A 61,419-nucleotide genomic window follows, 5' to 3' on the forward strand; every position below is an offset into this window, starting at 1 on the left:
TGTTAATTGTTGAATAATACAATTATAATAGCGCTTTTGTGGACCACATTCAACTTCTTATGCGGTTGACAGAATTTATTGCTCGTGCGTCATGATAAGACAAGAACCCGTTTCACAGACAGTTGTACTTAAGGAAATTGAAGGTTGCTGATAAAGCAACAATTTATGGATAAGTTGATGGTAATCATATCTGTAATTTATTGATTTTTTGAAAAAGAAGTTTATGTTTTTGCTAGATAATCCGAAATTTTAATTTCCCAAGGGAGAAGTTTGTTTTAATAAAAAAATACAATTTGCTAATTTTATGTTTCCTCGACGTTTCAATCTATTCTGAATCGAATGAGACCAAATTTAGAAAATGTGTGTATGTGTGTGTGTGTGAACAGATTTTTTACCTTGAATCAACGTTTTCTCTAAAACGGCTGAACCGTTTTCAATATTTGATGCCATTTGGTGTATTTCGATGAGAACTATTTCTTTCGTAGCCGTTTCTTCGTAAATGGCAGAAAAGTGAAAAAAATTTCGTCCGCGTTTTAGCTCGCAATTCTAAATCGAAGTTCCAAAGATATTATTTGGGAATCGACCTGATTAGTTTTTGGTAAAGATTCGCTGGCAAAAGTTCTTTTACTTAATTGTTTCACGGTGTAACTTTTTATTTTGATAGATATCATGGTCCTAAAAAACATACTAAAATTTTACAGCTCTACGGCAAGTAGTTTAATTTTAAAAATTCATCAATATTTGAAAAAATATTACATTCAAAATTTGTATCAACGTGGCCAATCGAAAATATTAAGGCAGATTACTGATGCTTCGTGGATCGTTAGCAATAAGTCCTTACACGACGATCTTTATTTTAACCAAAGGTTGCAACAGACAAATGTAGTTAAATACTTGCTTGCACCTCGATGCCAAACTAACATGAAAATACCATATTCGAAAACCAATTTGGACGTACGGGATACAGCTCCGGGGAACGGCACGCAAATCCAACATCGCCATAATACAAAGATTTCAAAACAAAATTTTGAAGGAAATTATGAACGCACTCAAGTATGTCCCAAATTGTTTGGTTCATATAGATTTTAACATTAACACTGTTAAGAAAGAAATTGAAAAGTTCAGCCTGAGATATAAGGATAGAATTCAAAACCACCCTAACATCATGGCCAAAAACCTAATAAAAAACCATGGCATTGAACGGCTTAGAAGAAAACGGCCTGTTTCGATATTCTTTAGTAATCCGATAATATGTACAATTACTCGTAGGCTTAATTAAATATTTTCACAACAGGACTACATCTATAAGCTAAGCATATCCGACCTGAAAATTACTGAATGTTGTATAAAAACGACAGATCATAATTCTGAAAAAAAAACGACGATCTTCATATTGAATTTATAAACAAAATTATACAAATCAACAGTATCAAACATTTTCATAAACTAGAACATCAAACTCTATAGTCACTCAGCTTCTTGAGACACCAAATTCAAGAAGACTGAAGAAGAAGCTGCCCAAGGATAATATTTAGGACCCTTAGAACTACCAGAACTTTATATGAAGAAAATTCTTGAATCACTTAATAAAGTAATTCTCTAATTATCAGTATAATATTTATCAGATTAATTTATATGTGTGTTTGAAAGGGTGCGCGTGAATGACAAAAGCCAAATAGATCATCGAATTGTCATATATTGATTGCTATTGAAAATAAAATAAAAAAAAAATGTATCAAAAGTTGCTTTTGTGATGTGATAAGTCAAACATCGTCAATTCATTAGAACTTGGAATAATAAACTACAATTTTAGGACATACAAACACGTATCTGTGCAATATATTTAATATAATTACAGAAAATTTTAAGGTGTTTGAAAAAATTTAATTGGAAATTGCAATGTTTAGATTTAATTGAAAGCAAAAGCTGTATTTTCGAAATAAACAGTTGAAAATTTTATTCAAATAGTATCTAATTTTCAATTTCGGTTGATTGAGTCAATTATAACACATTTCGGAAAGTCCATGCTACTTGCCTTAAGGGTAAAAAAAACTAAATTATTTAAAAATCATTACCATGTCGATTTGCAGTATTCTCGTCCACATATAAGAATATTGATAGACTAAATTGAATGGCATAAAGGAATTGTATCGCATATTATTATTAATATCCGATATTCTATTTTTCATGAAGTAATAAATAATAGTATATAATCTCCGGCCCGTGTACATAAATCTAATTCTAAAATTGTTTCGATACGTGATATTATTTTCTTCTCTCCGACCTGTTATGTAAAAACATAATAGTATATATATGTGGGTATGTAGGTGTTACGCAAAATCAAATTATAGAAAATCAATTACACACCGATCATTAATAATTAATATTATGTTGTCTATGCAACAAATCATAAAACTGAAATTTACGACGGCATAACGGTCGATGATATAAGATTTTTAAATTTGTCTATCGGTTACATATGGCGATCGATTGATAGCTGACATACTAAAATTTCATTAGCTCTGAATTATTTTTGATGTCATAAAGACATTGTCATTACTATCGCTATTGTTGAGGTTAATTAATGATAAATTTGTTAGTCAATGCTGTTAAATCATGGGAAAGTGACGAGGGTTTTGGGCCAATTATGTTAACAGTTTCTCGTAGTAAGAGTACGTTGAAGTCAAGAAGTTGTGTCTATGGTGTTTATACGAGTATTTATTAACTTCCCGAAGAAGAAGTTTATGTTTTCATAAAAAAATCCGAATCGCTAATTTTATGTTTTCTCGGCGTTTCAAGCCATTCTGAATCGAATGAGACCAAACTTGGAAAAAGTATGTGTGTGTGTGTGTAAACAGATTTTTTGCCGTAAATGGACGTTTTCTCAAAAACGGCTTTCAAAAATTTTAAAGCCATTCAATGTATCTCGATGAGGACTATTGTTTGTCAGTTTTGTGCGACGATCAGCCAAGCCGTTTCTTTATAAATAGCAGAAAAGTGAAAAAATTTTGGTCCACGTTTTAGCCCGCAGTTTCGAATCGATTTGGAAAATTCAAAAACTATTCGAAGGATATTGGTTGGGAATCGTGCTGATGAGTTTTTGGTAGAGATCGCCCGGGCCATTTTCTTGTAATAAGGTGTTGAAATTTTTTTTTCGACGATTTTTATTATTATTTTTTTGACGATAGATAATATAGTCTTCTAAATCATTCTAAAACATTACGGCCCTACGACAACTCGTTTAGCTTTAAAAATTCATCAAAGTTTGCAAAAAGTAATATCGTTTTTTGGCATTTGTCAAAATTTGACCTTTCATCAACGTTTGCTCAAAAACGCCTGAATAGATTTCAGAAATTCAAAAACCATTTGATGTATCGCAATGAGGACTATCGCTTGTCAGTTTTGTGCGACGATTGGCCGAGCCGTTCCTTTGAAATTTGGAAAAAAGTGATAAACTTTTCGTCCACATTTAAGCTCATATTACCGAATCGATTTTAAAAAATCGAAACCTGTTCGAAAAATATTAGTTGGGAATGATACTGATTAATTTTAGGTGAAAATCTACAGAGTCGTTTTCTTGTAATTCGTTGTTGAAAAAAAAATTGAGCCGATTTTTATGAAACTTTTTTTGATAATATATATCATAGTCTTATACAACATATTAAAATATTACGGCCTTACGACAAGTAATTTAATTTTAAAAATTCATCAAAGTTTGAGAAAATGAGTAGTTTTTTTTTGGCGTTTGTTGAAATTAAAATTAGACGATTTACTTGGTATAACGATAGAGTACTTGATCTTAATAAACATACTAAACCATTAAAGTCCTACTAAAACTAGTTCAATTACAAAAATTATTGATTTTTGAAAATTTGCTTTTAGAAAATACTTCAATTACTTACAAATTAATTTATTTTTTATTGATTGAATCGATTATTTACACATATCGGGAAGTTCATGTAACTTGCCTCAAGGCAAAATACTAATACCAACTAGTTTATTTTGTAGTATACGAGATGCAAAAATATATTACTATTACAAGACAACCATGGTTTTTAAAACTCTCATTTACAAATGACAATACAATTTGTGACCTTTTCCACCTGTGGATATCTGTTTAAGAAGCACTTATTATTATTATCAGCTTCTGAACTCGATGTGCAATAGAAATAAAGTGAAATAAATCTTCAGCAGATATTTGGATCATTTTGCCGAGTCATGGCCTATTGCCTATCGCCTGTAGCCTATTATTGGATTATGTCTACTACCAGATTGACTTTCACATAAATTGCTTAATCGACATAGTAAGGAAATGCCGATGCTTAACCTTACAACATAGGTTAAGACGAAAAATTCTCACACGAAAAAATATTAATTTCACTTTAATTAATAAAACAATAATATATATATATATATATATATATATATTAGGGTAGTCCTTAATATGGATATTTTCGAATTTCTTTGCTCCCAGCGGTTCAAATGCTTCTGAAATGACAAAAAAGTCTCTGAAAGTTTTAGCTCCTAATATTAACTTTGAGATAGTACGCACTCCAACCAAAGTTTCTTATTTAAATTACATGGATAAAATTCCATTTGCTTTTTTAGAATCTTATAACTTAGCGACAAGTGAATCAAAATTTGGAGATTAACATTGTATTTACTTATTTTGATCATAAATAAAAAAATTACAACAAAAATTTGATATATTTTATAAAATAGTATTTACTTAGGAAGAAGAACCAAGAAACTTTGGTTGGAGTGCGGACTATCTTAAAGTTAATATTAGAAGCTAAAACTTTCAGAATTTTTTTATTAATTTGGAAGCATTTGAGCCCCTGGGAGCAAGAAAATTCAGAAACATCCATTTTAAACACCACCCTAATTTATACACATATTGAATATTCTAATGAGAAGAAAATTTAATTAGAAGATTTATCTCTAAAAATACCATAACATTATTGAGAAATTATACTATCGTGTTGAAGTGAATTTTTAAAAATGTTTCAGATTGAGTCACTAAATGTAAATTACCTGTATTAATTGAATATGAAAAGATTCCATAAAAAAGTTATTTGCTTAACAAATCCACATTGTTTGCATTGAAAGTTAATTTACTCGTCCTGTGAACAGTTCTTAATTTATATTGCCTGAAAAAAAGGTAAAGTAGAATTAATACTTTCCACTCGCGAATTCCGAAATTTATATGTATTTTGTCGCCGGAGCGGCGGCATCCGGGTCGAAAGGGTTAAAAATCATTTTCTTTTCAAAACAACAAACTACATATGTGGTCAATATTGTTATAGTTAATTTTGATGTTGAAATAGATATAAATAAACTCTTAGAAGGTATAACAAAACGTAAATTAAATTAAATACAGCAATTTAACAAAAGTTAACTAATAAATAGTTATTCTAACTCTGTTGATGAATATTTCTGACGAAAATCTAGATCGAGGTTATTTAGAGTGTTATATCTGTAAAAAATGCCACCCACAAAATGTATTTTTTGCATTGGTTGAATAATGTAATGTAGCTACTACTTTAAAATCCGTTTAAAATTAAAATAAGATAGTTGACCTGTTTACCCATTGGCCGTCCCAATTTACCCCTATAGGAAAAAAAAGATCAGGTTACAAATTTTTGAAAAAACAGCATAAGAAAATACATTTCTACAATGATGAATTAGCTGGGAGTTTTACTGTACATAGTCAGATAGTTGTTTGTTTGACATGTGTTATTTGTTGTGATATAGTTAGTTTGGATATTATTGTTGAAAGTCAAATATGAGCTTTGTGCCTCGCCTTACCCTATTGATAATTTAGAAACTAAAATGGCGATCACTAATTTAAAGTGAAAACGCCTAAAATATATAAAATTTTATGTTCAATGTGATACATGCTTAGTTGTTTTTTAATGTTTTAATTTTTATGACAAAAAATATTGAGTACCATTGAAATATTATAATCAGAACACAAAATGATAGACTAAAACATTTTTGAGTTGCCTTACGACAAAAATGAAAATAAAATGAGATATTAGAAGTATTATACGATGATGTGATACTTTTTGCTTTGCCACGTCTCAGATTAAGGTAATTGTGTATAATCCAGGATAATTTAAGCCAGTGGTTTCCAACCTTTTTTGCACCGCGCCCCTCTAATAAAAAAATTTGTTGCGTCCCCCTTAATTTTTTCAACAGTTTTATTTTTATAAATACTCAACTATCAGACTATAAATTAATATGCAATATTATGTAAAAATATGCGAGAAATATCTTTCTTTGTTTATTTTTTTATATTAATTCAAATTTTTGGTTTATTTTCGAAAATAGTATTTTGGAAAGTGCCGTACGCGCACCACATGTAACAGTCAGGCGCCCCCCTGAGAGGGCGCGCCCTACAGATTGGAAACCGCTGATTTAGGCTGTAACATTTATTTTATTTGTTCTTGAGTATCATCAATAATAAATTTGCGACAGTAGCCAGAACATTTTCATATAAGGTTTTTTGGTTTTTCTATATAGATACTATTCTCTACAATTTCACGGTGTAGTATATCTTCAAATAATGAAAGTAAATAACAAATATGTACCTATTAAATACACAAAGCATTTGACCTGCAAAAATTTGAGAAGTACATTTTATGGACAGTTACGGTTCCACGCATAAAAATAATATAAACAAACATTACAAAACATTCGGTCGCAGTGAATAATTTGCGCCAAATTCTAAAACAAACGTCTGATTATAATAATTCTCATATTTGAGACGTTACACAATTGTTAAAGTAATTCTTATATTGCGTGATTGAATATTAACATTTGGATATGAAGAAGTTTTTAAAAGATCGTGACGAGCTTAAAAACAATAGAAAAGAAATTATCTGTTGAATAACTCGGGTCATCATTAAATGAGCCAGTGTCAATCGAAAAAAATGGAATATTTGTCATATAAAAATTTAATTGGTATAATTGAGATAATTGTTATAATCAAGCAGTTTCTATTGACATCAAATTGACTTATTGCAAATTGACTTCTATTGACAAAAAAATTGTATTATATATATACTGGGTGTCTCAGACCTTAACGTAGATCTGCAACAGGGTGATAATATTGACGTCAACAGTACTGAACAAAATTAGAAAAAAAAAAAGATCTCACGTTGTTTGGCAATTAAGAGCTTTTAATCGCAACCTAGTGCTTTGATATAATCATGACCATTTTTGGTCATTGTGGTTAATTTTTATTAATTTTGTCCATTTAAACTTTGGAATCGTAATAGTGAATAGCATTTCTAGGACAACTGTAAAAAATAATATTGGTTTCAAGAATTAAAACATTTTTTGTTGAATTACGAATTAAAATTTTTTAAAATCGGTCTATTTTGAGAGGCCCTCATTTAAGAAAAAATTCACTAAAGTATGTTGGCAAATTTAATCTAAAAATGACGTATCCAATCAGGATTGTAAAATGATGAAATTCTTGATTTGAAAAATTTTGGGTAAAAAAATAAAAACCTAAAAATAACACGATGACGACTAAAGCATTTCGCACACATTCAATTCAAATGCTTTTCTCTCGCAAACTGGCACATTTTTAAGATTTTATTTTTTTATTGACAATAAATATATAAGAAAAAAATCTTCTACAAAGTATAGCCGAGATAAATATTTTAATTTATTAAAAATAAATAATGAATTAAAAATGATTTAACTAGCTGTAAGTGGAATTCTGTCTTAAGGCAATTAGGGCATCGTGCCTTAAGGCAAATTGCTGGAACTTCCCGTACCAAAAATTATTATTTTTTTTTTAAAACGATTAACATTTTTGAAAAAAAATTACTTTGAAAAAATAAGATTTTTGAGAAACTATAAATTGGACAAAAAATTAGTTTTATTTTGAAAAAAAAAATTTTTTTTTTAAAAATTTTTTTTTTTAAAAAATTTGTTTTTTTTTGAAAAAAATTTTTTTTTCTTTATTTTGACATATTGTGGAAGATCTGAACTTTTTTTTCAAAGCAATCGTACTGCTTTAACTACATAGGGACAAAATATAAAGCGCGTAAGCGCCGCGTCGCTGTCTTACGCATAAGCATTGGTACGGAACCGATAGGAATGTTAACAAAATGTATACTTATTGTTAAAATCTCTATAAAATGTCTGATAATTTGATGTGCATATGTCTAATGATCATTTTTGACCGCCAAATGGCTCATTTTTTTACTTTTTCCTCTATATCTCCGAAACCGCTGGACCTACCTTCATGAAAGTTGTATCGATTCTTCATCTTGTCAATACAAATAAAATGTTTTTTGAATTATTAAAATCGGACGCTCCGTTCTCTTAAAAACTGAGTTACCGTTTTCGGAACTTTTTGCCCCGTATCTTCGGAACGGCTTGACCTGCCTTTGCCAAAAACTAATCAGCACGTCTCCTTATCAATACGGATCGAATGTTTTTTGAATTATTCAAATCGGTTGATCCGTGTTCCCGAAATCGTCGACGAAAATTTGTATCCGCACATACATACACACACATACATACATACATACATACACACACACATACACACACACACACACACACACACACATACATCCATTTTTTCTAAGGTATGCCAAAATGTTCAGAAACCTCTGAAACGTAAAGATATATAAAAATTTTCATTTTCGATTTTTTTGCGATTACTATAACTTGCCCTACGGGAAGTTAATAAAGCCAATTGGCGTTAATTATGGAACAAAATTGTTAAACATTTCATATATTTTTTTGAAAACTGTTAAATATTTTTAGATGATTTTTCAATTTACATATAAATGAGATACACATTAAGAATAATTTTATGATTAAATAATTGCAAATACAACATTTCACATTCGAAACAACAAACGAAACAGATACCGATGCTGTACCACAGAATTTAAGGATTTAATATGTAATAATAGTTTTGCAAACTAAACAACAGTGCTCACAACCATAAAACTAATAACGAAAGAAAACACTTCTGTTATGGATTTTCAAACATTGTCGTTTATCTCCTGATAGCAACGTCGTAAGAATCAAGGTGGTGTCTGGTTATATATCTTTTTTCCTCTACTTTCAAATATTGTGGTTGAAAAATTCTTAACTTTATTGGTTTTCGAAATGTTGGTGGTGGACCTTTTTACCCGCTGACCTTTAAGTCCCGGTCCACCCTACTCTAATTCTATCAAAAAATAATACAATACTGACTTTATATAAAGTAGTGATTATGACAAAAGTTTCTCTTGGAATCTATCGTTGAAATCTCCACAATTGGAACCAATTGATAAATGGTTTACTCATATATCTGGATATTTTAATTGTACACATATATACACACAAACACACACATATAAATATATATATATATATATATATATATATATATATAATATCACTCCTTTATAAATTGAATATTTTTATAATAAAAAGCGATTAAATTTTAAATAAGTGCTCTGATAAAATTTTCAGTTGCACACTAGTCTTGCGGAACACGATTTTGCGGAAGTCTAAAGAAAAAACTAAGAAATAAAAGAAAGTCTCACAAATTGGCGTTGTTATTTTGCGAAATTATCATATTATCATATTATATGTAACGAAACCTGAAATTTATTAAAATTTCAGTTGTTTTTATGATTTTTCTTCTTGTCGTCGGTGCACAAGTTTTATATGCCGCAAAAATCGGAAACATAACAAGTCTGTAAGAACAGACTGTACAAACAATATTTATTGTGTAATAAATAAGTGATGATTATATTATATTTTCCTGCTTAATAAAACTAATATATTATTATTAACGTAGATTGAAGACAATTTCTAATCTTTAATAAGCAAAAATATTATTATAAGTATGACACAGATTTGTTGGGGCCAAATATTTATCTTTACCGTCATATAGGGGAACTATGGACTAGTTGTAACAGTTTTATTAAATTAATATATCATGAGAACTACTGATTATATTTCAAATAAGAATGGATAGTTGCTGTAACTATTCTTCTACCGAATCAAGTAAAAATAATTCCACAACTGTAGTGTATTATTAACTTCCCGTAGGGCAAGTTATAGTAATCGCAAAAAAATCGAAAATGAAAATTTTTATATATCTTTACGTTTCAAAGCGTTCTGAACATTTTGGCATACCTTAGAAAAAATAGATGTATGTGTGTGTGTTTGTGCGCAAGTACAAATTTTCCTATCTCCCCTACATTTTCTTCGGTTTAATACTTATTTTATCATTTTCTGTATTTGTTATATTTCCATACGCTTTTTCCCCATTAAAATATTTCTCCACAAAAACCGTTTAGGTATGATATTATTACAAGCCTCAGTGATTATTTAGCTTAAGGTTTGTTGGTCTATGAACATTAAAATTTTGTCATTAAGGTGAAAGCTCTCTGTATTAATAATATTCTACAGATCGTTAACTTAACATAACGCTATACAATATTTAATGTTATGACTAATAAGACATTAAAACTGTTTTTAATTATACTTTTTTGAATGAGAATAAATTTAGATCTGATTACCGATTTATATTTCTGTATTTAGAATCAATATGCTAATGGTCTTCGGAAATCGCCGTTTAATGTTTTGCACGTGTGAATATAATATGAATTTATTGAAAACACATTTTTTGTTTCTTAAATATTTTATTGAATATATAAATAATTTAAAGAACAAAGATTTTTTCTTAATGATTGCGAATTTGGTTACATTGAATTACATAAAAAGAAGAAGAGCCCAGCGTGGGTTAAGAACATAAACTAGCACGACATAGTACATATATAATAGCTCGATATCAAGCGATATGATATTAAATTATGGGGCTTATAAATCTTAATTAAAACTCCAAGTGAAAAAAGCTTTTCATACACCAACATTTTTTCAATATACATACACCAACACTATTAGACATATATGTCTTATATATAGAGTTCACAAAAAAACAGAGAGCGGTTGACCACTGAGTTGCACTCTCAAGAAAAATACTAAGTTAGGTATATATAGGAGTATATATTTAATGCAAATTGATCATTAACAAATATTTTAAGAACTAGTGGTGTATAGCATCGTGCCTAAGGCAAATTGCTGGAACTTCCCGTACCGTAACGAAATGTTCGAGGAGTATTAAATGTTTCCAAACATTGTAACATTGTCTAATATTTATAAGAATTATATAAACTGAATTACAAAGTTTAAATTATTTATTTATAGTATATGAGTAAGCTTTAAAGATTTAGCCAAAATTAAAATTAAAATTTAAATTATTTTCGATATACAAAAAAAAATTGAAAATAAAAAATTGAAATATTTTTTTTTCAAAAGTAATTGTTTTGTCAACACAAGCAGAAAGTTTTTTGAATCAGCAAATCGAGTGCTTAGTTCTCTCAAAAACTGCCATTTTTTGTACATTTAGCTCTGTATCTTCACAAAGGCTGGATCTGCCTTTGCCAAAAACTAATCACCACTTCTCCCAATCATTATAAATTGAATGCTTTTTGAATCATTCAAATCGGATACTCCGTTCTCTCAAAAACTCAATTTCTATTTTCTGCACTCTTTGCTCCGTATCTCCGTAACGACTGGGCCTGTCTTAGCCAAAAACTAATCAGCTTGAATATTTCAAATCGATTGATCCGAGCGCCAGAAAATGTGGACAAAGATTTGTATCCATACATACACACACACAAGTAAATTTTTTCTAAGGTATGGCAAAATGTCCAAAAACCTTCAGAACGTGAAAAACTGTAAAACATTTCAGTTTCGATTTTTGGACGATTACAATAACTTGCCCTACAGGATGTTAAAAATATTATCGAAAAAGGCTATGTTTTGATAAACTTTTACCAAATTTATTTTGGCAATTTTTTTCTAAAATCTGTACTTTACTCTATTTCCTTTACTTCTAAGTTTATTATTATGCCACCTTCTAGTAATAAATCTATGCATATTTTTTCAAGTGTCAATTATTTAAATAAATTTCGTGAAAGTTCTGTCCGGCGGTGTCGCTTGCGGTTTTTTTGCCCCGCAATTCAAAGACAAGCGACATTCTTGACAAATGCCACGATTTACTTTTTTATTTGCTGCTAATAAATACATTTTTATAAGAGCTATTTTTTATATTCATTTATTTATGCGTATAAATTTAACGTTAATTATGGTAATAGATACATATTAAGAAAAATATTTTTTTTATAAAAGAATACATTGTTGTGTAGGTAACACTTGTGTTAGTTTTAGTATGTAATCAAACTAACTGGAATTAAGTACTTGAGTTTGAGGAAAATATCTAGTTCACCGAGATGCTAACTCTTTCAAAGTTCCGTACAAACTTTTTCACTTAAATCTTGCATTTGTTAACAGAAGACATTATACACTATTCGATATAGAGAAGAACATAATATCTTAATCTGAAGTGATGAGAATTTTAAAATCTGATGAAATGGTGAGGTTTGGATTACTTCAAGTTCTTGTCTTTACGGAAAAATACATCCAAAAAGACATCCAAACTCAGAATAAATATCTATTAGTAGAAGAAAGTTATATTAGAAGCTTGGCTTTCTGCGGATCAAAGACATGGTCTTTAAGAAAAGCCAAAAATTTACCAATAGGGCTTAAAATGTAGTTCTGGTGAAGAAATAGATACGGTTGTGACTGATGTTATGTTGGAGAAGAAATGATCAAATAAGCAGAATTTGACCCATATTGGCAGAGTATGTATTTTGCACAATGTTTTTAAAGGTAAAATAGAAGGAATTGATAGGAATAGGAATAGCTTTCTATGGATCAGAAAAATGAACACAAGAAGTATACTTTAAAGTACCATATTAAAACACGATAAGTCAACTAGAACTACAATTTGAAATGTAGTGCTAGAGAAAAAATGGGAACGATTGTGACTGATTTTAGAGAAGAAATAAACAAAAAAGTTAGATTTGACCCATATTGGAAAACTTCTTGCCCAATGTTTTTCAAGGTAAAATAAATGAACTGAAGTGATTGCAAGGAATAGGAATAGCTGTTTATGAATCAGAGACATGGACTCTAAGAAAAGCCAACAAAAACTACATACAAAGTTTGAAATGTAGTGCTAGAAAAAATAAATACGATTGTGACTGATTTTAGGGAAGAAATAAACAAACAAGTTAGATTTGACCCATATTGGAAGGTTTTCTGCCCGATGTTTTTGAAGTTAAAATAGAAGAACTGAAGTATTGATAGAAATAGGAATAGCTCCCTATGAATTTGAGACATGGACTCTAAGAAATGCCAGCAAAAACTTTATAAACAGTTTAAGATGTGGTGCTGGAAAAAAGAGAATACAATTGTGACTAATGTTGGAGGAGAAATTGACAAAAAACTGTTAGAGTTGACCCATATTGGAAAAGTATGCCTTCTGCGTAATGTTTTTAAAGGTAACATAGAAGAACTGAAGGGATTGATTGATAGGAATAAAACTAGCTCTCTATGGATTTGAGACATGGACTTTAAGAAAAGCTAACAAGAACTAGATAAATACTATGGAACGTGGTACTGGAGAAATTAGTGTGACTGATGTTGAAGAAGAAATGGTCAAAAAAGTTGGATTTGAGCCATATTAAAAATATGGGTGCCTTCTGCACAATTTTTTTGAAGCTAAAGTAGAAAAACTGAAAGGATTAAAATGAATAATTGTACAACAAAATCTGTTTCTACGTTTGTAAAAAATTATCAAGAAAAATGTACCCACTACACGTTTGGTAGAATCGATATATGTTTGCAATTAGAAACACGTTAATAATTAGCACCCACATACTATGCATAATGTAAAAGATATATATATATATATATATATATATATATATATAAATATATATATATATATATATATATATATATATTGATAATTTATATACACAGGAATCGCATATATGATGGCATGACGCGTTTTATACTTTTGTTTTTGCATAGAAAGCACAGACTGTCTACGTTTTTTTGCTAAGTTTATCAGACAGGGTTTTGTAACAATTTGAATAATAATTTAAGACTTAGAAAAGATGAATATGATATCAATATAAATTTACTACATACCAATACTAATTATTATCAGCATGTGAAATAGAAGGTATCTCAAAATTCAGAAGAAGGATCTGAAACATATAACACGGCCCAGAATATTATAAATTTATATAAATAAAAAAATATGTTTCTTGAATTTTTTAAGAACATGAGATTTTTTTTTTGAAAAATTAAGATATATATTAATATTAATATATAAGATACAAAAACTTTATTAAGTGTAAGTAGCATTTTGCTTTAACAAAAACTGTTAAAACTTGCGAACTCGTAAATAATCGACAAAGCCAACAACAATTAAAATTTAGCATCTTTTATAATTACCATGACAGAAGTTTTATATTTTGACGCAATGTACTATACCAAATTTAGATTTTTTTTATAATTAAACCACATTTCTTACACTCGTAAGGTTTTGGTCTCAAACGATTCAGAATGACTTAACTTGAAATGTTATAAAAACACAAAATGAAAATAAAATACAACTTCTAATTCGAAATGTTAAAAAAATAAATAACTTTATATAAAATAGTATTAGAGATGACAAACATTATCAGGTAATATATAAAATTTGCGAATAACATTCGCAGGTTATATATAAAAATAGAAGTCAAGCATCTTTTCCTTTACGCATCCTTTCGCAGACGGGAAAACCCAGTCAGTATACATACATACATATGTATATATGTATATATATATATACATATTTACAGACAAAGTATGTATTACATGGATATCATCTGTCTTATAGGTTGTATAGGCAATATAATCAAAAGAGTTGACTTATGTCCATCGTGAACTTTGATGAGCGCACGTTGCTTGTAAATAGCTACTTTCCTAGCTCACTATGAAACATGCAATGAATTTAACACCTGGGTAACTGTTATTTCTACAGGTACCTTTGATTGTTAACAATACGATATTCGACGATATATCACTTGGTATTTGGTACGTTGCGCAATTTCAAACATTCCTTCTCAATTTCAATTTTTGTTTTTTAAATATAAATGACCAAAAAGTTTTTTAACAGATTTTCATCCAAATATTATAAACAAAACTGAATTAGTGTGGCTCGCGTAACTCTCAGGTCACATTCCAAATCTTTCGATATTACACCAAATAATTAACTTCTCATAGAGTAAGTTATTATAACCGTCCGAAAATCGAAAATAATTTTTTTTACATATCTTCACTTTTCAGAGGTTTCTGAACATTTTGCCATACCCCAGAAAAAATAATGTATGTGTGTGTGTGTGTGTGGATATAATTTTTCGGGTCGACAATTTCGAACGTATAGATGAACCGATTTGAAAAATTCAAAAACCAGGCGATTCCTATTGATGGTAGATGGACTGATTAGTTTTTGGCAAAAACAGGTCCAGCCGTTTCGGAGATACGAAACTAAATGTGCTAAAAATTGCAGTTTAAAAAAAAAATAAGCATCCAATTTGAATGATTTAAAACGTGCTGATTAGTTTTTGACATAGACAGGTCTAGCCGTTTCGAAGATACGGGGCAAAAAGAGCCAAAAATTGTAATTCTGTTTTTGAGAGAACGAAGCGTCCGATTTGAATAATTCAAAGAACATTTTATTTGTATTGACTAAACGAAGAACTGTAAATTTTTTTGGGAAGCAGGTCCAGCGGTTATAGATGCACATGTATAGACGATGTGCAAAAAATGCATTTATAGAAAATTTAGTCATTTTGAAAGTTAAAAATAAAATTCAGAATTTTCAAAAAAAATCAAAGTTTCAAAAAATTCAACATTTCGAAATTTTTTATCATTTTCAAAAAAAAACTTAATTTTAGAAAATTTCAAGAACATCAAAATTAATAAAAAAAAAATACAAAAATTTGAGAATCTATCAAAATTTTCAATAAAATCGAATATTTGTAAATAATTTCTACATTCTCAAAAAATTTAGAAAAAACGTTTTTTTTAAAATATTTCAAAAAATTTCAAACTTCTGAAAAAAATTCAAAATTTTGAAAAAAAATCTAAATTATCAAAATAACCAAATTTTAAAAAAAGAACAAATTTCTTGTAAACAAACACTTAAGTTGTTTATTATAAATAAACAAATGTATATTATAAAATACGATTTTCACCCAATTTAATAAGCACTCATAAGTTTACAGTATGTTTTTATAATATTTGAAATTATTCAAAACAATTATTGATTATTTTAATTTTTCGAATGTTTTAATTTTTTTCTAAAAGTTAGACCCGAAAAGCTATTTTCACGTGAAATCATATTTTAGATCTGCAATTTCAAGTGAAAACTGATATCACTACTGCTTGATATCCGTGGGTGACCAAGCTTTGACCACGAAGCTTCGTAAAGCTCGCACTTACACTTTATAAAACATTCTTTACAAAAGTTCTCAACGGTTATTACCATAACTAGCAATAATTTAGTAACTTTTTATGAGTGTCACGAAGATACAATAGACTCTAAACTAAAACGTGGCAACTAAGCTGACATTAAAACCTACAAGAAATGGCCTGAAAATGATTTTATCAGTTGCATTTTTGCATAATAAATTACCATACAGTTGGACTAGTCATTGTCCTTAATAATTGTTATTCAGGACTACATTCTTCCATATATCTACCACGTCTAATTATGGCAAATTAATAAACATTTTTATGGACGGAATGACTTTGAGATTGAATTTCAGGTGAACTACTTCGAATCGAAACGAAACTAAGATTAGAATGCAAATATAAGATCACACTTTTACGAATAAATTAATAGGAAATCACACATTAAGATTACGACCGAATCTAATAAAGACGTCTACGTGTTATAAATCTTAATTATTATGTTCAACTATCCAAGTGATATAAATATCAGAAACAAATAATTTTCAAGGTTTTTTTAAGCAAATTTTTGGGCAATGAACTTTTAATCTCAATTCGCGAAAGTGACTTTGAATATTAAATGTTTGATAGTGATCTTAAGAATTATAGACGTACAGTTATAATATACAGGGTGTCCCAGAACTTAACGTCAAGCCGAAACGGGGTGATAGTATTGACCTTAAATGTACTGAAATAATTTTGGAAAAAAATATATCTTGTTGTTTGGAAATTATGAGCTTTTATTATGAGAAATTATTAGTGCATTCTAGAGGATGGTATCATAATGACCATTTTTGGTTATTGTGGTTAATTTTTGTTAATTTTGTTCATTTAAACTTTGGAACCGTAACTATAAATATAATTTCTACTACAACAGTAAAAATAGTAAAAAAATTGCTTCAATTTTTTGAGAATTGCTATAAATTTAAAATTTTTAAAATTCGTCGATTTTGAGAGAACCTTCTTCGAAAAAAAATGTACTGAAGTGTGTTGGCAAGTTTCGTCAAATGCGCATTTGATCAAGATTATAAAATAGTAATATAATTTGATAAGTTTATTATTGAAAAATTTCAAGTAAAAAAATTTAGGAAAACTAAAAAATGCATATTTTTTGCTAGAGCATTTTACTTCACAATCAGATATATTGGTATCACAATATTTTCAAATAGAAACCGTCACTACTGTAAATTTAAAAACTAGTTGAAAGTGGCATTTTGCCTTAAAACAAGTTGCAAAAACTTCCCGATAAGTGTAATAATTGACCAATCGAAATTAAAATTTAGATATTTAAATAAAATTTTGAACTGTTTATTTTGAAAATCACGTTTTCGATTTCAATTAAATCTTAACAACGCGATTTCCAATTGAATTTTTTTAAACACATTTAAATTATCTGTGATTATCTTATTTATATTGCATAGACACGTGCTTGTACTTTATTATTCCCTTGTATGTCCTAAAATTGTACTTTATTATTAACATTATTAATGAATTGATAATGTTTGACTCATCACATCACAAAAGCAACTTTTTACACAAATTTTGTCTATAATATTTTTTCAAAATTTGATGAATTTTTAAAATTAAACTGTTTGCCGTAGCACCGTAATATTTCAGTATGTTCTATAAGACCATGATATCTATCGCAAAAAAAGTTTCATAAAAATCATATACACACACATACTTTTTCCACATTTGGTTCCACTGGATTCAGAATGGTTCGAAACGTCGAGGAAACATAAAATTAACGAATCAGATTTTTTTATGAAAACAAACTTCTTCGGGAAGGTAATAAACCAGTTTTCTAATATCTTCAGACAGTAGTCAATAGACAAAACACATTAACTTCAGTAATTAAATTAAATAGAAATTCACAATTGATACTTTTTTTAATCATTTACGTTGTGGTCGATAATTGACACATTTATTAATTCATTATAATGATTGGTTTTACGTCTAGAATCATTTGAATACACCTTTTGCAATTAATAATGAATGTGTCAGAATTATTACGCGGAAATTACACGTATGCAAGTCTCGGAAGTTCGGATTTCCCTTCGAACAATTTATTATTATTTATTGATAATTTTGTCAAAGAATATTATAGAGGATTTTAACGACATCGAATGATAGATTATGAAGGTACAAACAGTTTCTCTCGTACTTATAAAGAATTTTGTTCAGAAGAATATCAGCTATGATAGTAGAAAATTATAATATATATGGGACTATGGGTGGTCCTTAATATGGATATTTTCAAATTTCTTCGCTTCCACGACCTCAAATGCTTCCAAATTGATAAAAAAATTCTCTGAAAGTTTTAGCTCCCAATGTTAACTCTAACATAGTCCGCACTCTGACCAAAGGTTCTTGGTTCTTATTCCACAAATTTTTGTTGTGAATTTTGTATTTATAGTCAAAATAAGCAAATACAATATTATTCTCAAAATTTTGATTCACTTGTCGCTAAGTTATAAAATTCTATAAAAGAAAATGGAATTTTACCCATGTTATTTCCATATGAAACTTTGGTAGGAGTGCGCACTATCTTAAAGTTAATATTAAAAGCTAAATTTTTTAGAAAAAAAAATTGTATCAATTTGGAAGCATTCTAGTCTCTGGGAGCAAAGAACATATAAATTGTTCAAATTTAGCTATTATTATTTATTATTGATTCAAGCTATACCATTATAAGAGAAACCTGCCAAGTTGGCACAACAAAAGTATCAATCCTAAAATCCAAATTAATTTATTACCACAAATTAAAACCGATACGAACCGTTTATTAATAAATGAACAACCCTATTACTATTTATAATCTAAATATTATTGATCTGAATAATGTAATAAATAAATCTGCAGGTACAATACTTGTTCGATACAATCTATCTTTTATTGATCTCGTTGTAATAACAATATTTAGATCGGCGAGAAGAAAGTTACAATTCAAATCACTCTTGACATTAATTTATCAAAACGATATATAACACGACTTGCACTAGCAGGAGTGGCCAAAGTCAATGAAAGAAGAGCCACTTTTTTATAACTGCACTCCAAAGTTATGAATGAAAATTTATATTAAAACAATGAATTTTTGATGAAGGTGTATATAAATTCAATATTATTAGTAATGATATTAAATTTATATACACCTTCATCAAAATATAAATTTAATATTATTAGTAATGATATTAAATTTATATTTATATTATTAGCCTAATAAGCCTAAAAATGTATTAGGCTAAAGAGACTATAAATATTAAAATACAAAATTAATTTGAATTTAAAATTAACGTGATGTAAATAGAAAAATATTTTATGTGGAATTTTTAATGAGAATAGCTGACATAGAAATTTAAGAAATATCTTCTGAAAATCTTTTGAAAAACTTTGAAAACTTTTAAAACTTTGAAAAACAAATTAATTTTCTAAATATATAATAAATTTCTTTGATTGCATTTAACAACCCTCAATCTAGTAAAATGTTGCAATAACAAATATGAGATAATGGTCCTCAATCGGTAGGCTCAATGAGTTGTATTAAAAAAAAGTGTAAAAAAATTGACACCTTACCACACTCATGAATTGAGCTCTCCAAATAAATTGAATATACATGTATATATATATATATATATATATATATATAATAATGTCACAATCAAATAAATTTTGGACAAGTTAAAAAAAATACAAAATAACGACTGTCCGAAAAAAATAAGTTTGTTACAACTTTTTTTGATATTCTAGATTTTTTAAAAATAGCAGAAATCGTAATTTGAAGATAAATGTAGTTATATCGGAAAGAAGCCTATAAAGTCGAAAAAATTCAAGTAAATCGGTCCAGTAGAAGCTGAGAAATCGTGGGTATCGTCGTATCGAAAATGATACTGTAGAGAAGAACTCGTTTGAAAGAAAAAGAGGAGTGTTGTCTTGGTCAATCAGCTATATTTCCGAAAATAATTCAAATTTTGAAAAATTATCTTGTACCCATAGACCTAGAACACCCCCTTAATGAAGGGTGTTTCAAATTATTCCCAAGAGTCGTAACACAATATTTCTTACATTGTTCATCATTACCAAATAAATAAGAACAGTTAATACAAAACCGTTGATTATCATCAAGAAATAGTTATTGACATTCTAATCACAACAACAATATTCAAAAATCTTGATCTCTCTATGAACAAATCTTGTCCCAGATATAATTTATTATCTATTATCTAGTATCCCAAGAAATGGATACCAAGGTTGTTCAACCATCGTACAATTAAATTGATCCAATTTCAAATATCGATCATGATAAGCTAATATAATTTGATAATGGCCGATTATAATAGAGTAATAAAACAACGATATTATCGATTATCGATACCGATATCGATAATTCACGGTTTTTGCAAGCATATTAATTAGATAATAAAGTTTTGTCAAGGTTTACATTATTAAATTATTGCGAAACTTTTGCGAAATTTTGCAGCCAAAGACTTTGATCGCCTTTCGAAAAAAAAACAGCAAACTGAGATAAACGATAAGATGAAGAATTTGGATTGAATTGTTTTTCATCTGGAATATCGTTATTAGATCATTTTTTTATTATTTAGGTGATACTTTTATCTCATACTTTTAGATCTGTTTGTGAAACATCTCTTTAGAAGTTTTTTCAGATTTCAAACTAATTATAAAATTTTGTTCAATTTTTTTCATAATTATTTAAAAATATTTAGCACCTATTTCAGGCAGTCAAGAGGTTCATTTTCATATTTTTTAATAATTTTCGTCAAATTGAAAATAAAAGTTCAAATTTATGAATGTGAGAGGCTAATTTAATCCGCGTTTTTCATATAAGCATACTAGTTGTATATAACATTTCCAGATATTTGATTGGTAGTTGTAATTTTATTATCAAGTAAGAGTTTTTTTCCAAAACCCGGGGCAAAAGATCTAAATCCTGAACAAATATTGCTTTTACAAAAACCCGGGACACAAGGTGCAAGTCCGGGACTGTCCCGGAAAAACCGGGACGTATGGTCACCTTATACCTAATTTTTTAAATTTGGCAGAGAGAAGTTAACCAATTTCAATTTTAAAATTTAAAACATCTATTAACAAAATAAATAATAAATGTTTTTTTTTCTCTTGTTTCAATATTTGTTATTGCAATTAATTTTCACAATTTTCGCTTCAAATCGATTTTTTATCGTATTTCACTTTCGCTTCAAATATACATGTAATTCAAAAGCATATTTCCAATTAAAAATAGCCTTTTCTATTATAATATAATACTGCATCAAATTAATATATAACATCAGTATTTTAGAAAAACATAGCAAATATAGATTGGTCAAGAGTTGGGTTGACCCCCAACGGTTGGCTTGACCCCCAATTGTTGGATTGTCCTCTAAAAAGCGATGTCCTAAATGTTCATGTCCTAAAAAACTGTAAAGTACTAATTGCTGTTTAAAAATAGGATTCTAAAACTTGCAAATAGGAAAATATAAAAATATAATATTGGGGTCTATATGTGTATGTGCCTTATTCAGAACAATTTTGGCAAAAATAAAAGTAGAACAACAATTACTAATAGTTTTAATTAAATATAAATCATCATTGATGAATGCTATTTGCAAGTTTTATAGAATAAAAATAGTAGAGTTGTCCATGGAAATACTTTGTAACTACATGATAATTTCCAAACTAGTGGTGCATGGCATTGTGCCTTAAGGCAAATTGCTGAAACTTCCTGTACCGAAAACTAGAAATTTAAAAAAAAACTTTAAAATTTTTTTAAAACTTTGAAAAAATTGGTTTTATTAGAATTTTGAATCTTTTGAAAAAATTGATTTTGTTGATATTTTGAAATTTTTTGAAAAGTGTGAACTTTTTTTAAAGTAATCGCGCTGCTTAGCTGCTTTAGAGTTGAAATATCAAAGCGTGTAAGCGCCGCGTAGCAGTCTTATGGATGATCATTGGTACGGAATCCACAGAAATGTAAACAAAATTTGTGCTCATTATTAAAATCTCTATAAAATATCTGATAATGTTTATTCATATTTTTGTACTTTCTTTTATGAATCTCCAAGACCGTTAGACCTGCCTACCCAAAAATATTAGTCAGTCCCTTGTTTATTCAATACAAATAAAGTGGTTTTTGTATTACTCAATTTAGACGCTCCGTTCTTTCAAAAACTATTATACGACTTTTGGCACTTTTTGATCCGAATCTTCCAAACGGCTAGGCCTGCCTTTGCGAAAAACTAATCAGCACGTCTCCTTATTAACACGAATTGAATGTTTTTGAATCAATGAAATCGGTTGTATGCCAAAACACACACACACATACATCCATTTTTTCTAGGGTATGCCAAAATGTTCAGAAACCCCCGAAACGTAAAGATATGCAGAAATTTTCATTTTCGATTTTTTTGCGATTACTCTGACTTACCCTACGGGAAGTTGATAAGACTGTATTTTCCTGTCTCACTGTTGGAGAGCCATTTATAATTCAGTTACAAAGTGTTTCGATAAGGCACCCAAAGTGTTTTCACTTCTTGATTTCATATTCATCGCCTTCATTGTTCTTGAATGAAAAGAGTTTTCTCACGAATTTGCTCATTAACGCATATTATGTGATGCAACACCTTAACGCGCCGAGAGTCGAAAGACTAATCTTTCGGTGAACTCGAATCGTTCTTGTAATAATTTGCAATTACCGATGCTAAAAAGACTTTTAGTTTAATAACGATCAAGTTAATTACAAAAGGCTCTTTCAATGCTTATACAGATTATTCTCACAGGTCTAATTGACCTTACGGGGGATATGAAATATTAGATGTGGTAAGTTGAAATAGTTGATATTTTGCCAAATTATTTTACTAACAGACAACTATCATCGTGGACTGAAGACAAAATTGCTGCTTCATTTAAGTCATAAATTTTCCTGATAAAGATTGAAAATAACATAGTTATTATTTATAAGAGAGCAGTTAAGTTTATATTATTATCATTAAAATATTGCTTATATTATTTATAACGAATGAAAAAACAACTATTGAGTTTTTTCTAACATGTCACTATAATGTACAATCTCCCTATTACGGCTGACAATTGTAAATCAACAAATTTACTAAATATCCTTAACTGGACTATTGTAAATATAGTGGTAAATAAAGAAAACAAATAATAACAGCAATTAGATATTAGGTATAAGTGGCAATTTGCATAAACTTCTTGAGAGATGATGTCATTGAGAATGACTCAATATTCATTTTTAACTTCCCGTAGGGTAAGTTATTGTAATCGCCCAAAAATCTAAATTGAAATTTTTTGCATTACTTCACGTTTTGAAGGTTTCTGAACATTTCGGCATACCTCAGATGTGTGTGTGTCTCTGTATGTATGGATACAATTTTTCGTCCACGTTTTCGGGCGCACGGATCAACCAATTTGAAAGGCTCAAAAAATATTCGATATTGATAAGAAGATGTGCTGATTAGTTTTTGGCAACGGCTGGTCTTGCCTTTTCGGAGTTATGGAGCAAAGTGTGCACAAAATAGAAATCGAGTTTTAGAGAAAATGGAGCATCTGTATTGGATGATTCAAAAAATATTCAATTTGCAATGATGGGGGGAAGTGGTGATTAGTTTTGGGCAAAGGCAGGTCCAGCCGTTTTGGAGATACCGAGCTGAATGTGCAAATAATGGCAGTTTTTGAGAGAATGAAGCATCCGATTTGAATGAATCATAAAACTTTTTGCTTGTGTTGACGAAACGATTGCTCTTGGGATTTTTTTGTTTGTTTCAATTTATTTTATATTGCCAAAAATATTTCTTTTACTAACTTTTATTCCTCTAACATTTTATTATGGTAAAGGAAGTTCCAGCATTCTTTCTTAATATAAGATGCCATACACCACAAGTTTTATTTTTATATAAAAATGTCAGAGTAAAATTTGCTAAAAGCAAAAAGATATTAGATTGGCAACGTACAAATTACAATAAGTAAGTGCGGATTTTTGTGAGAAAATCAGAGACATTTTTTTATGAAACCAAATAACTTTATTCTAAAAAGCATTGTCCATTTCGATCAATGACTTTTTGTCATCTTTCAAGCAGCATCATTATCCCATATTCATGAAACTTCTGGTTTCCATTAACAAAGTTTCCAAAATACTGGATCATGTATAATTCATGATACTATCATAATCATTGAAGAGGTAATTTGATCCAATGAGTTGTATCAAATAGTAATTACCTGTTAGTGTAAATACTATATATTATTATATGTAAATAATGTTAATCAAAACAATTTATAGAATGTTTTTATGTTCTGATGATTATTAATAAAAGGAAAAAAATTGAAGAGGTTTGAAAAGATCAAAACAAGAAGTAAGGAGCCGTTAAAGTATTACGTAAGCACTATAGGGGGGCGGGGGGGTTATTGATTTGCTAATTTTGCTTATTTTGGGTAAGAACTTTTGCTTACTTGTGCTGACAAAGGGGAGGGGAGGTGAATAATTGTAATAAATCTGCTTACGTAATACTTGAACGATCCCTAATCAGAAGTTGCAAGGTCAGGACTGTTTGGTAGATAGGCAAAACATCCTAACGAAGCTCCAAAAATTTTAGTCAAGTGGCCAAATATATGTGAGTCAATAATCGAAATAATCACCGTTTTGATTTGTCAATTTAGGCCACTTTTCTCCGATTGCGCTGTTTAGTTTTGTTAGTTGTTCAATGTAGACATCAGAATTGATTGTTCGATTGGATGGTAAGAGTAGAAGTGAACAATTCCTTTGTAATCAACTTCAACTGAACGACCAGAGTGTTTTTCAGCTTTGAATAAAAATTACCAGAACGAAATCTGACAAACTAATTTTGATACTGTCATTTTTTAAAACTTCGTCACCAAGAACAGCACATGACTGTTTGTGAACTAAAGATGCCTTTTTACCTATGCAGAAATGAAGAGACAAAAAATGACAAAAAATCGATTTGATTTTCCATCTTTTAACGAACGCCGAACGAAAACTACGCAATGGATCAAAAAAATCTTTTTTTACTGATGGACATCTAAACTGTCTACTATTCATTACCAAAATGTATTTCACATTTGGACTACGTCAGCACACCTAAAAATGCAATTGAAACCGTCAAAGCTAAAAACCGCATTTACTTAGTTGCCAACCTAATATTTTATCAAAATTTTTCAAGTAAAAATGAATAAATTGTGATCAACTAAAGATTTATACATAAAAGTGGATCATTTATAAAAGACAATTCATTTTCCAACAATGTCTACTTATTGTTAGTAGGTGTGCCTTATCTTAATCTTTTCATCCAGCCAATTTTTTTCAATGACGTGAGAGTACGAAATTAGAAAATGCGATATTTGCACGCCATCCATTTTCTGCTCTCAATTTTCGATTGTTTTCTGGTGGTTTGCGTGTCGTATGAAAATAATTCTTCATTCTTTTCGTCAACTTAGAAACTTCAGTAAATTGTAAATGTCAGTGCAATTAATGCAATTGCAAGCGACTGCAATGTCTCGTCGTAAACATGTCTCTGACATTGTCTCTTCAGAACAATGCCTTTTAATTTCATTCTTGCATTTGGTCATTAATAAATACAAAGGATGTATTATTATTTAGGTGCATATGCCTCGGGTGTGTATATAGGAAGAAATGGAGTGCGAAGTCTTAAGGTGATCTACAACTCAATTAGGGAAGTTGATGATGGAACGAATTTTCCGTCGTCCATTCTATCGTATCAAAATTTTTGGTTTGTCTGTTATTTGACAGTAATTAGATGTTGTTTTACATGCTCTATAAGCTGTATTGAAATAGTTTAACAATTTTATTCAAAAGCCATTTTGTGGCGAAAGGTCCAGATATACCAGTCTACCGTGCAACCTAAATTGTACTTATTATTATATTATGGTATACTTCTAATTTATATATCTAGTCGACAATAGATTGCTTATTGGTATTTATCAGCCTGGTTCTATTGGCAAACAACCTAAATAGGCAATAACTAGACAATACAACTTAGCACTTTAGGTTTAGCACATAAGTCAAAAAGTCGATTGAAGTCGATTTTGATTTGGTTGAGTCATATGAGTCGAATGGAGTTAGTTTACACAATTTGTCGATTTAATTCATTTTTTTCTTTTTATTCGTCTAAAAATAAAAATTAACTAGCTGTAAGTGGAATTCTGTCTTAAGGCAATTAAGGCATCGTGCCTTAAGGCAAATTGCTGGAACTTCCCGTACCAAAAATTATTATTTTTTTAAAAACGATTAACATTTTTGAAAAAAAAATTACTTTGAAAAAATAAGATTTTTGAGAAACTATAAATTGGACAAAAAATTACTTTTTTTTGAAAAAAAATTTTTTTTAATTTTTTTTTTTTGAAAATTTTTTTTTTCTTTATTTTGACATATTGTGGAAGATCTGAACTTTTTTTCAAAGCAATCGTACTGCTTTAACTGCATAGGGACAAAATATAAAGCGCGTAAGCGCCGCGTCGCTGTCTAACGCATAAGCATTGGTACGGAACCCATAGGAATGTTAACAAAATGTATACTTAATGTTAAAATCTCTATAAAATATCTCATAATTTAATGTGCATATGTCTAATGATCATTTTTGACCGCCAAATGGCTCATTTTTTTACTTTTTCCTCCATATCTCCGAAACCGCCAGACCTACCTTTATGAAAATCTTATCGATTCTTCATCTTGTCAATACAAGTGAAATGTTTTTTGAATTATTCAAATCAGACGCTCCGTTCTCTTAAAAACTGAGTTACCGTTTTCGGCACTTTTTGCCCCGTATCTTTGGAACGGCTAGACCTGCCTTTGCCAAAAACTAATCAGCACGTCTCCTTATCAATACGAATCGAATGTTTTTTGAATTATTCAAATCGGTTGATCAGTGTTCCCGAAATCGTCGACGAAAATTTGTATCCGCACATACATACACACACGTACATACATACACACACACATACACATACACACACACACACACACACATACATCCATTTTTTCTAAGGTATGCCAAAATATTCAGAAACCTCTGAAACGTAAAGATATATAAAAATTTTCATTTTCGATTTTTTTGCGATTACTATAACTTGCCCTACGGGAAGTTAAAAATTATTTCATATCTTCATGTTTTGATGGTTTTTAACACTTCGGCAAACCTCAGACAAAATGAATGTGTGTGTGTTCGTAGGTATGTGAGGATACAATTTTTCGTCGACGTTTTCGGGAGGACTGCTCAACCAATTTAAATAATTGAAAAACCAATCGATTTCTACTGATGGAAATTAATGCTGATTAGTTTTTGGGAAAGATCGGTCCAGCCGTTTCGGAGATACGAAGCAAAAAATGCAAAAAATGGGAACTCGGTTTTTGCGAGAATCAAACATTCGATTAGAATGATTCAAGGAACATTCAATTTTTAATGATGAGGAAAAGTGGTGATTAGTTTCTGGCAAAAACAGGTATATCCGTTTCAGAGATAAGGATCTAAATGTGAAAAAAATGGCAGTTTTCGAAAGAACGAAGCATCCGATTTGAATGATTCAAAAAACATTTTGCTTGATACGAGCTGATTCGAATGAAATAAAAACTGAATCAGCCTGATCAGGTTGTTAAAGGCTTGATTCGAATGATTCGAATCACTTGATTTGACTTGAAATATCAGTAATTTATAATTAAATATATGATATAGCTTCTGATTTTGTATAAATTACTCTAAATACACACAGGCACACACATACATATATATATATATATATATATATATGTATGTGTGTGCCTGTGTGTATTTAGAGTAATTTATACAAAATCAGAAGCTATATCCGTTGATGTGTAACTCGGTTTACGCAACGATCCGTACCACTAACAATTATAATACGCTTAGAAGAGCATTCTAAGCGTTTCTTAGAAAATGAAATTCTCTACTTTATGCATTTCATCCATCTGCTATATGTGAAACTATTTTATTAATGTAACCCATTAGTTACTTCAGATGAACTTATATCAAGTTTCGACTTTAGGGCAGCAATGCTCCTAACAATAAAGAACCAATTTGGAGCACAAATTCCTGCCAATGGCATGATAAAGGAACAACAAAAACCATTTAGAACAAAGTCTGAAATGTTTTTAAATATTTTTCGCAAATTAGTCCCCATGGACTCTAATTCTCATCACAATCTGCTTCGTATAAAACATCTTGTGCGATTTTTATCAAAAGTTTCAGATTGGAGGGCGTCCATTCTTCACGTGAGATTTTTAAGGAAAGGGAGGAGTGTGTTTTATAAAAAATCACAAAATATCACGTGCGGTAGAGGGGGTTTATTAAGATATGACACATATTTATTTTTTACCTGATTTTTTTTTAATTCAAACATTTGCAAAAAAAATCAAAAACTTTACAATTTTTTCTCGTAACTAAAAATACACGTGATGTTTGATGGGGGAGGGGACGTAATTTTGAATATCACCATGAATCACCAAGGGGAAGAGGGTGTCAGTAATTGTAAATCGAATACATTTATCACTAAAATAGATTGGAAGTCAAAATGCAATTTCGATTTCATTTAGTAAATTTAAGTATAATGTTCTCAAGTTGGTAGTAAATGAGATGGCCACATCACCATTCTATAAATAATGTTGGAACGTGCCTAATTATGGACTAAAAACTTAAACCACAATTATATAAAAAAACAGGATATTCAAAATTATCAAAATAGACAGCTGACACCTGACAATGTATTTGGCTGAAGTGCAGTATCTATAAACATATGGTTTAATAAGCGAAGAACAATTATAAAAATCTTTATTCTGGCCGTTCAACTATTATTTTGTAATTAATTCTATTTATTAGCAAAAATCTCAACATTGCGAAAACGGATCTGTTATATTTTTAGAAAATGTCATAATTTGTACGATATATTGTGAGGCATTGCCAAGTTCTAGTTTATGTAAATGCTTTGTTTATTGTGAGATGAAAATGGACGCATGATCAGTTTATTCGCTTTCTAATATTTATCGGTTCGCAGACAAACAGATTACAAATGACAATATTGACTAAAGTTCTGACAACTTCAAAGAATATTATAAACTCGCACAGTAAGGACAATTTTCATATCTACATTTGTACTTGGCTCGTAAAACAACTTCAAATGGACAGAATTTTACGTTCGAAAATATTTTCATGCAACGATTTTAATTTCAAGACTAAAATATTATAAATTCGCATATATTTGTCCTTCATATTGATGATATATGATCAGCAATTAAACTGAATTACCGGAAACAATTTAAATTTTGATAATAATTGATCTGAATTGACTCTGAAATACTTCTGGTTATATGGAGCGTTTCAATTCCTGGTGTTTAAGAAGTTTGTTTAAATTGCTATAAGGAAATAATAGTTAAATAGTTGAAAAATATAATTTTTAATTAATTCTAAACCGTGTTTTAGATAATTGAGCCATAAAATATAATTGAGCACACCATAAATTAAATTTAAATAGTCAAACCACAAATTTAGATCTATATGAACCAGTCGCTGTGGATCTTATACTTGTGATTTTTATCTATGAAAATTTATCAGTTTTCAACATTTTCTTCTAAATAAATATGAAACAAATTAGTAGTTTTATTACCTCTTGCGTAAATTGTGCGCTGACCTCTCGCCATTAAGATAATTTATTACCGAATTTTTTGTTCACCTTCCTATGTGCGGTTTTGCGAAACGATATTTGTTTTTTTTTGTTTAACGCGGTTTATAATATAATTTACTGTTTGTCATAGACAATAAATCTTTGCAAATACTTGCAAAATTTTCATTTGATTATGTAGACACAGCGTAATATCAATACTAGATGCAAGCGAATGGCGATGGTGCAATATCGTTTTGACAAGGCAAAGAAGTTATCTATTAGTATATTATTATTTATTTATTCAATTTGTGATCATAAATTTTCCAGTATATTATTATTTGTTTATCAGTGTGACTATTTATTTACTTTTATGACAATGTGTTTACAGAAAATTGAAAATTTATGGGGTCTATAATAACCAGTTTTAGTGTCGTACCTGGTAGTGTGCTATTTGGTAGATTGTTAGTGTACTAACTGTAATTTACAAAAATATCTAGCAATCTAAAATAATATATTAGGTAAATATACATTTTTTTACAAAACAATATAAAGTAACTACAAGTTTAGGATTTTGAGTTGGAGTTGAATGGCAGTTTGTCTAGTCTTATATATAAAATTCTTCTGTACGGGTGATGATTTCATACCTCTCCTAAACGGTTATTCGGGTTTTGATAATTCTTTTTAGAGTTTGTCAAAAGAAATTTTTAAGATTTAATGAACGATAAAACTATAGTAATACGTAGAAATAAGTCGCAAAAATTACAAAAAAACACTTATTGTTTGACATTGAAAACATTTGAACTATCATCTGCTAGAAATGTCAATTCACTTGAAATTTGAATTTAGCTGAAATTATGAGCCTAGATAATATTAGAATATAATATACAAGAAAAATGTAATCTCTACATTATTATTACGAGAAGCAGCTGAGATGTGCCAGAAATTAAAATAATATACTAAACACAATCAACAGTATATGTTGGCAGATGAAATTATATAATTCAGTTTAATAAATAACGCAATAAGTCCAAAATTGCATATACATTATTTTTTTAAACTTATGCATGCCACATTTAGGTTTATTTTACCAAATTATTTAATAATACAAAAATATTTTTATTTATTAAAAAAATGATTTAGATTTTGTTTCATGTGCCAAAAATTCATTTGTTTGGCATTGGATAAGGAATATTTAGCAAGTTGATCATAGATTGAAGAGTGCTCATATGAACTAGATTTTATAAATTAATTCATCTAAGATTGGAACATAAAACCATAATGTTTATTAAATTATTAGTAAGAAAAATATACTTTCGAAATTATAATTGCCAAAAACCAACTAATATATCGTACGAGATTATGAAAATTATAGACTAAATTATTGAAGCAATTATGTTGTGTGGTAAAATCAAGTGTGATATTGTTCTTTTAGCGCATATACTATATTATTTTGTTCTGAATTTCTTATACTGATTATGCTAAGACCATAAATGATTCACAAAGGCAGGATAAAAAAGTGTTTTTAAACATAGTTAAAAGTAGAAGTTAAAAGTCAAACACCTTTTACAAGTTTCAATTTACTTTTTTCTAAACTAGCCTGTAGTTTATACAAACTATTACTATATCACTTTGTTGTAAATGTAAATTTGTCCGAAAATGAACTAGAATAAATAATTAATCAAAATGCCATCAGACATCTGATTATCGCAATAAAATTGATCAAAAACTTTTGTACTGGCATACGTTTATTGATTTTAATAAAAACAATTACAAATAACAATAACAATGTCCTTAAAAACATGACAGAAAACCCATCAAAATAAACTTTTGAACATAGATAAATAAGCTGTTGAAGACGCGATACACGTCTGAACTTATTAGTTCGATAAAACTGTGACAATGACGTTCAACATCTGACAGGATTGTGACCAATCTATTGTTTAAATAAGGCCAGCCACTGTGTCATTTTGTCCGTATTTTTCCTACTAAGTTAGTTTTTGTGACGCAATATGATGAATATTGAAAATTATCTCATAGTTCATATACATTCCACAAAAAATATTCTGGACATGTATTATTTAGGCAATTTCAATGCAAAATTGTCACTTAAACAATTATTATTAATGATTTTTTTTATTGCAGATTGTTGAACAACGTGAAAGATGTCGGCGTGCAACTGCCCAATGGGGCCACCGGTGGGTCCAACGTTAGCCTCGACTTGCGGGGGTTCCGCATTTATGCTCTTCATGGGATTGTTAGAAGTCTTCCTCAGATCACAATGTGATTTGGAAGACCCGTGCGGAAAACCAAAGGTATGATGACAAACTAGTAATACATGGCATCGGGTCTTAGGGGCTATTCTAGTGTAGAGCGATGTATTTTAGGTCATTTTTAAAGTGTCGTAAAAGAAAGCAATGCATGTTTTTGCTATCCATATTTTTACCACTTGTTTATTAATATTATTAAAATACAAAACAAAAATTGAAAAATAAAAAAATTGAAAATTGTAAAAACTGGCAGAATATGATGAAATGGGTGGTCTCAAAAAATTGGCACCTCAGTCTGGACATGATTTCAGCCCTCCTAGCCATCGGAAATGCAAAGAATAAAAAGATTATTAATCTACAATGATGTCGCAATCGCCCGAACTAGCGATAAGTAAAAAGATTTTTTTTACAAATTGGCGACTGTTTGAAAAAAGTGTTTTTTTTACTGTTTTTTTGAGTTTCTCGAATTTTTTAAAAATAGTAAAAATTGGAATTTGGAGATAATCCTAGTTCGGGCTATAGATAGGTCTATAAGCAAGACTCTCTGAACATTTCAAGTGAATCGGTCGATTAAAACTCGAGAAATCGTGTCAACAGTACTGAAAAAGTCTGTTCTGAGAAAAACGCATTTAAAGTTTTGCGTGAAGCCAAACCAGTATGGAGACCGAGTCAGTAAAATGCCTATATCTCCGAAACTAATTCAAGTTTTCAAAAACCTTCTTGTACCCATATTCTTAGATAGTTAAACTTTGAAAATATGAAATTAAAAAAAAACGATTTTTTTTTTTAATTTCTACACTAGAATACCCCCTTAAGGCAAATTGCCGCCCCAGAAATTAAAGTTTTGAAAAAAGTTTTGAATTTTTTTTGAAAACTAAAACAATTCTTTAATTGACAATGGTTACAATTTCACCAAAGCTCTAGGTTGCACTTAAAAGCTTCGTTTTCAAACAAAGTGGGACTATGATTTTGTTTTTCGTTTACCAAACGTTTGACTTTAATTGCTAGATATACGAATTATGTTTCAATGCAAGGATGGACTGATTATTATAAAATTTTATGGCGTAACCAAAATTTATGTACATCTAACTATATTTATTATTTAAATCATGTGAATGATTTGAATAATAAATGGGCTATGTGTTAAGGCGTCGAAACACACCTTAATGATGCCTTTGCTGTTATCACTTTGAAGAAAATTAATTACTACACTTTTAAAAACTGATGTGCACTGTAATCATTAGAAGGTGAAAAGAGGACAATGCACATAGAAATTTAAAAAGTTTATTAAAATGATTGAGTAACTAATACTCGCTAGGTTTCTTAACATCTGCTTAGTATCGCGATTAAATGAATACTTACTTATATATTTTAAATTATTACATAAAATTGAAATACAATTAAGTAGAAGGAGCATTTTACAAATATATGTTAATCCTATTACAAAATGGGGATTTTTCTATAATCCGTATTTGCATTAACGTACCCGCATTTCATTGGAAGGGTACGTGGGTTTATTACAAGAATAAATATGTATAATAAACATTCACCATAATCAGTTTTTCTGTACTGTACTATTGAAATTAAATTGATAATATAACAATAATCGGAAGGGATACATACTTACTTAAGCTATGGAAAAATTATCTTATCTGCACGTGCATCCTGATGCTCACTCAAAGTAATTAATTCAATGATCAAAAAATAATTAAAAAATTAAATCTTAATACTAATAACAATAAAAATAATTCAAAAAAATTCTGAACACTATGTGTAAGTGGCATTTTGAGCTAAGTAAGTAGCATAAACTACCCGACACGTGAAAATAACCAATTTAGATTTTAAAATTGTCACGATGCTATTTTAAAATGCTTTTTGGGATTAGTATAAGGAAAACGCCTTTAAAGTTTTGCGGAAGATGAGAAGGATTATCGTGGTCAAACAGCTATATCACCGGAAATAATTTAGATTTTGAAAAATCCTTTGGTGCACATATTCTTAAATATTTAAACTTTGATGTTGCTTTATAGAAGGCAAACCCTGGAACGAATTATTCGAATTACTCCTGGTCTCACCTTTATTCCTAAAGTAACAAGTCGAAGTCTTTTACCTATCGAAACTAAAAGGATTCACGCCGGCTGCTTTCCTCAGATGCATTATTTCGTTATTCTAATTCTAACCTTGACACGATACTACGATTGCAATAGATTCTCTTTCGTGAGATACTCAGTCCGATTGTTTCGCAAAAATCGCAACACAACAAAATAACAGTAACAGGCACAATAAGGGGGCTATATAACAGTGATACACTTATTGCCGCCTTAGAAATTATTGCTTTTGTTGGATTTTTGCTTTTGTTCTTATTTTTATTAAGAAAGTTCATGGAACCGTAAGCGACGGTAGTGATACGCGATATTGTTTTAATCGCGTTATTGCGCGCCGCGAGACAAAGAATAAATGTTCAAATTCAATATATATATATATATATATATATATATATATATATATATATATTAGGGTGGTCCTTAAAATGGTCATTTTCGAATTTCCTTGCTCCCAGGGGCACAAATGGTTCCAAATTGATAAAAAACAATTCTCTGAAAGTTTTAGCTCTTAATATTAATGTTTAGATAGAGCGCAATTCAATCAAAGTTTGTATGGAAAGAGCATGGAAAAATTTTTGAAAATTAAAAAAAAATGTTTTAGGTATAACTTAGCGACAAATGAATGAGTTTTATTCATTCATTTGTTCGCTAAATTACATTTAAAAAACATTTTTAAAATTTTTGAAAAATTTTCCATGCTATTTCCATACAAAACTTTGATTGAATTGCGCTCTATCTAAACGTTGATATTAAGAGCTAAAATTTTAAGAGAATTGTTTTTTATCTATTTGGAACCATTTGAGCCCCTGGGAGCAAGGAAATTCGAAAATGACTATTTTAAGGACCACCCTAATATATATATATATATATATGTATATATATATATATATATATATATATTCACCTAAGTCTGTTTTTACACGGTAGATTGGTTCCAGAAGAAGCCGTGTAAAAAAAACGTGTAAAAAAAGACATTGATCTTATACAAAAATGGGTGATTTGTTCCTAATCTCTAAAACCTATTAAAATTAGTGAAAAACAAGAATTTTCAAGAACAAGAATTCATGTTTATTTTATTAAATCAAATATATAATGCTTATTTTCACAAGCATAGTAATTAATGATAAAAAAGATATGCACTCTCATCTTAAAAGTAATATAAATTAAATGTATTGCAAGTTCAGGAACTAAAAAACTATGTTGTGAACGAAAAGAATAGATTATTCAATTTTTAAGGTAAAAAATGAAATAAAATAGAATAAGTGATAATCATAAATATAACAACATAAATTTAATTGCTGTCGTCATCAGTTATTCGCATTCGCTTTGACCAGTAAAAATTGTTTGTACGCGCTAAAGGGGAATTCACTTAAATCTTTAAGCTAGTGTTCGCAAACTATCGATACTATCGATGGTTTCAGACTTTTTTCTTTCATAAATACTTTTTTGTGATATGAACATACTTCGCAAAGATTGAATTTGACAAAAAAAAATAAAGTACATAAAATTTCAAATCGTGCTAAATGGAATAAAATCGTGTAAAAAAATTAAAAATATTCAATTTTAAAACCGTGTTATATCAAAACCGTGTACAAAAAGACTGTGTAAAAACAGACTTAGGTGTATATATATATATATATATATATATATATATATATATATATATATTAGGGCGAATCGATTTAAAAGTCACTTAATGTTAGGCACATATGATTTTCGGATACTAGGGATCAAAATAAGATACTTTGCTGAAGAAACCATACCTCTAAAATAAATTCTGGTGTCAACTTTTGTATGAGGGACGTCTCAGGAGAGGTCCCAGGGGGTGAACCATGGACATGGGTGGATCGGCCTTACAAAATTGGTAGGGGTCAGTAATACATTTGGACACGATTGTGACACTCTAAATGGGTCAAAAGGAATTTTTCAAAATTTGACCCGAATCTTTGGGTCAATGCACAAGACATCAAAATTTATTCCAATAGGTATGGTTTCTTCAGCAAAGTATCTTAATTTGGTCCCTAGAATCCAAAAATCTTATGTGCCTAAAGAACTTTTTTTAATATGTATATATATATATATATATATATATATATATATATATACAGGTAACCCCCGCATAACACGGTAGTTACGTTTCAAAAAAGTATGGTGTTATGCGAATCCGTGTTATACGGGACAAAGAACTAGTACAAAAAGAGAGATAACGTTCCAAGAATTCAAAATAACTTGCTACAAATCATGATTTTATAATAAATATTGTTATATTTATTAATTTTTTAAAAATGTAATATACATTATCTAAAACGATCCTTTTTTGCAAGATATCCTCATCCTCTAAGTTTTCTGTACTACCTTCAGATCCGTGCGTTATTTTTTGCAAAAAAAAAATATTTGCAATCGGTTGCTTTTAGCGGAAAGATATTTATATATTACATAACATACGCAAAGTTAACTTTATTGAAATTTTAAGCTCATTTTATTTAAAGGATCTTTGTTTAAGACTAAATCATTAATTGTTCGGGTAAGCCTAGAATTTATCTATAAAACGTACGCACTCGAATAATAAGTATCAAATATTAGTTATGTTTTGCATTAGTTTCACACATTTATTGAGCTATTATACTGTGATTTTACTAATCTTAGATTAAATAAAGTTTGATTTTAATAGATTCCATTATATTTTTTATTTTATTAGGGTTTTGCTCAATTTTGAAATCGTATAGAGCAAAATCCTGCTATAAAAATACCGTGTTATAAGAAGGGTGGTATCAATTCTAAAACCGTATCTTAGAAGTATCGTGTTATAAGGGGGATGGTATCAATTCTTAAAACGTGTTAGAGGGAATCCGTGTTATAGAAGTACCGTGTTATAAGGGGAATGGTATCAATTCTTAAACCGTGTTAGAGCGAATCCGTGTTATAGAAGTACCGTGTTATAAGGCGGATGGTATCAATTCTTAAAACGTGTTAGAGCGAATCCGTGTTATAGAAGCACCGTGTTATAAGGGGGATGGTATCAATTCTTAAACCGCGTTAGAGCAAATCCGTGTTATAAAAGTACCGTGTTATAAGGGGGATGGTATCAATTCTTAAACCGTATTAAAGCAAATCAGTGTTATAGAAGTACCGTGTTATAAGGGGGATGGTATCAATTCTTAAATCCTGTTAGAGCGAATCCGTGTTATAGAAGTACGTGTTACGCAGATGATACCTGTATATATATATATATATATATATATATATATATATATATATATATATGTTTAATTTGAGTTTAATATTCGGGCGTAACATCAATAAAAATAGTATGAGTTTTTTTAAAAAATTTATTTATTTAAAATCCATACGTTTCGGCTAGCATCTTAGCCATCATTCAGTGGTAATCAAGTTAAAATTTTGTATCCTAATATAGCATATGAAACTATTATTAATCCATGGTATGAGTATGTGCACATTGATAAGATATGTATTTTTTAACACAAACATCACAAATGGTAAAACACACTAATAATCATGATAACTTGACAAGTTGTCGAAACTATGTATTTACTCTTCGGAGTTTAGGATAGAAAATTTTCTATCCTAAACTCCGAAGAGTAAATACATAGTTTCGACAACTTGTCAAGTTATCATGATTATTAGTGTGTTTTACCATTTGTGATGTTTGTGTTAAAAAATACATATCTTATCAATGTGCACATACTCATACCATGGATTAATAATGGTTTCATATGCTATATTAGGATACAAAATTTTAACTTGATTACCACTGAATGATGGCTAAGATGCTAGCCGAAACGTATGGATTTTAAATAAATAATTTTTTTAAAAAAACTCATACTATTTTTATTGATGTTACGCCCGAATATTAAACTCAAATTAAACATATATATCAACATCAAATTCAAGACTATTCAAAAATATATATATATATATATATATATATATATTAGGGTGGTCCTTAATATGGATATTTTTGATTTTTTGTTGCCAGGGGCTCGATTGCTTTCAATATAATAAAAAAAATCTCTGAAAGTTTTAGCTCTTAAATATTAGCTTTAAGATAGTCCGATTTGATCTTCATTTTTAAGTGGATGAAGTTTGAAATGGACATCGCTACTGCACGATGCAGATTGTCTAGAGCATGGTTCAAACTCACCACCTCGTCCATACGAGTCCGTGAGTTTAACCACTACACCATGAAACACCCACACTATATATATACATGTATATACACACACACATATATATATATATATATATATATATATATATGTATGTGTGTGTGTGTTTGTGTGTGCGTACGTATATAACTAATAAATATGACTGTTTTGAGCCTCTCTTCTCCCCGAGAGGCTACCAAAAAATTATACTAGACTCATTAGCAAACAGATTACAATAATTTTCTGCTCGCTAATGACCAAGCGCAAGTGAGTGCCGAATCGAAGAAACCGATCCATATTTATCAAATACAAGCAGTATAATAAAGCGCGAGTTAGAAAACACACATCCTCACCGTAACGAAGAATTAATATTAACACAACATGTATGATTTTTTTAAATTTCTTTTGATAAAATGTTATTAATATCAACTCAAGATATATGATTTATAAATTTTCAAGTTTTTTCGAGAAAATCTGACTTGCTTATACTATGTTTTCTCGACGTTTCATGTCATTCTGAATCGCATGAGACCAAATTTGTGTGTATATGAGTCGATTATTGACCTTTCGTCGAAGATTTCTCAAAAACGGCTGGACCGATTTCAAAAATTTAAAAACCATTCGATGTATCCCGTTAAGGACTAGCGTTCGTTAAGTTTTGTGCGACGATCACCCAAGCCGTTTCTTTGTAATTAACAGAAAAGTGAAAGATTGTCTATATTCGTATCGTACCGAAGAAATTAATAATATGATAAAATATGATTAATAATAAGATGTATGGTTTTTAACTTTCCAAAAAAGTTGGGTATTTTTCAGAAAATACAACTTGCTTATAGTATGTTTTCTCGGCGTTTCAAGTCATTCTGAATCGAATGAGACCAATTTTAAAAGAAGTATGTATGCATATGTAAGCAAATTTTTTATCTTTTGTCGACGTTTTCTCCAAAACGGCTGGACCGATTTCAAAAATTTAAAAGTCATACGATGTATTTTGATAAGGACCATCGATGGTCAGATTTTTGCCACGATCGGTTGAGTCGTTTCTTTGTAATTGGCAGAAAAGCGTAAAATCTTTCGTCCACGTTTTAGACCACAATCTTGATTCGATTTCAAAAAATTAAAAACTGTTCGAATGATATTGGTTGGAATTAGTTTTGGTAAAGTTCGTCTCTGGAATTCGGCACTTATCAAAATGTTTTCTTAATTAAAAGTTGAAAAACAAAATTTGGCGATTTTGATAAAACTTTGAATGACGAAAAATTTGTCTTTAATAAGGTTCAAAAATGATATAGGTCTAAAGCGCTTATATTATGAAATTTAACTAAATTTAGAATTTTACTGCATGCTTCAGTGACAGCGAATCTATTCCGAAGCATTTGTATATTTTTCAGTGTTTCGTAAGACAGCTACTGATAACAGTTGACGTACACACGTGAAAAAATAAAATACATTTATAGAACAAGAAATGAATGAAATAAAATTAGTTAAACAAATTTGAAAAATGAAACAAATTAATTTATACATTTAGAGATATTATTAGTATGTTTGAAAGACATAAAAAAATTGCATTGATTAATTTTTAGTGAAAGCGAAAATTTAATTTTGGAATTAAACAGTTGAACATTTTACCTAAATAATTGAATATCAATTCTTATTGATTAAGTTCATTGATTTGTCTTAAGGCAAAATGCTACTTACAACTAATTGTTTCCATTGATTTAATAAGAATTCCTGCAATAAAAAATAATTTAAAGATAGAACTACTAATATTTGAAAAATGTTAATAATAATTCTTCAAACAAAATTATTATGTGTTGGTAAAGTTTTACTTTACCAATAATACAAAAATCACAAGTTCATTATAAATATCAACCTTAAAATTTCATTTTCTATTTTACAGGACAGATTGTATCCTGATCCTGAATACGACTTTATAGTAGTCGGATCAGGCACTGGAGGATCAGTAGTCGCTTCCAGATTATCAGAAGTTCCGCATTTCAAAGTTTTATTGATAGAAGCAGGTAAAATACTAGTACTGAATTTAATTTTTTTTTGTGTTAAATATATTTTGTAATATTACTATTATTATTATTAAGGTGGCGATGAACCAACCGGAGCACAAGTACCATCTATGTTTTTAAATTTCATCGGCTCGGAAATTGACTACGGTTTCCTGACTGAACCAGAACCTAGAGCCTGTTTGAACCAGGATGGACAAAGGTGTTATTGGCCGAGAGGAAAGGTAAATCGAATAATAAAATAATAAATACTATTCAAAATTTTGTAAATAAGTAGAAGATACGTAAGTCTACTCATACCGATTTATACAGACTACGGAGCCGATTCTGATGTGTAATAGACCAATGTTATGGCAAGGCTATGATATGTAGCAGTTTTCATATAAAGTGGTACTAAAAACTGTCAATGTAGTCAGGCGTTTTAGATACAAAACCTAAGATGGAAAACGCACAAATATCAAAAAAACAATTTTAAAATAATTGCATCTTTTAGATATAGCTTGATAACATATGAGTGAAGTTGCATTTCATACGTAAAATGCCTGATCGCACAGCAAATACATAGCATTTTGACAGTATTCAGTACCATTTTGTATAAAAACTGGAACGTAACAAAGCCTTGCTATAACATTGGTCTATTTTACGGTAGAATTGGCCCACATATTTTTATTAACTTACCGTAGGGTAAGTTATAAAAATTGTAAAAAAATAGAAAATAAAAATTTTTATATATGTTTGCGTTTCAGAAGTTTTTGAACATTTTGGCATACCTTAGAAAAAATAGATGTGTGTGTGTGGTGTGTATGTGTGTTTGTGTGTGTGTTCGGATACAAATTTTCGTCGAGGATTTCGGGAACACGGTTCAACCGATTTGAATGATTCAAAAAACATTCGATTCCTATTGATAAAAAGACGTGCTGAATAGTTTTTGGACAAAGCAGGTCTAGCCGTTTCAAAGATACGGGGCAAAAAGTGCCAAAAATGATAATTTAGTTTTAGAGAGAACAAAGCGTCCGATTTCAATAATTTCAACAGATATTTTCATAAGTATTAGGATACATTTTTCACAACTAAAATATTTACTATAACTGCTCGTTAATACCTAATGGATATTAAATTAAAGAAAACTAGTTGATAATCTGAGATATAAATAAAACACTTGTTGAAAATCCTAAGCCTCTTAATACAATAAATAATTTTATGGCATGTTGTTCATTTTTTAGCATTTCTTTCGCCATTCCGTACCAAATTATTAAAAATCGATCATGTTTATTTCTTATAAATAAATTAAAGACATTTATTTTTACTTAGGTCCTGGGTGGTACATCAGTCTTCAATGGCATGATGTATATGAGAGGATCAAAACAGGATTATGATAATTGGGCACAAGCTGGAAATCCGGGTTGGTCCTTTGATGAAATCCTTCCATATTTTATCAAATCAGAAGATAATAAACAGGTATATTATATGAATTATTTTAGATATAATAAAATTCTGAACGATGGCAAAATGTGAATTGTGACTGTTCTATGTAACTCTATAGTGAACATTCTCTAATGTAATTTGATATTAAATTGCTTCATAATATTTTGTAGCAAATACATTTTTAGTTGAAATCTATATAATTATGTGATAATCCAGTATGTGTTTTTATTGATTTATTTATTTATTTTTTTATTTATAAGCAAGCCGTAATCACTATTAATAGATATTATTTCAGGCTCTTGTCAAACTTATTCATAATTAATATTAAAAGGATAGTAATTTTATAATAATCATAGTAATTGCACAAACTTCGCTTCTGAAAAGAGAGCTGAAAAAAAGCATTCGAACATTAAATACATTGTTCATCATCAAGTTCATCATATTGAAGTATATTTGACCACCAGTCAAGCTCAAAACTCTTGCACAAGGTTGAAAGTTATACTCATTAAAAAAAAAAAATCATAGCAACTATATAAACACCAAAAATCTTAATGAATTTCTGCATGGTTTTGACTTAATGTTTGTTACGAATTTGAAGATAACTAAAGACATTGAAGTATCAATTTTTACTTTTACGTACATTTAAAACACAAACTTAAATTTTATTTCATTTTGATTATTTGGAAATAATAATTTTACACTTTTTAGTACGTATTTTTTTCAAATTATGTAAATTTTAGCGCCCTTTTAAAACAATGTTCCAATGTACTACTATAAAACTTTGCGAAAACTGGAACACCTAATCTAGTTTTGTTTTATTATTATTTATAGTATTTTTTATATCATGATGGAAAACAATCGAAAACTTCACAATTTCAAAAGCATTTGCAGTGTTACAGATTTCTCTGAAAAATAATAAAAATAGTTTAAGACAAAAAGATCCTGGTGCGACCATTGGGTTGTACCATCGCATTCACCATATTTAACTACCATCTTTATTTAACCATTATAATATTATATTTATTTAAGACTCGCAGATGAAAAATAATACTGATTATTAGTAATTTATTATCGTTTTTTTTTTGCAGCCAGAGCAAATGGATCCAGGATATCATGGCGTTGGAGGCCCACTTTCAGTTTCTCACTTTCCTTACCATCCACCACTCTCTCTAGCTATCTTAAAGGCTGCGCAAGAAATGGGTAAATGAAATTTATTGAAATGTAAAAAATCAGCATACTAGTTTTTGTTTAAATGTAAAAAATGATTCCATTGTCTCTAAATAATTTATTATTTATCAGTTTCAAAAATAATTGTTCCAATCGATCACTAACGACTCCTAACAAAGATTCAAACAATAACAACGACTCTTGATAATGTTGTCCAAAAAATGATGTCCCTTATCGGTTCATTCAGAACAAGAATTAGCGATTTATGAAATCATGTATAAATATCTAACTATTTCCTTAATCCAGGTTATGTAGCTCGTGATTTGAATGGTGAAATCCACGAAGGATTCATGATCGCCCAATCAACATCAAGAAATGGAAGCAGAATGAGTGCAGGACGCGCCTTCCTGCGTCCAGCAAAGGACAGACCAAATCTACACATCATGCTCAACACCACTGTCAGCAGAGTGTTGGTACACCCTAGAAGCAAAATCGCTTATGGAGTTGAATTTATAGATCCACAGGTAAATGATTCTACCAGAATAACAAAAACCGGGACAAAAATTTGATAGATTAGAGAAGAAATAAAAATTTAATCACAAGACCAGCAAGTTGGGAGAATAACTAGATTTAAGACCTTAGAGCAATTTTGAACAAGTTTTTCATAACGGGATACTAATTCATCATAAGGCTGACTAAGTAAAACTCCAATTCAAAACTGTTTTCAGAAATTTAAATAAAAGAAACTAAATGACTCGTCCAAAAATCATTTTCAAGCGGTAGATCAATGACGAGGTTTCCAATTCAATGGAAGGATAAACTCTACTAGTAATGTTTAGCATTTCTTTTGCCATTCGTATCCAATTATTAAAAATCAATCACCTTCCATTTACCACTCATCATTTACTATTATTTTTTATTTCAGGGTTACAGACGCCAAGTGTTAACTCGCAAAGAAGTAATTGTCTGCGGAGGTGCCGTCAGTTCTCCTCATATTCTACTTCTAAGTGGTATAGGTCCAGCTGGTCACCTTCATTCTGTAGGTGTTCCAGTCACAGTAGATTTGCCAGGTGTAGGTGAAAATCTGCACAACCATGTCACCTATTTCACAAAATACTTCATCAATGACACCGATAGTGCTCCTTTGAATTGGGCAACTGCCATGGAGTATCTCTTGTTTAGAGATGGATTGATGTCTGGAACTGGTGAGTAGATCAAAGTCGATATGTCTGATACAGGAATAAAATTAATAATATATTTTTATACGATGTTATTGATTTTTAAATTTAAATCATTATTTGTTTCTAGGTATATCCGAAGTAACTGGTATGATCAAAACAAAATTCGCAAACCATTCAATTGATCATCCTGATGTCCAAATGTACTTTGCTGGTTTCTTGGCCGATTGTGCAAAAACTGGTCAAGTTGGTGAAAAATTAAGTGATGGTAGAAGGACTGTAAATATATTCCCTTCAGTTTTACATCCAGAAAGTAGAGGACGAGTGAGACTTGGATCCCCAGATCCTAAAGCTCCTCCAAAGATTTTTGCAAACTACTTTGCCGTAGAGAAAGATCTTAAGACGCTTATAGAAGGTAACATTTGTACAGTAATTGATTGACATATTTCATTAGATATATACTGTTATTTAATAAATTTAGTATTCCATTATTCCAACCAAGCTTTTTTTTTCAAAATTTTATATGGCCTACCCTTATCCACAGGAATCAAATTTGGTCACAGAATGACCCAAACCGATGCCCTGAGACCTTACGGTTTCCAAATCGACGAGACACCTGTGAAGGGTTGCGAAAAATTGCCTTTTGGGTGCGATGAATATTGGGAGTGCGCCGTCATGAGAAACACAGGACCCGAGAACCATCAAGCAGGTTCTTGCAAAATGGGTCCCGCTTCGGACCCCTTAGCGGTCGTCGACCACGAATTAAAGGTAATAGAGTAGTTACATAAAAAACATTAAGTCAAAGGCATGTAATTAATAATAGGTTAAGAAAAAATAAATTTTTTTTGGTAGATGGCTCGTTGGTACTATATTTGGTAGTAGTAACTGCTCGTTGGAAAGGTGACATTTTGTAGTAGAAAAATAATTTGCTGTTTTTTCTTTGGTGCATTCAGTAGTAAGTTACAGAGCGTTAAAAATAGAAGTGAACAAATAAAAAACTCTGTACATTTTATTTTTTTTGACAAAGGCGAAAATGCAAGGCAGGCAGCTAAAATTGTGAATGGTGTTTATGGTTCCGATACTGTAATAATCAATTGTGTGCAATTTTGGTTTTGTAGATTCCGTTCAAGATTTTTTTGATGTTAAATATACACCTCGCACAGGTAGGCCGGTCGTCTAAAATGTCGATAAAATCGGAGAAATGATCAAAGTTGACCGGCATGTTAGAAGTCGTAACATCGCCCTGGAGATAAAAATTGACCATAAAACAGTTTTAAACCAATAAACCCAAAAATAATGGATTTTATTTGCCTCTATTTAATATATTGTTTTATTTATTATCTTAGGTTCACGGAGTACGAGGACTGAGGGTTGCCGACGCCAGCATAATGCCAAGTGTTACATCAGGCAACACGAACGCTCCAGTTTTCATGATCGGTGAAAAAGCTGCGCACATGATACGTTTGGAATGGGGAGGAATGTAATTTTAAATAATAATTTAAATTCACAAATTGCAGTCTAACCTCAATTGGAAAACACAAATTTAATAAGTTTCTATATTTGATCAACGAAATTCATAGAAAGAACATATTTTGATTACGAATACCTATTGATGGAAACCTTTATATGACAATATGCAAAATTAATTTAACCATTTCCACTCGCGAATTGCGAGATTTATATGTATTTTGGTGTCGGAGCGGCGGCATCCGAGTGGAAAGGGTTAAAGTACGATTTTAATTTCTGAAAAGTACTTAATTCGCTTAAAATTTTATATCTGGTAATATTCAGATATGTATAACGTTTGATTTAACTTAATAATTTAAATCAAATCCGTATCAAGTCTGTATAAGTAGCTTTTGTAGTTTTGAGCACTGTTGTTTAGTTTACGAGACCTTAAGATAATTTTCAAGTAAGCTTATTTAATTGTTTCTTAAGATGTTTTGTAATAAATTAGATTTAACCACTTTTTTGAATCACCTTTATAAAAGCTTACATTTGGGTGGGGTAAAAAAAAAAACTGAACCTTTACCCTGGCAAAGGTGTAAACAGTAAAAAATAATAAATAAAAAAGTAAATTAAGTTCAAAAAAAGCAATTTTGCAAAATATAAGTTAAATAAATAGTTATTCAAACTTTGCTGATAAGTATATCTGACAATATACCAGATCAAGGTTGTACTCATAGAATTAATATTTTGCATTGGTTGAATAATGTAGCTATTATTTCGCGAAATTTCTTAAAAATTGAAAATAAGACATTGGAACTGTTTACGCCTTGGATGTCGCTTTTTACCCCGCCTATGGGGTTGAAATATGGGGTTTCACAATGACGAATTAGTTGGGAATTTTACTGAGCACAGTTAGATAGTTGTTTGTTTGATATGAGTTTTTTGTTTTTGTAGTTGGTTTAGTTTTCAAAGTATAATTGACAAAAGTCAAGTTGGACCTTTGCGCCCCGCCCTATCCTATTTCAAATTGTACGCTTTGAGGATCATACGTGTTTCAACATTTGGTAAGAAAAAAACGTAGAAATATAAACAAATTCGACGTCCAATATAACGTCTTTTAATTTACTTTTTTTATACCGAGGTTAGACTGTATTTAAAATCAAAAATCTTCAAAATTAAATATCAAGCAAAAACTAATGAACACATTCTCGGATTTTGCAGTTGTTGATAAAAATGTATTTTTGCCAAAAAAATTGTCAACAAGCAAATAATATTTTAATTTCATATTTTAATAAGTTACTTATTCTGAGAATAAGTTCATCAGTTTAAAATGACAACTATTTTGATACTTAGTGTTTCAGAAATTCTAAATATTTTATTGACTAAGTGAATAATGTATTTTGGTTTTGATCATAATTTGTTCATTGCTAATTATATATTTTAATACATAAAAACTTTAGTTTTTAAAATCCGTCCGAACCAAATACATTCCTTTAGGCTTAAGTTTAAAATGTTGTAACTACTATAAGAGAAAGTTGAATAGAAGAATTATTTCCAATTTTATTCTTTAAGTACTTTTAGTAATAAGTTAGTAATATTCTAAAAAAAATAAATTTAAATCTTGTTGATTTGTCGTTGAGCTAAATTTAATTTAAGTTATTTTAATTCTTAAAAAGTCTGTAAAATATTTTGCCATGTTACGTCGAATAAAAAAAACGATTTTTATTAAATACTAATTTGGAAATAAATTTATAAACAATTTGAATCCATGTTATTCGCATATTTTTGTTTAAATTATCAATAGAAAAATTTGATTAATTTTTATTAGCTAAAACATCTTTACCTCTAATAATTTATTACCCTGTTATGTCTAATAAATATTTATATTGTTTTTAAGTAATTAATGTTTATTTTAGTTTTGTTATTTAGAATTGGTTTACGACGAATAGTTTATAGGATTTTGTACTATGTCTGTATATTATAAGTGAATAAAATATACTATTAAATAATATAAGTGTAAATCATTAAAGTTTAATCAGAAAAATGGGTCGACAAAATGATTAAATTTGGTTCAAAGGCTAATAATTCATAAGTCCAGAAAATAATTATATTAAATGCAAAAAAGATTAAGAAGCCAATTCTGCCTATGTTATGGCAAGACTATGTTATGAAGAACTTTCCATACAAAATCGTTCTAATTGACAAAAACCATGCAGTTGATGTGCAGTCAGGCGTTTTTCTCAGGTTGTCAGATAGAAAACCTAACCTAAAAACCGCACAAATGCCAAAAAACGGTGTTAGATAACAGGGTTTTTCTGACCCAACTTCATAACATACAAGTGACGTTGCAGTTCACGTGTAAAACGCCTGAATGCACAGCAAATACATGACATTTTGATAGTATTGAGTATAAACAGTAGTCATATAGAAAACAACCTAGAAACTATCTTAGATAACAGGGTCTTCCTGACTCAGCTTCATAACATACGAATGACGTTGCAGTTTATGTGTAAAACGCCAGAATGCATAGCAAATACATGGCATTTTGACAGTATTTAGTAGCATTTTGTATAAAAACTGAAATGTTACATAACATGTCATCACTTTAGTCTATTTTTCTGCAGAATTAGCCCAGAAATTTGGTTTTTGACCCCATTCAAAGCAAATAAAGGTTGATATTTATGATGAGTTTCATATAATGCACCAATTATTTTGCACAATTTGAATTAATTTCAACTTTTCTTACAAAATCTTTATGTTTATCCAGAAAAACTTTATTTCATTCAGAAAATCCAACTTGCATCTTTTATATTTCGTCAAAGTTTCAAAGTCATTCTTAGTCCAGTCATTTAAGCTTAAATTAGGTAAGAATCTCGAAATTCGAGATACCCAGCTGTAAGTCTGAAAATACTGTATATTGACACCCTAACAGCTGTTTCAAAACCTGCATATGGTAGGGTGTACGCAACATATGTAGGTTTTGAGACAACTTTTAGGTGTCAATATACAAGTGTTTACAGACTTACAGCTGGGTATCTCGAATTCCGAGGTAAACTTACTATAATTATTGGACTATCTATACAGTTCGACACCAAAATTAGAAAAAGTATATGTAACAGTATGTGAGTTATAATTTAACCTCTTGTCGACGTTTTCTCAAAAACCGCTGCACCGATTTTAAAAATTTAATAGACTATCGATGAAACTCTTCAAGGTCTCTCCTTGACTAGGTTTTCGCCATAATCGGTCAAGCCGTTTTTGCCATTAGAAAGCGTCTAATAATCACCTGAGGCTTGAAGGGAGAAGGTAAGTTTGAACAAAAATTATGAATGATCACGTTAACAAAAATACATTTTTTTTTAATATTTGAAAAAAAAATACGATTTTCTGGGTACTAAAAATACACATGGTGTTTGGTGAAGGAGAAGGGATCATTTTAAATATCACCACGGGGGAGAGAGGTGTCCAAAAATTCTTAAAAAGCGATCACGTGATTATTGCTAAAATGTAGAAAAATTTTCGACCAAGTTTCAACCCAAAATACCTGTTCGATTTTAAAATTTCAAAGACTGTGATAAGTTTTTGGTTTTGATGTATTTTTTTGATGATAGAGATTATGGTCTTAAACAATATGATATATTAAAATATTATTAGTCTACGCCGAATAGTTTAATTTAAAAAAAATCAATTCACTACTCTGTAGTCTAATAATACATTTTTGTACACAGCCAAATCAGTCGATGCAATTATGAACAAAAACCAAATAATTGGGATAGATATTTATTATATAATTAAATAAATAAAGAACGTAACAATATTAAGTCTAATACAAGTAACATATATATATATATATATATATATATATATATTTCATATTATATTAAAAGTAAAGCAATTTAAAAAAAAATCCATTACATTTTAGAGGTATGTGTTTCAAACCAATTAAACAAAAATATAAATGCAATACAAAAATAAATCCAATCAACTTAAACAAAAATACTTAACCAGATTCAATATATCATCAATAATTTGCATAATAACAGTGTGTCTAAAATTCCTGGTTTAGTTATTGATATTTATATTTGTTGGAATTGGTGGTAATCCTGGAACATTTGGGATGTTTCCAGTGGGAAAATTAGGAATTCCGGATGGGAAGTTTGGTATTCCTGTAGGAAAATTTGGCATTCCAGTAGGAAAGCTTGGTATTCCAGAAGGAAAATTCGGTATTCCGCTAGGAAAGTTAGGCATTCCGGTAGGGAAACTGGGAAGTCCAGTAGGCATGCCAGTTGGTATTCCTTCTGGAAAAGTAGGAAAATTTCCAGTGAAGTTAGAAAAGCCTCCTGGGAAATAATCTGTTATGATCTGCTGGTTCGGAATACTGAAATTGTTGGGGTTGAATCCGTTAACGTAGTTTCCGAAATCGATTCCTGGAGGACTCGGTATGGAGAAATTTGTGTTTGGAATCTCCCAGTTTTGGGGAACTGGACTGCCAATGGTGGCATCTAGAATAATACGAATACGACGAATACATATATAATTTATTGTAGTTTTTATTATAAATATAAAATGAATTCTTGCGTATCGAAAAAAATACAAATTCAACATGATCACAAATAAACATTTTTTGTGAATTTATGTACAGCGTCGAAGACTTTGTAATATCATGAAACAAACAACTACAGAAAAATTATTGTTTTTTGTTAAAAATCTAGTAAGTTAAAAATATACATATAGGTTCGGCTATTAAAAAGTTTCAAACCATCAGTATACTTCATAAACCAATTGATAAATTAGGTTGAAGAGTTAAAATCCAAATCAAGTAATTCTTACCAAAAGCAATGACCATCAGGCAAAAACTGAACACAACTAAGTTCTTCATTCTAATTTATTTCTTTTATTATTTTATTACTTTTATTATTATTTATTTACTCTACAGAAACAGAACTGATGAGTTAATATGCTTCATAAAAATTTTGCATCGTCTTTTATACAAAGCGATGTGCATAAAAAATGCATATTATATTTTGCAAATAAAAATATAAAACACAAAAAATGAGGTCAAAAAATATAAATATCATAAAATTATGATAAAGTGCACAAACTTGCACTCGTTTTGTGAGAAATAATCGTGTTATTATTAATTAAATTCAAATAAGGTGACTAATTTACCTACTGTCTGTATTTTTTTCTTATCAGTGCATGGGCGTACATAATTTTTTATTGTTCGAACGTAAATTTTTCAGGGGTGTTCGTGGTATAGAATCAAGGTATTTGGCCTTGCAATTACAGAGGTTTGAGTTAAAGTTTAAATATAAAGTAAATTAAACATTGTATCACAAAGTGAATGGACAGCCATTGGGTTGTCTTTAAATAAGCTAGATAGTAGAGAATACATCACAATAGCTCATAAAACACTGAAAACTTGTGATGTATGGCATCGTGCCTTAAGGCAAATTGCTGAAACTTTCCGTACCGTAACAAAATGTTCGAAAAACATTAAATGTTTTCAAATAGATTATTATAAATACTGTAACATTTTCTAATATTTACAACAATTATATAAACTGAATTACAAAGTTGAAATTAATTTTTTAAAGAATATAAGTGAGCTTTAGGACTTTAGCCAGAATTAAAATTAAAATATGAATTATTTTCAATTTACAAAAAAAAAATATTTTGAAAAAAAAATAATTTTTAACTAAAAAAGTTTTTTTTCAAAAACAATTCTTTTGTCAGCACAAACAAAAATTTTTTTGAATTATTCAAATCGAATGCTTAGTTCTCTCAAAAACTGCAATTTTTCGCACATATAGCTCCGTATCTCCGAAACGGCCAGACCTGCCTTTGCCAAAAACTAATCACCACTTCTCCCAATTATTACTAATTGAATGTTTTTGAGTTCATTCAAATCAGATACTCCATTTACTCAAAACTAGATTTCTATTTTCTGCGTTCTTTGCTCCGTAGACCTGCCTTTGCCAAAAACTAATCAACACATCTCCCTATGAATTGAAATCGAATGGTTTTTGAACCATTCAAATCGGTTGATCAGTGCGCCCGAAAACATGGACGCAAAAATGCGGACACACAAAACACACACACACACATGGGCCAAAATGTTCAGAAACCTTCAAAACGTGAAGAAATGTTAAAATTTTCATTTTGATATTTGGCCCATTGCTATAACTTACTACGGGAAGGTAATAATTCCTAAAATTGTTCAAATAATAATAATAACTAGGTGTAAGTGGCATTTTGCCTTAAGGAAATAATCGACTTAATCAATAAGAATATAAAACTAGCCTCACTTAAGATTGTTACTAATATAATATATATTTTTTCATAAAAAAATTACTCTTCGTAGCCTTATAATTTTTAGATTCTAAAATATTATAAGCTACGAAAAGTGATTTAAAATGTCCATCAAGTTTATAAATACTATCACTGTCCAATATTTCATTAAAATCGTCAAAAATGTATTCAATAATTACGAAGGAATGGCCCTGCCGATCTTTAAGGAAACTAATCAGTATATTTTCCAATTGATATCTTCCAAATAGTAGTATGATAGTAATAGTATTTATTAGTGATAGTAGCTCGTACAGCCAAACGTATTTCGATTTTTACTTGATAATATGTTTCTAAGATAGCAACATGTTTGCATTCAAATAATATCTAGTGATACACAAAATTGTGCCTTGAAGCAAACTGCTGGTATTTAAGCTTGTTTGAGGCTCAGTTGTAAAAGATTGCAAGCAAAAGTTTCCAAACTCAAATCCCACCTCGGACAGTCTGATATCAAGCAGTTGTAATATCAGTTTTCATTTGAATATATGATCTGAATATGTTTCCAAGTGAAAATAGCCCTTTAGAGTATTGCTGCAATGTGCCAATTAAAAAAGCGACCGTGTGGTTGCCATCAAATAGAGTTTACTATTAAGAACAAAACAATATCTCAGATAGTAAGGATAATTAATAGATTGCTATTTTTAGTGAAAAGCAGCTAGTAAATTTAATATAGCTTATAAAACATGTAATAGATCTAAAATATATATATATATAATAAAAAACTTGAAATAAGAGCAACCGTTTTTGAGAAAACGTCGACTGAAGGTCAAATTTTGGATTACACACAAATACGTTCCCAATTTCAGTATCAAATGCTTTGAAACGCCGGGAACACATAAAATCAGCAAATTCGATTATCCAATAAAAATAAACTTCTCCTTTGGAAATTAAAAAAAAAACAATCTTTGGATTCATTACAAGCGATCAAAAAATCTTTGTTCTGATTGGCAGTTGAACTTCCTACTTTCCAATAACAAAAAGTATTTTACAAATTGACTATATCAGCAAACCTAGAAATTCAATTAAAACCACCAAAGATGTCATAATTCCAAATAAGGAAGAATTATTATTATTATGAAAATATGCTCTTATTACACAAAATAGAAGGTTATAATATCAGTCTCTATAAATAAAATCCCACTTGCAGACAATATTTGGTTATTCTAATATTTGTTTTTCCTGTAAAACCTTCTCCAAGGGCGTCAATGCGCCAATGAGTAAACGTTTCAACAGTTGGGTGCCCCCGATTAAATGTGGCGATACGAATGCAATGGGGACACACATGAACCTTGTCCGATAATATTCTGGTAATCAAATAGATTTTACGGCGCATTGTTAATGCATTTTGCACATTATATTCTGTGCAAGTGCAAATTCATTATAATGAGGTAATATGTTATATTTTTATAAGCATCCATCCATCATCGAACTTTGCAACGATTTTTTTTGAATACTTACGAAATCAGAAAGATATTGCAACTCTACAATTTAACAAGTCAACATTTTTCTCTCTACATTAGTGTGAAATATATGGACATTGAGTCAAAACTAAACTGGAGATCTCACATCGTGAGTAGGAAAAAGCAAATACGAGTAATCAATGATTTATATTGGCTGTTTTTGAAGTAAAACTTCTTTAGGCGCGACTAGGATGTAAATTCGTACAAATGCAAGTAGTACAAATCTTGATTTAATGAAAAATGTCTGAATCAGAAGAACATTTTACCCTGTTCCTTGAAAATAACAAAACAAATTAAAAATTTGTGCCGTGCACTAAACGTAAGTTTATTGATTAGAAATTATTTCTATATTATTCGTAGTTTCTATAAATCTATGACTTTATTAAAATGGAAAATATTTTTATAGGCAAGATAGAAATTACAGCTGTTCAAAGAATGAGATTATTTAGCCAGCGAAAAAGTAAAAAAAAATACAAGCAGTCAATGAATGTATGTTAATTTTAATTACATGAAGTTCTTCAAACACAATTATTACATGATGAGTGAAGTAGCGAAAACAATATTTGTTTAGGCGTTGTTTAACGTAATCCACTGTGTGAACGAATATTATAGAATTTATTAATTAGCAATTACTTCATTCCTCTAAAGAAGGTTTTTTTATAAATGTTAATTACAATGACAAACCGATCATGTCATATTTGAAGTATGACTTTAATTACATTATTGTTTTTAAATATTATACATATTTTTATTGATATTATGATTATATAATTTATAATTTATCATTATATAAATGTGTATAATGGTTGGCACTAATAAATATGTGCATCACGAGTGTTACCATATTAATAATAAACATTATTCAAAGTTGTTATATGGTTTATTTATTTTTACTTAAATGCCATCTTGTACAGTAGCAAATAAGTTTTACTTTAATCGCGTGTGAACCTTACGCGCACTCTTTTTTTCTGATTTTAATTTTTGTATTTATCAATAAATCGATACAAGTCCTTATTTGAATAGATTTCTGGAATTATATTATAGGTGCTGTATATGCCTATAGATACAACAAATACCAAATCCACAAGGCATATTAGAATTATCGGCCATAAAATTTTAAATCATTGGTATTTCAACTCATCGTATTATAAATTAGCCGATCCTAATTTTATTGGTATTTTTCCAACATGCATCATATGACAGATTTTACCGTATACATTGTCAGATTAAATTATGTTTATATATCCGTTTTTAATCTAATTATTTTATTTTATTGTGCATTATATAGAAATTGCACGTGACAGTTACAACGTTAATTCTGACAAATTGATATAATAAAGTCAATCATACATACGAGAACAGAAATGAAATAGAAAAATAAGTTTTATAATTTGTAATACAATATAAACTTATATGAACTTATATGAATATTGTTTTCATAAACTCTCATACCAGGCACCTCTGTCTGTCTGAGATATGAAAATAATGTATATATATATAAATAAATTTAAAAAAAATTAAAAACAATATTGAATTCAAAAGGGTTGCATAATAAATACTAATTTATATTCTTGATTTCTATTGTTTATTGTTGTATTTCTATTCTATTGACTTTTGTTCTTCGGAAAGAAGAAGAGCGAATGGCACCAATAAGGACGAAAGAATGAACAAAAGGAGGAATCGTAGAATTCTAGGGCCTCCCCCCATCCAATAATGCCTAACGTTAGATAATAGCAATATTTATTATCATAATTTTTAATAATAATCTCCTAAATAAAGGTTAGGGCTTTAACCGGAACGAATAGATTTTAAACTAGTGGTGCGTGGCATCATGCCTTAAGGCAAATTGCTGGAACTTCCCGTACCAAAAATAAAAAATGTTGAAAAACCTTTGAATTTTTTGAAAACTTTGAAAAAAAAAATTTTTGAGAATTTTTGAAAAAGATTTGACTTTTTTAAAAAAAATATTTTTTTTATATTTCAAAAAATTATTTTTTTTAAATTTTGTTTATAACTTGCATTTTTCTAGAAATGTTGAACTTATTTTCAAAATTTCTGAAACTGCTAGACCTGCCTTCGCAAAAATTTAAACAGTTCTTCATTTTGTCAAATAATTATGTTTTTTAGAAAAGTATACTAAGTGCGTATTAAGGTTCTCTATTCAGAATGCAAAAACATCGTTTTTTTTATTCTAGACACAGGTGATTCACACATTTTGGATACTTTAATAATCATGTTTTTTGTTATTCATTCTTTTTGCGATATTAGCACAATATATTACCAAAGTACATATCATTTGATATTAGGTTCAAAAAAGATTTTTATTAAGTTCAAAAAAAAATAGCAGTACTACTCCGAAACGGTTTGACCAATTTCTATGGAATCATTTAATCACATTTTGTATGGCTAACATCTATTTTTCATACCCTTAAGGTGTAAAGGTTGGCTATCCCTACAGGGCGATTTTTTTATGTTTTTGCACATACTTTTTTATTTTACATTCATATAATTTGTAATTAAAAACACACACAACCCTAAATATTTACCCTTCTACCACAAATCCCTATTTCGTTATAGTCATTTTAGTAATCAAATAATATTTCATTCAGTTTTCAGTCAAGGAATGCTTTTCACTGAATTTCGATTAAGTTTTTTTAAATTTATGCAAAAGACGTCCGAATTATGCAAAATTATATAAGCAAAAATTCAATTTAAGTCTGTACTTTTTGAAATCCCGTGACAATCCGGGACATAATATCTAAATCCGAGAAATAATACTTTCAAAAAAAAAAAACGGGACATAAGTTGGAAATCCAGGATTGTCCGGGGCAAACCGGGACGTATGGTCACCTAAGTAATAGTCACTTTTCTAATGGAATCACTTTCCACCAGCTTTCACTCCATGATTGTTTTTCACATAAATTTAATTCAGATTTTCTTGAAGTTATGAGAAAGCTTAAATTTTACTTTAAAAAATATTAACATTTATCCACGCCTAACATTATTTCTGATATTTTTTTAAATTAATTTTTTGATACTGAGTAATTGAAAAGTACACATAATACTAAATTTTCACTCTCCTGTTCTAATTAATTAACTAATTCAATCATTTTTCATTACACTTTCCGTCAGTTAATAATTTTTATCGAAATGCCAATCAGATTTTCTTAAAAACTTATGGCAAAGCTCATATTATAAATATAACTTTAAAAAAAATGTAAGAGTTGCCTGCTCATGAAACTTCTTTTGAACTTTCTTGGTTTCAATTTTTTAATATGTAGTTAAAAATTGCAAGCTGTCCTAAATTTTTAACCCTCCTACTACAAAAGTTTGCCAGGTCTGCGAATATATATATATATATATATATATATATGTGTGTGTGTGTGTGTGTGTGTGTGTGTGTGTGTGTGTACCTTGGAATAAAATTCTATTAATTTTCAACAAATTCGGTCAGTACGATTCTGTGCATATCGATATCTAATTATATCAACACAATAGACGACTGAATTTTCAAAATCTATATAAACCTGTATACCAACAACAAGCAGCGAGTATAATCTTACTACATTATTAATATTATTCTTAAAATTATAAAATACCAAAAATTCCATTATGATTTATAATTCGAAAATTTTCATTTTCACAATTTTCCTATTTCTTTTGCTTGCCAATGTGATTCCTACCAAAAGTGAAACCGAACAAATGAAAGAAGGCGACACCGAGTGGGAAAAAGTTATGCAAAAGTGCAACGAAACTTATAATATACAATTGGGTAAGTTATTAGAATTTAGTATTTTAGTTATTATATTTGATATAACTAGATTTGAGATTCTCAAAAATCTTTTTCCAATAATTTTATATCCAAACTATTAAATAAAACTAGTAGTTTAAGTCGTATTTTGCCATTCATTAAGGCAAGTTGCATGACTTCCTAATATGTTTGAATAATCGACTTAATCAATAAATTAATTTTTGAGAGATTTATAAGTATGCCGAGTTACTAGAGGGATTCTTCACAGTATCAGTAACTATTGCAGATTATTCAAATTTGAAGAATTTTATAATTACACAATATTGAAAAACGAACATGTGTCTGATACACACAGGGTATTTTCTAAAAACTTGGCCGATAAATCGAAATTTGAATTAATTTTTATAATTAAACCACTTTTCTTAAGACTATAATATTTTACTATGTTCATTAAGACCAGGTACTCTATCGCCATACAAAGTTTCATTAAAATCGTCGAAAAAAAATTTGTTTAACAATCAATTACGAAGAATTGGCCTGGCAAATCTTTATCATAGACTAATCAGATCAATTTCCAAAATCATATATTTTGAATAGTTTTTTGGATTTTCAAAATTGATTCAGGATTTTTGGCGAAAAATTTTGCGCTTTTCTGCTAATTCTAAAGAAACGGCTCAGCCGATCGTATCTAAAATCTAACCAACGCGATTTAGTTACATCGAATGGCTTTTAAGCTGTTTTTAAGAAAAAGTCGATAAAAGGTCTAATTTTGTCTGGCGGCAAAAAAACGCTGTACATTTTTTCGAACTTTGATGTTTTTTTTTAAATTGAATCACTTGCCGTAATACTGTAATATTTAAGTATATTTAGTATATAAGGTTCTATAAGACTATGAAAAAAAAGCTTAATATGGATTTTTGTTTCAAAAGTTACTAATGAAGAAACGGTTCGGCAAATGTTCACCAAAAACTACTCAACGCGATTTCCAACTATTATCTTTCGAATAGTTTTGAAGTTTTAAAATCGATTCAGGATTGTGGGATAAAATGTGGAGGAAATTTTTTTTCAGTTTTCTGCTAGTTACAAAGAAACGGCTTGGCCATCATTGTGCAAAACTAATCAACGCGAGTCCTTATTGAGATACATAAAATGGCTTTTAAATAATTGAAATCGCTTCAGCCGTTAACAAAAAACGTGGAAAAAATCGAAAAATCGGCTCATATGGACGCACACACACATCCTTTTTTCAAATTTGGTCTCATTCGATTTAGAATGACTAGAAATGTCTAGAAAACAAAATTGGCCAGGATTTTTTAAAGGAAACATTTACTTTTCCTTCGGGCAATAAAAAATATTTATTCAAAGAAAGTGAAGTTTAAATTTATTTTTTTTTTTCAGATACCTTAGATTATCTAAATACCACCGGTTCCATACCAGACGAAGGAGACAAACAGGCAATGGTAATAGTAATTATTGTAATCATATTGAATAAAAATTTAAATGTATTTTTTTTTAATTTAGAGATTTGTTTTGTGTATGATAGTTGTCTGAGTTTTAAGTCTATATGCAATTTTTTCTTCTTTTTATTATTTATAAATTTATTATTCGATATAGATTTAACCCTAATTGCTCCATGGATTGTCAAAATTATGCATTAGTAAATTTTAAATAAATTTGACTTAAAATTAATTCAAAGTAACCTAATAGTCTACAAATTTAACCCTTTCGACTCAGATGCCTCGAAATTTATATATATATCTTGGAATTCGCGAGCGGAAAGTGTTAAAAATGCAATAGTTTTAGTGCACTCAAATTAATTTTCTTTCTTTGAATATGATTTTAAATCACACCATGTCATAATATTTGAGAATGTTTCTCATATACAAATATTTCATATATGTTAACCCTACAAGGCACCTAGTTCCATATGTGGAACACCAACCACAATCGTTCCTATAGCCATAAAACTATGAAGAAAATATTTCTTGACATCTTTATAGATGCTACTGACATTTAGGAATATAGTAATACAAATATTTACCAAAGGGTTTATTTTTATTTTTATAAGTTTTTCTCATCTGCTGATCATCAGTAGAAAACAATATAATTTTGTCACAAATCAACAAAAAATGAGCCTTGTATGTACAAAGTATCAAATATAATAAGAACATTACATAGCAAAGAAATACATAAATAAGTTATTATTATATGAAAAACGTATACTATAAATAGTAAAGTCATCTTTATTAAGTTTAATTACTATTTTTTATATAAATTTAGTGCTATATACGATGTTATTTGACCGGAGTCGAAATTTTGGACGGTGAAGGAAAACTCCAGAAAAACAAAGCCAATGAAATGTTGGGACCTAAGATGATGGACGTTGTCGAACACTGCTCTAACCATAAAGATTTGAACAGAGAAGGTATATGATAACAAAAATTGCAATTAATAAAAGATTTTATCGAGTTCTTGTGTATAAGAAAACAGTCATTGTTAATTAGTGTAATAAATTACTGTGTTTAAGTATATATTAAAAGGATCCAAAAAATCGATTGTTTTTGGTTTGGATATGTAAATTTTCTCAGCATTTTTTCAAAGGTTTTCTGTTTCTAGTTGTTTTATAAAAATCACTTTTCTTGATTTCCAAAAAAGCTGTATAATAAAAACAACATCTGCAAGATCTTATTAGATATTTAAACATTAAATGGATTAGCTTTTGAGCTTTAATGGATCATTAAAAACAAAGTTCAAAAAAGCAACTATTAAAAATCTTTAGTAATAAATAGTATATACTTTTACTATTATAAGACCTTATATAAAATTAAACTTCAATATTTTTTTACTTTTTCAGATATAGATGCATGTGAAAAAGCATATCTTCTGGCAAAATGCGTTTTGACTGGGGTGATCGAGAAGTCAAAATTAGCCGCCAAAAATGAGTCCTTAACATTGAAATAATATAAAAACATATTAATGTTTTTTTACATAAAGTTACCAATTTCACTTTTGTTTTGTGTGTGCTTTCATTTTTAATCATTTGTAATAAGTGGTGGAGGTTTGTAAACAATAGTTTTGTACATTTAGACGTTTTTTCCTACTTCAATTTTGATTCTATGTTTTAATAAAACAGCATATTAATATCAGACATCTCTGATTATATTAAAAATTATTCATTTGAAATAAATTTGGATTTTTTGCGAACAAACTAACATTATTGTCAACATTTTCCTGAATAACAAGTCCAATTGTAAAGATATTTTGTGTGTGACTAACATTAGTATTAATTTCGTTTGTTGATTTTAATATTTTTAATATTTCAAATTGATGTTTGTGTACTAACAAAATATAATGAAATACACAGATTTAAAGCGATGTATCGTGTTTCAATAACAATGTCATTCATAATCTGATTGAAAGTGGCAATCTGTCTTAAAGGCCGACCTTTGTCCAAAATTATTTTTTTTCTAATTACAAAGAAACGGCTCAGCCGATCATATCAAAAATCTAACTAACGAGAGTGCTCATCAAGTTTCATCGAATAGTTTTAAAATTTTTGAAATCGACTCAACCGTTTATGAGAAAATGTTGATAAAAGGTCAAAAATCTGTTCAAACACACACATACTTTTTCCAAATTTGGTCTCATTCGGTTCAGAATGGTTTGAAACGTCGAGAAACATAAAATTAGCCATTTTCGAAATTTGAATTGTTTGACGAAAACATAAACTTTTGCTTCGTAAAGTTAACAAGAAATAAAACTAAAAGTAAGTTGCATCAAGTTCCTGATACTTGTCACTAATCGACTTGAGAATTTAGATTTAGCATTTTAGTCAAAATTTTCAACTGTTTATTAACTTCCCGTAGGGTAAGTTATTGTAATGGGCCGCAAATCGAAATTGAAAATTTTTAACTTTCCGTAGGGTAAGTTATAGTAATCGCAAAAAAATCGAAAATAAAAATTTT

The 61,419-nt window shown here is 29.3% G+C and overlaps 3 protein-coding genes across 3 annotated transcripts; 2 read left to right on the forward strand and 1 right to left on the reverse strand.

Annotated features, from left to right (window-relative positions):
* The first annotated feature begins 32,282 nt into the window (after nt 1–32,282).
* Nucleotides 32,283–45,930, forward strand: LOC113377589 (glucose dehydrogenase [FAD, quinone]). Its single transcript, XM_026617954.1, has 10 exons — nt 32,283–32,432; nt 40,559–40,679; nt 40,755–40,900; nt 41,988–42,134; nt 43,190–43,301; nt 43,575–43,792; nt 44,194–44,473; nt 44,577–44,861; nt 44,991–45,214; nt 45,793–45,930. The coding sequence occupies exons 1-10, from the start codon at nt 32,283–32,285 to the stop codon at nt 45,928–45,930; spliced, it is 1,821 nt and encodes a 606-aa protein (XP_026473739.1).
* A 4,027-nt stretch (nt 45,931–49,957) lies between these two features.
* Nucleotides 49,958–50,741, reverse strand: LOC113374670 (58 kDa phosphoprotein-like). Its single transcript, XM_026614646.1, has 2 exons — nt 50,726–50,741; nt 49,958–50,397 (listed from the first exon to the last, which is right to left on the reverse strand). Exons 1-2 carry the CDS (start codon nt 50,739–50,741, stop codon nt 49,958–49,960), a joined length of 456 nt encoding a protein of 151 aa, XP_026470431.1.
* A 6,636-nt stretch (nt 50,742–57,377) lies between these two features.
* On the forward strand, nt 57,378–60,415 carry LOC113374671 (general odorant-binding protein 84a). Its single transcript, XM_026614647.1, has 4 exons — nt 57,378–57,475; nt 58,853–58,914; nt 59,735–59,879; nt 60,309–60,415. Exons 1-4 carry the CDS (start codon nt 57,406–57,408, stop codon nt 60,413–60,415), a joined length of 384 nt encoding a protein of 127 aa, XP_026470432.1. The 5' UTR covers nt 57,378–57,405.
* The last annotated feature ends 1,004 nt before the right edge of the window (nt 60,416–61,419 follow it).

This window comes from Ctenocephalides felis, unplaced genomic scaffold (genome assembly GCF_003426905.1).
Source record: "Ctenocephalides felis isolate EL2017-DRISC unplaced genomic scaffold, ASM342690v1 CF-g0.4_SCAFFOLD_01886, whole genome shotgun sequence".
In the NCBI taxonomy this organism is placed as follows: Eukaryota; Metazoa; Arthropoda; class Insecta; order Siphonaptera; family Pulicidae; genus Ctenocephalides; species Ctenocephalides felis.

Coding starts and splice junctions, on each gene's coding strand:
- LOC113377589 (XM_026617954.1), top strand. CDS start 32,283: ATGTCGGCGTGCAACTGCCCAATGGGGCCACCGGTGGGTCCAACGTTA. Junction 42,135..43,189: donor AATCAGAAGATAATAAACAG/GTATATTATATG, acceptor TTTTTTTTGCAG/CCAGAGCAAATGGATCCAGG. Junction 44,862..44,990: donor TCTTAAGACGCTTATAGAAG/GTAACATTTGTA, acceptor CCTTATCCACAG/GAATCAAATTTGGTCACAGA.
- LOC113374671 (XM_026614647.1), top strand. CDS start 57,406: ATGAAAGAAGGCGACACCGAGTGGGAAAAAGTTATGCAAAAGTGCAAC. Junction 57,476..58,852: donor AACTTATAATATACAATTGG/GTAAGTTATTAG, acceptor TTTTTTTTTCAG/ATACCTTAGATTATCTAAAT. Junction 59,880..60,308: donor TAAAGATTTGAACAGAGAAG/GTATATGATAAC, acceptor TTACTTTTTCAG/ATATAGATGCATGTGAAAAA.